General features: G+C 45.2%; 2 protein-coding genes across 5 annotated transcripts; both read left to right on the forward strand.

Annotated features, from left to right (window-relative positions):
* DHDDS (dehydrodolichyl diphosphate synthase subunit) lies at positions 584-38,675 on the forward strand. Of its 4 annotated transcripts, none has more exons than XM_018056403.1 (11): positions 593-677; positions 1,181-1,296; positions 3,250-3,366; positions 7,871-8,013; positions 11,375-11,491; positions 12,441-12,542; positions 23,863-23,977; positions 25,696-25,803; positions 33,992-34,231; positions 34,917-37,625; positions 38,653-38,675. In XM_018056403.1, exons 2-9 carry the CDS (start codon positions 1,234-1,236, stop codon positions 34,229-34,231), a joined length of 1,005 nt encoding a protein of 334 aa, XP_017911892.1. In that variant the 5' UTR covers positions 593-677; positions 1,181-1,233; the 3' UTR covers positions 34,917-37,625; positions 38,653-38,675. The 4 variants fall into 4 exon arrangements, with proteins under 4 accessions (XP_005676869.2, XP_017911892.1, XP_017911900.1 ...); XM_018056411.1 differs by having other exon boundaries at positions 33,995-34,231; XM_005676812.3 differs by having other exon boundaries at positions 584-663; positions 33,992-37,625.
* Positions 37,373-41,089, forward strand: HMGN2 (high mobility group nucleosomal binding domain 2). The gene is made up of 6 exons (XM_018056431.1): positions 37,373-37,625; positions 38,653-38,697; positions 38,898-38,927; positions 39,256-39,306; positions 39,697-39,792; positions 40,220-41,089. The coding sequence occupies exons 1-6, from the start codon at positions 37,611-37,613 to the stop codon at positions 40,253-40,255; spliced, it is 273 nt and encodes a 90-aa protein (XP_017911920.1). The 5' UTR covers positions 37,373-37,610; the 3' UTR covers positions 40,256-41,089.

The following is a 52,762-nucleotide window of genomic DNA, read 5'->3' on the forward strand; positions in this document are numbered from 1 at the left end:
CTTGGGTAGGTCCTACGAATGCAAACCCTAAAATGTGTGTGCCTTAAAGTCAGCACAAAATGGATTGAGGTTAAGTGTCTTGTGAGACTAACGAGAGACAGGAACTTCGCAAACGATTAAATCCACTAAATACGACAAAATGGTGTAAACACACGCTTTTTAAGACTTGTGTCAGATTTAAAGCCAATTCTGCAGCCTTACAGTTAGCAGAACACTGCCTTACCCCTTTATCTCAGCAGTCCTAATCTGCTGCTAGCGGCTGAGAAGTCTCGGCATTTCTGACTTGACGCTCCCCTAACTCCTAATTCCTGTCCTGTAACCGGACGGTCTACAGACTTAGCGGCTCTCAGGTGGTCTGGATCTCGCCCTCCCCAGCAAGGTCCCTGACACTTGGCCCGGAGCCGAGTCGCCCGCCTCACCGCGGAAAGCCCGGTTCTCCAATTCGCTTCACCCCACCCCGCCCCCAGGCGTTCGAACGGCCGGGAACGCTCCCCTTGTCTCTCCTCCTCCTCCGACCGCGCAAGCGTAGGCCAGGGCTCCGCCCCTTAGGTGACGGAAGAGGCGTGTCCCAGCGCCCAACGATGACGTGTTCTTCCAGCGCCACGTCGTGAGGAAGTGTCGGGCCACTGGAGCAGTTGGAAGGTGCTGGCGGAGCTTGTCAAGGTGCTGGATTCAGGGTGAGGTGGACTGGAAGAGAGAGATTGACTGGGCAAGAGGCAGCTGTGGGACAGGCAAAAGGGACAGTGGAAGAGACAGTGAGAGAATAAATAATTGGGAAAATCTCTAAGTCAGGAGGTAACGGGTGCAGGGTTGAAAGCGTTGTCCACCTGGAGCACCGAGGGAGGATGGAAAAGGAAGAATGGGGAAGGATCAGGATGTAGGCGCTACGATGTGGCAGGAAGCAGACGTTTTGAATAGATGTTCAGAAAAAGGCGGTGCAGACACTGAGGGAGAAGGGACTATAGCAGCAAGCTCCACCAAGCCCGTGGAGCCAAGAAAAGGCCTCTGCCCTCTAAGTCCTGTTGTCTTATAAGTCTGGGTGGAGAAAGACTAGAGGTTTAGGCCAGTGCCTTTGCGTTCTAATGCTGACTGCTCTCTACCATTTTTGGTGAGTCCCTGCAAGTCAAACGTAGTTGTTTGCCGGCGTGGTGACTTATGGTTCTCTTTCTTGTTTATACAGAGTTACCTGGTTGGTGTCTAATCGTCCTGTGCTGCTTCTCTGGGGCAAGAACTATGTCATGGGTCAAAGAAGGAGAGCTGTCATTTTGGGAGCGGTTCTGTGCCAATATCATAAAGGTGAGCAGTGGCCCACAGCACCAGCTGGCCTTTTGGTTTGTTGGGTAATCTTATATCAAAACCTGTTATTAAAATTGAGTAATCCCTGACGTTTGTGGATTTGTAATAGAATTTAGCAGTGTTAAAGAATCTTAGAATTGCGAGTCTACGTTTCTGGCAAATTATTGTCCTAACTCCCGCATTTTCAAGAAACCCAGAACCTCTTGTTGTCACTGGGCACCACCGGCTGTTAGGTCTTCCTGAAATTTGTTTCTGTGGAACTTTGATCGGTCATGCCTAGTACTGTCCTCTGGGTTTAGATAAAATAACTAATCTTCCTTTGATGTGATGGTAGAGCATAATGGTTAAGAGTTTGGGTTCTGGAGGCAGACAACTATGAATGAACGTCCTATTCTGTCGTGTACTAACCATGTGACTTTATATGGTGGTTTTGAGGATTAGATGAAACTACATAGAAAGCACTCAGCAGCGTGTCTAGCAGTTTTTAATTACTATTGTTGGGGGTGCCTTTCAGCCATTTGAAGACTCTAATCACTCGGTTTACTACACTCCATGCTTCCCCCAGATCTTCCCTCAATTTTTTCTCTAGGAATCACAGCAAAGTTATATCTTCTGCATATGAAAGGTTTGAGATTGGAGCGAGTCAGTTTGGTTTCAGCCCCAGGCTGCCAAGCAGTGGGTAGCAGTGAATTTATGAGTAAGCCTTGAACCCCACCTCCCCACACACAAAAAATGCCAAGTGATCTCAAGCAGTGCAGGAAATGGAAAGCATCTCCTTAGGGAATCACTGCAGTCTTGTGTTGGGAAGAACAAACTTCATGACTAATTGGAATTTTTTTGGGGGGGTGCCTCTATGTAGGGTGGAGAAGGCAATGGCACCCCACTCCAGTACTCTTGCCTGGAAAATCTCATGGATGGAGGAGCCTGATGGGCTGCAGTCTGTGGGGTTGCTAGGAGTCGGACACGACTGAGCGACTTCACTTTCACTTTTCACTTTCATGCATTGGAGAAGGAAATGGCAACCCACTCCAGTGTTCTTGCCTGGAGAATCCCAGGGACAGGGGAGCCTGGTGGGCTGCCGTGTATGGGGTCGCACAGAGTCGGACACGACTGAAGCAACTTAGCAGCAGCAGCTCTATGTAGGGGCAAAAATAGAAAATCTCAGAGAGTTGCAGGGGAAGCAGTCTATGAAGAAACCCTCCAGTGAGGGCAAATAGTCCAAGGAGTGAATTTTTGCTATGATGGACAATGTAAGGCTGCTCTAAGCCAGATAAGAAGTTTTGTTTGCCTCCCAAATGCCTTTCTTGTTTGTTTTGAAGTGGCTCCTGACATTGAAATTTTTATAAAAATCTTGAGTGTCTTCTCTTGTGAAATAAGAAGATCCAACAATTTTAGGCCTCTATTTCTGTGTGACAGGACTCAGATGGAAGTGGATGCCTGTTTTATGAGGAGGATGCCCTCTACATTTGACCACATCCATCATTATCTTTCCTATGTCTTCCAGTTGAAAGCTAATGAAACCAAGCTGGTGGTTAAGGGCATATAGTTAAGACATGTTCTCTGAAAGCACATAGACCTCATTCTGAATCCCCACTTTATCTCTTCTTAGCTGTGTAACTTGTGCAGGTCACTTGAGCTCTCTGAGCCTCAGTTTTCTCATGTGTAAAATGCAGATAATACTATTTACTTCATATGTTTGTATGATGAAAAAAAAGCTAAGGTGAAGTATAAAAAATCCAGCATAGTACTTGACATTTAGTAAGGGCTCAGTAAACACATAAATAAAAATAAATAAAAGTGCTTAATGCTTATGTATTGAGCAAAAAAGGACCTCATACCCAATTCCCTCCCTCAGGACTTTTACCATATGACTCAAGCCTGTCAGCTTGGCATATTGTCTCCCTCTATCTCTGAGTAGTATGTGATGTGTCTGTTTGTCTTCTTATTTCACAGGCAGGCCCCATGCCCAAACACATTGCGTTTATAATGGATGGGAACCGTCGCTATGCCAAGAAGTGCCAAGTGGAGCGGCAGGAGGGGCACTCACAGGGCTTCAACAAACTGGCAGAGGTGGGTGTGGGAGGCAGAATCAAGGGTGAATGGTCTGGGGAGAATTGGATTATAGCTCAAAAACCAAGCCCTGAGTTTGCTGTGGTTTGAGAGTGCTTTTATAGCTGTTTGTTTTCTTCCTTGCTATCTGTAAGTCTCATATCAACATTCACAAAAAATTAAATCATCTAGTGAATCATCACAAAATATTATATATAAGAGCAAAATTGTCTCCTCTTACCACTTTAATCAACAGTTTATATTTTTCTGTGTCTCATCCCAGTCTTTATAGTATGTTCAACATGACTTAACATCTGTAAAATTATATCTATAGCTTTTGAAAAAAATTATTTTTCAGTTCAGTTCAGTCGTTCAGTCGTGTCCGACTCTTTGCGACCCCATGGACTGCAGCACACCAGGCCTCCCTGTTCATCACCAACTCCCGGAGCTTACTGAACCCATGTCCATTGAGTTGGTGATGCCATCCAACCATCTCATCTTCTGTCATCCCCTACACCTTTTGCCTTCAATCTTTCCCAGCATCAGGGTCTTTTCAAATTAGTTAGTTCTTCGCATGAGGTGGCCAAAGTATTGGAGTTTCAGGAATACTGTGTTGGTTTCTGCCATTTATCAACATGAATTAGCTATAGGTATACATATGCCCCCTCCCTCTTGAACCTCCCTCCCACCTCCCACCCTTTCCCACCCCTCTAGATTGTTATAGGGGGTTTGGGTTCCCTGAGTCACACAGCAAATTTTCACTGGCTATCTGTTTTACATATGGTAGTGTATATGTTTCTATGCTACTCTCTCCATTCATCCACCCTCTCCTCCAACCCCCCGCCCGTGTCTGTTCTCTATGTCTGCCTCTCCATTGCTGCCCTGCAAATAGGTTCATCAATCATTTTTCTAGTTTCCATATACATGTGTTAATATATATTTGTTTTTCTGACTTTCTTCACTGTATATAATATGCTGTAGGTTCATCTACCTAATTAGAATTGACTCAAATGTGTTCCTTTTTATGGCTGAGTAATATTCCATTGTGTATATATACCACAGTTTCTTTATCCATTCATTTGTCTGTGGACATCTTGGTTGCTTCCATGTCCTAGCTACTGTAAATAGTGCTGCAATAAACACTGGTGTACATGTGTCCTTTTCAGTTATGGTTTCCTCAGGGTATATGCCTAATAATGGTATTACTGGGTTGTATGACAGTTTTATTCATAGTTTTTTAGGGAATCTCCATACTGTCTTCCTGGACATACTAGAGTGGGTAGTTGTTCCCTTCTCCAGCTGATCTTCCCAACCAGGGATCAAACCCAGATCTCCCACATTGCAGACAGATTCTTTACCAGCTGAGCCACCAAGGAAGCCCAAGAATACTGGAGTGGGTAGCCTATCCCTTCTCCAGGGGATCTTCCCCACCCAGGAATAGAACCAGGGTCTCCTTCATTGCAGGCAGATTCTTTACCAGCTGAGCTACCAAGGAAGCCCATGATAGTTTTATTCCTAGTTTTTTAGGGAATCTCCATACTGTCTTCCATAGTGGCTGTATCAATTTACATTCCAGCTGTTACTGCACCAATAGTACAAGAGGGTTCCGTTTTCTTCACACCCTTTCCAGCGCTTGTTGTTTGTAGATTTTTTGATGATGGCCATTCTTACTGGTGTGAGGTGATATCCCATTGCAGTTTTGACTTGCATTTTTCTAATAATGATGTTGAACATCTTTTGATGTGTCTATTAGCCATCTGGATGTCTTTGGAGAAATGTCTGGGTAGGTCTTTTGCCCACTTTTTGATTGGGTTAATTGTTTTTCTGCTATTGAGTTGTATGAGCTGCTTGTATATTTTGGAAATTAATCCTTTGTCAGTTTCATTTGCTATCATTTCCTCCTGAGGGTTGTCTTTTCACCTTGTTTATAGTTTCCTTCGCTGTGCAAAAGCTTTTAAGTTTAATTAGGTCCCACTTGTTTATTTTTGTTTGTATTCCCATTATTCTAAGAGGTGGGTTATAGAGGATGATGCTATGAATTATATCATACAGTGTTCTGCTTATGTTTTTCTCTAGGAGTTTTATAGTTTCTGGTCTTACATTTAGATCTTTAGTCCATTTTGAGTTTATCCTTTTACTTGTAGTTGTCCAGTTCTCCCAACACCACTTATTGAAGAGACTGGTCTTTTCCTCGTTGTATATTCTTGCCTTCTTTGTCAAAGACACGGTGCCCATAGGTGTGTGGGCTTATCTCTGGATTTTCTATCTTGTTCCATTGGTCTATATTTTATCTATAGCTTTGATAACCTTGTTTTTCCTTGACATTTGGGCAAGTATTTTTCTAGGTTCATATATAGCCTTTCTGCCTGTATGTTTTAATGACTGTGGAACATTTTATCCTGAGGATCTGACATGGTTTGTTCAGCTGCTCCACTGTTACTAGACATTATAAATGGTACTGGGCTTCCCTGTTGGCTTTGACAGTAAAGAATCCACTTGCGATTCAGGAGACTCGGGTTTGATACCTGGATCAGGAAGATCCACCAGAGAAGGGAATGGCTACCCACTCCGGTATTCTTGCCTGGAGAATCCCATGGACAGTGGAGCCTGGTGGGCTACAGTCCATCGGATCACAAACAGTTGGACATAACTGAGCAACTAACGCTTCCGCTTTTCACTTTGATAAATGACACTGATTTAGAATAAATTCTTGGATGTGACCTTTCCAGAGCAAAAGTAGGGGCTGACTACCCATCCTGAGACTGAGGTGTTTTTCAGGACACGGGCCTTTAAGTGCTTAAACTAGGAAAAGTACCAGACAAACAAGGACATGACTCCAACAAAGGTCATTGGCATTTTATGGTTTTAATGCCTATTGCAAATTGGGAAACGTTAAATTTAACGATAACAATGGACTGTGTTGATCTTTGTGAAACTAGCTCGCGGATCTCAGCTTCCTGGCACAAGAACACAGCCAGCACAATGATACTTTTTGCCTTGAATGAGTGGTTGTGGAGTTCTCTCCAACATTGTGGAGTCTTCAGGTCTGTTGACCTGATGTTTCTCTTTTGTGACTAGAGGTGGTCTTGCCCTAGTGCTTAGGAGCTTAAGCTCTGTGGTCACTCAGAATTCATTGGCACCCCTGCTCTGCCACTTCCTGGCTCTGCGACCTGCTTTAAGTTACATAGCTTCCCTTCGCCTCAGTTCCTCCATCTATGATATGGGGAAATAACATAAGGATTAAATAACATGCTTCAGTGAAAAGCATGTGGCGCATGCTGGCGTAAAGGAAGTGCTCAAAAATTGAAGCTGTTATTAGCGTCTTTACTGACTGAGGTCAGTGATGGGCTCCAACCTGGAGGTACCCACCAAGTTCGCTGCCTGGTAAGGTCTTCAGGGCCCACGCCTATTGGCAGTTAATGTGTTTGTGTGTCTGATAGCGAATTAGAAAGGTGGTTCTTCAGTTTATTTCTTCAGTTCTGTTTGAATGTCTTCTACCCCTTGCCTTTAACCTCTAAGCTCCCTGTCTCAGCACTGCTGTTCTCAGCTCCAGTTGATTCTCCACCGTTAGTGGCACTGGGTTAGAGAAGTACCAGAAGTCTGAGTTTAAATTTGAGTTTTACTTCTGTTTTCATTGAGGTGTAATTTCATTCAGGGACATGCACAAATTTGGGGTTTTGACAGTTGCACTCCTCTGTCTATTCCACACCCCTATCAAGATACAGAGCATTTCCATCTTTCTGGAAGGTTCCTTTGTGCCCCCTCCCAGTGAAACCCTGTGCTACCTCCTCTTCCTCTCTACGGGCAACCACTGTTCTGATTTCTGTCACTCAATGTGATGAGTATTTGCTGTTCTAGAACCTCACATAATGGATTCATACAGTAGAGCTGTGGACTTGATACATTTCTTCACTTTCTGAGCCTCAGTTTTACTATCTGTAAAGTAGGCATGAAAACAATAAAGCCTTTCTCAAAGGGTTGCTTGAAGAATGAAATGAAATAATGTATGTGAAGACACTTTGGAGACTTAAATGCTACACACTTGCGCAGTCGTTGCGTGTTTTCTTATAACTCTTCAGCCTCTCAGTCTTCTGGAATAATGATGCTATGAGTGGTACTACCTGTGTTCTTATGTACCTTTAGCCACCTGGTGAGGGATGGATTGTGATGCCGTTTCACAGATAAGGAGATTTAGGCCCTGAGAGGTTAAATGATATGCCAGCAGTCACATAGCAAGTGCATAATGGAGTCAGGGGCTAGGACCTAGAACTTTACTCTCTCAGCAAAGAGTTCTTTCCAGTAAATCACAGCAGCATCAGCATAATAATACTGATTAAGTTCACATTTTTCAGTCTCTCGATTGGTGGCTTTCTGCTTGTTTGGTTCCCTATTCTGGTATTATCCTAGCTCTACCCAGAAGGAAAAACGTCTGTCTCCCACTTCCAGCACTGAGTTGGGGCTGAGGCATGCCCCATTTCCCTTCCTGGTCTTCCTGTATCCTAGCTCCTTGCCTTCTCCCCCTCAGACTCTGCGTTGGTGTTTGAACTTGGGCATCCTGGAGGTGACGGTCTATGCGTTCAGCATCGAGAACTTCAAACGCTCCAAGAGTGAAGTAGACGGGCTAATGGATCTGGCCCGGGAGAAGTTTAGCCGCCTGATGGAAGAACAGTAAGATGCTGTCAGAGGGGAGCGTGCGTCCTTCCACCAACCTCCAGCCTTATCCTAACCCGCAGCTCTTTTTTCTGGGGCTAGTTAAGGAACTCTCAATCTTTCTGCTGTTAATAAGACCTCATCAGTGGCAAGTATGACAAGCTAGTTTTTCTCTTTTTTCAAAGGAATCATTTATTTGAGGGTATAGAGGTATTTCATAGAATTCAAGGACAAGTATGGCCAGCCTCAGGTAAAACTGAAGTCAGGAATTGAAATCCATTAGATAATGGATTCTAAATGCCTGCTTGGACATTTGCTTCTTTTGCTCCACAAACCAGCTTTGTCTGCTTCAAGAGCACAGCCCATAATGAACTAAAACCCTAGTTGGCTCTAGTTCTAAGCAGCCCACCTTAGATCAGAGTTCTATCCCGGGACTGGTAAGCCGTGACCAGGGGGGTAGAGTGAGAGAAACTTTGAAACAGTCATTTTCTGTGGTGCAGCCATCCCTAAAAAGCTACTACACTTCCCTGTATATTCCCTGGGAAGGAAGGATGATGCACAAAAGGCCTTTCTGGGGATGAGTCAGTACTAGTCTCATCTGTCATTATGTTTAAGCCTTAACTTAGGGAGCAAAGCCAGAATGGGACGAAGAGGAAGTTTGGTGGAAATTATTTGCTTCTAAGTGTGGAACTCTCTCCAGCCCGGACTGCCCCAAAGTCTCTTACAACCATTCTCTGCCCAGCTCCTCCTCACTCCAGGACCAGGAAGATGAGAGAACAGAATACTTAGAGCTCTAGCAGAGCTGGGCCTAGGACAGTTCTGTCATTTCTGTCCCTGTGTGGGTCTGGGTGAGGGGAGAGTAGCCAGGCTTCTCTGTCCATGTTAAGATGGTGAGACTCTGGGCCACAGACATTACTGCCTCCTTTGTGGCTCAGAAGTCACACCCAAGGGACTGGGGACGGAGGTAATCGGGATACATTTCAGGTGTTCAGATTCTTCTGTATTTCACACTAATTTTGTCTTTTTAATGTGCTTATACTGTGTGTCAGGCCCTGAGCCTAATGTGCATTCTTGTTTAATATTCACATTATCCTGTGAGAAAGGTATTATTATCCCAGTTGTAGAAAGGAAGAAAGTAAAAACCAGAGAAGTTTAAGTGTGTATCTTGGGTTGCGCAGCTATCAGACAGACAGAGCCAAAACAGACAGAATCTTTCTGACTCTGGAGCTAAGCTGTTGTCTACTATACTGCACTGCAGGAGACAGGAGGTAATCTTACAGTTCTTAAAAGGTGCTCCTGAGATTGTTCTAGTCAGTCAGTAGTAGAGGACATGGTCTTAGGTTCTGAAGTCCTGGAGAGAGCAATAAGAAACCTTAGTGGTGGTTTTCCTATAGTGTGCCACAGAACCCCGGTGTTGTGAGGGGTGGGCGTGCAGGGACCCAGAGGGAACAAGGTATACAGTGCTGCTTTGTGTTTATCTGTCTTATATATGGGGCATCTATTTCAGATTTGATTCAAAGAGTTGTTTGGCTAAAAGAAGTTTGGAAAACCACTGGTCTAGTTTGGTTTCATCAGTTGGGAAACTAACCCTGGTGGAAAGAAGAGAAAGGTTTGCCTAAGGTCACACAGCAAACTAGTGGCAGAACCAGGCTGGGAACCCAGATCTCCTGGCTCCTTGCCAGCACTTTCACAACTCCTTCCCCGTAGACGTCCTTCAGGTCACGTGCACTTTCCCAGCGCGGCACTTTCCCAGCCCGGCACTTTCCCAGCGCGGCACTTTCCCAGTAGGCAGAGATGGTTAGCACCGCCAGTTTACAAGGTAAGAGGCTCCGCGAGGCTAAGCAGTTATGCTAGCTCAGATAGTAAGCAGTAGCACTAGGGCTTGAATCTAGGTATTCTTTCTCTTTTTTGGCTGCATCCCAGGGCATGCGGGATCTTAGTTTCCTGACCGGTGGATGCACAGAGTCCTAAAATCTGGACTGCCAAGGAATTCCCAGATCTAGATACTCTTATTCAAATATTGCCTTGATTTTGAGTATACATTTGTCTACTAGCACTCACGTGGGTTCTCAAAACTAGGTGATTAGATCTTGCTTCACTCTTGGAAGAAATGTGATTGAGCATTGCAGGGTGGAAAGGCTGTGGGTGCAGCCTTCAACTCTGGATCAGGGTTATCCAGAACCTGCCAGATAGCCTCGCCCCACAGTATACTTCTTGTTATGGAGCTCCTGTTTTCCAAACATTAGTCATTCTGTTTCTCCTTAGCATTCCCAAGTTCAAGAAGCTGACTAGGAAACAGTGAGTTCATGCTCACTCTGCCATTTGGGAGTTACTATATGGAGGCAGTGTAATGTCGTGATTAAAAAGGCCCTAGAACCAGACTGCCTTGATTCAGTATCTGACTTTCTACTCACCAGCTGTCTGACCTTGAATGAATTAACCTCCCTAGGCTTCAGCTTCTTCATCTATAAAAGGGGAACGAGAATGGTGTCTGCCTCAAAAGTAGATGTAAAGATGGAATGCATGTAAAACGCTTAGACCAATGTCTGTAAAAGTGAAAATGAAAGTTGCTCAGTGGTGTCCGACTCTTTGTGACCCCATGGACTATACAGTCCATGGAATTCTGCAGGCCAGAACACTGGAGTGGGTAGCCTTTCCCTTCTCCAAGGGATCTTCCCAACCCATGGATCGAACCCAGGTTTCCACATTGCAGGTGGATTCTTTACCAGCTGAGCCACAAGGGAAGCCCAAGAATCCTGGAGTGGGTAGCCTGTCCCTTCCTAGCCCAGGAATCAAACTGGGGTCTTCTGCATTGCAGGTGGATTCTTTACCAACTGAGCTATCAGGGAAGTGCAGACCAATGTCTGGCAATTAACAAACATATAATTAATGTTAGATGTTGCTATACTTACATTTCACGAGAAGTTAACAAAAGTAACCGGTAATACAACCCCTGCCCTTGAGTTTGTTTGCCTGTCAGAATGGGACAGATAGCATAGAATCCGTGTGATGCAGCTTGCCAACAGGGACACCTGAGGCAGTGTAATATTTGGTAAAGAAGTTTTGGGTTCTCAAATCAGACAGACCTAGGTTTCAGTCCGGACACGGCTCTTGATGGTTGTTTGACTTTGGGTAATCCCTATCTGAGCCTCAGCCTATTCTGTCTGAGCCTCAGTTTCCCGCTGAAGAACAGGGAATGTACTAAACTCCTTTCACAGACATTGAAGGCATGCAATGAAATAATACATGTAGAATGGTGCCTGACACACAGGAAAGCACTCAAACTGGTGATTGAGTATTATCTAAGCACTTTGCTCTCTCCAGCTCAGCAGGTGCTCTATCCCAACTCCCAAACCTGCCTCCTTTCCCCCCTGATCAGGGAGAAACTGCAGAAGCATGGGGTATGTATCCGGGTCCTGGGTGATCTGCATTTGTTGCCCTTGGATCTCCAGGAGCTGGTTGCACAGGCTGTGCAGACCACCAGGAACTACAACAAGTAAGTTTTCAGATTTTTCCCTTAGGGGCCTATATCAATCTTTGACTCCCTCTAACTTTAGGGAGACTTCCTGGGCCTTTCTTGGTCTGCATTTGGTACAAGAGGCAATAAGGACTTGGTTTTGGATGCTTAAAAGCGTCTTCCTTCAGCTGCAGGGCAGATGGAGATGTTTCTGCAGTACCTTGTTACATGTGTGTATGTTCACACGTGCAGTTTCTTATCTTCATCCTTCATGGGCCTTGCCCCCTCCTATATAATACATATATATATACACACACACATATTTAAGTATATAAATATATATATATATTTGTGCATGTATATATATATATGTGCACCTATTTACATACATATAATGTGTATATATATATACATATTTAAATATATATGTTTGTTTTTGTGTGTATTTTTTAATTGACAGAGGATGGCATAGGAATGTATCAGGCATTATCCCTGTCTCTGAAGACAGATCCCTCAAGAAATTCTCTTTCTGTCCCACTGCTTTAACCAATAGATGTGATGACCTGGGGAGGACATGCTGATGCAGTTGGGAGCAGAGTTTAATAATCCAAACTTCATTATGTGTGGCTTTACAATGTAATGTATATTTGGCAGTGGATTTGTTTCACATCAGATTTCCTTCCTGTTCTTCCCTACTTGTTCTAATAATCACAATGAATTCACATCCTCTGAAAGCTGGGTGCTAGCAGAAGGCAAGAAGATTAAGTGAATAATAAGGATCAGTTAGTATTTTTCTTATTACAAAACTAATTTGTTTTTTCCCAAGGAAAATAGGAAAACTCAAAAAAACGAATAATCTCAGCTTTCAGAGGTATCCATGGTTAACCTTTGATGTCTGTTCTACCACAGAGGGGGTGCTCTGTAATCGGGAACTCTGCTTCTTACTCCCTGTCCCTCTTGGTAAATTATTCTGCTCTTCCCTTCTTAGGTGTTTCCTGAACATCTGTTTTGCTTACACATCCCGTCATGAGATCAGCAATGCTGTAAGAGAGATGGCCTGGGGAGTGGAACAAGGCCTGCTGGATCCCAGGTACCCGCAGTTGTTCAGCATGGTGACTGATAGGGCAAGCAGGCATACACCGAACCATAAAAGCCCTCCTAAGTCATGTACGTGGGTCAGAAGTCACATAAGGAATGTATGTGGAAAGATTCAGGTGAGGGTGATTCCCCTCACTTAGAGTTTCAGGATGACTTTTTATAGCCTGCTTTAGAATTTCTCTGTGTTTGCCACCTACCAAGAAGTTCCAGAAAAATGGCATAGCAGGATAGCAACACTATGGCGTGCAATAACCATGATGCCCTCCTGGCCCTTTGGCAGAGTTTTTCTAGGAATGATTTTTTAGGAATGCGCTTTTGGGGGGTATTGTCCTTAGGCCTGTCATGCTACAGTTCATGCAAGATTCAGGTATTTTTCAAAAAGAAAGTTGTTCATCATTAACAACACGGTGGGATTTTTAGAGCTGGGAGAGACTTTGGAAGCCATCTGTCTACTCAGTCTCTGTTATGAGTGTAACCTTTGGTAATAATATTAGTAAACTAACAACAACAGTAGTAAAATAAAGTAGAAAAAGAAACAAACCCCAAGTAATATCCTTTGTATTTTATTGAATTAATATTCTTAAGTGTAAGAGATTTGAGTCTTTTCTCCATTTGATAGATGAGAAAACTGAGCTCACATTGAAGTGACTTTCCCAAGGTCATTCTGCTAACAAGTGCCAGAGCTGGGACTTCTGTCAACAACTGTCTTGATTACAGAGTTTTTTTCCTGACATATGGGGTCTTGGGACCCAGGAATTTTTCTTGGGACTCCCCTCTTGGATATAATTTTACTTTCCTGGGAAACTAAATTAAAAATGAAGAAGTTTCTCAATGAGAATGAAATTATATAAGAAGAAAAAGAGATAGTTTTTAAGGCTATTTTATGAATCCCTCTTCTCTCCAATAGCTGAATGATCTTTCTGTGCTACATAATTTATTCATTCAATCAATCATTCATTCATTAAACAGATATTTTTTAAGTGCCTACTAAAGGCCAGGCACATTGCTATATACAGAGGATATAGTGGTAAGAATAAAAAACATGTATTTCCTGTTTTCATGGAGCTCTGGCAAGGGAAGGAAACACTATCAAGATGATACAGGTCAGCATATAATTATATTGATGCTATGCGTGATAAAGGCATTGGTGTATGGTTTAATAAGAATTTATACTTCAGAGGAATGGACCTGGTATGGAAGGCTCTCCAAAGGAAATGAATGATAAGTGACCTCCCAAGGGGATGGGAGGATAAGTAATAGCTGGGGAAAGAGGCAGTCGTGTGAGGAGCTTATTAGTTGCACAAGTACTGTTGGGAATAATTCAAGTAGAGAGTACTTGGAAGGGAGCTTAAATTATGGTGGTGATGGTGGAATAGACCAGAGTGTATCAAGAGTAATGCAGCCGATCAAATTGAGAAGACTTGGTATTCTGACTCTGGGAAAAGGGTGTGTTATGGTTGACTCCAGGTGGGTGTTATGGCTGACTTTGACTTACGCAACAGAGGACAGTGGTGCCCTTCACTGTGCTGAGAACCCTGAGAGGATGCAGTTTGAGGAAGAAGGTCAGGAGTTTGGTCTAGGATATCCTGTAGTTGTTGAGCATAGATGTCAGGGCTACAGTAGAGATGAGGGGTAGGGACTGGGTTAACAGTGTGGTAACTGATGAAAGAGAGGGCCTAAGGAACCTAAGGAGATTCTAGAGTGAGAAGAAGAGAAGGCCTTGGATGGAGTTTTGAGAAAACTGGCTCGGTAGAGGAAAAGGAGCCTTAAGGGGAAACGAGAATGAACAACCAGAAAGGTTGAAACAAAAGGGCTGCCAGTATTATAGAAACCAAGTAAAGAAAGTGTTCATCAGCGCAGGTGGGGTAGAAGAAACAGTGTCAAACAATGTAGAAAGGTCAGCTAGTATGTGGATTGAAAATTAGCTATTAGTGGGAAAAATGAAGATACAGGTTAAGTTGGTAGCATGGGGCTGGTCAGGAAGATGAGCTATAAGTAGATGAGGGATATAGGAGTAGATGCAAGTTACCGGGAATTTTCTGATTCTTGGATGATTCTATAGTTGTTCATTGTATTCTTAGTGCTTTACAGTTAACATTTTATGCATTTACAAATATTTGTGCTAAAAAGAAAAGAAGCCATTTAGCAAGCAGATTTAATATGCCTTCATGCCTGGGACTAGAACTCTGATCTCGCCTCCTAGTGCAGTATGATTTATATTCCTCCCACATTGCATAGCCACTGACTTCCTGCTTTTTGCCTATCAAGTTTTCTCATATCCATTTTCTCTACCCTGCATGGTTTAGTAACTTGCCTGTGTGGGTTAGTCATGCAGACATGGCGTGGGCTGGGCAGGTTACTTGGGCAAGGAGGCTGTCTCTCAAACCACCAGTTCAGGAAGCTTGATGTTCAGCTCAGATTGGGCTGATCAGGGCCTGAGGCAGTGCTCTTTATGTTCTTCAGTTTTAGGCAAATCGATATTTATAACAGAGAGTCAGTGAGTTCACTACAGCCAGGCTCTACTCTTCTCATAACTGGAATTTTTCTGTTCTCTCATTACCACTATTCAGCTTCTCATTTTCCTTTCTTCCAGGGTATATATATTTTTTTCTAGCAGCCATATTAATAGATTGATTTTTGAGTCTCAAATTACAGAAGAAGGAATTAGGTTGAGCATAAATGATAGTGAATAAACTCTTTGAAGCAGGTCTTAACACTCTGCAGGCCTCTGTCTTCCCCTTAAAACAATAGTGTTAATAATAATTGCTAGTGTTTACTAAGCATTTTCTTTGCAGCCAGCACTTGATAAGTAATCCACGTATATACTTCATTTAATCCTTAGATAGATGCTTTGGAGTAAATACTGTTTTTGTAAATTGAACCTCGCTATGAGGTTAAATGGGGCTTCTTTGGTGGCTTAGTTGGTAAAGAATCTGCCTGCAGTGCAGGAGGCCTGGGTTCGAACCCTGGTTTGGGAAGATTCCCTGGAGAAGGGCGTGGCAACCCACTCCAGTATTCTTGCCTGATGAATTCCCATGGACGGAGGAGCCTGGCGGGCTACACAGTCCATGGGATTGCAAAGAGTCAGACATGACTGAGCGGCTAAGCACAGCACAGCATGGGGTTAAATAACCAAGTTCACATCGTTGACTAGGATTTCCAGCCTGGCTCCAGAGCCTGTGCTCTCTTTCACTGTGGTATACCGACTGCCTTATAGGAAGGTTGAAGTAAGCAATAATAAAGTATAAAAATAGAAATTAATATCTAATAGTTATCAGATCTTATGAGGCAGGCACGAAACTGAGTTTATCATGCCTAGTCTCGTCTGATTTTCATATAAGGTGGTGACTGTTATTTGTCCCGCTTTATAAGACCACTCATGTTGTTTAGTCACTAAGTTGTGTCCGACTCTTTGCGACCCCATGGACTGTACCCTGCCAGACTCCTCTGTCCATGGGATTTCCCAGGCAAGAATACTGGGGTCGGTTGCCATTCCCTTTTCCAGGAAATCTTCCCGACATAGGGATTGAACCCACATGTCCTGCGTCTCCTGTATTGGCATTCTTTACCACTGTGCCACCTGGGAAGCCCAGCTAAGGTTTAAAAAGATTAGTTGGGACTTCCTGGCAGTCCAGTGGCTACAACTGTGCTTCCACTGCAACGGGTGTGGGCTCAATCCCTGATGGGGGATTAAGATTTCACATGCCATGTGGCACAACCAAAAAATTAAAAAAAAAAAAGATTAGTTGCCCTGCCTAACCTAAAGTCACATGAGCTAAGTGGAACAGCCTGGACTCCACCTCAGTTGCATCTGCTTCCATAGCCTATGTTCTTCACCATCTTCTTTATAAACTGAATGCTAGAGAAATGTACTATGGTATTATCACAGGGCACATTTCTGAGTTTGTACCTTCTAGAAAAGGGTCTGTGTTCCAAGGTGGTACTGGGAACACAGTGACACGTTTCTTACTCTCCCTTACAGGCCATTCACTGTCTTGTTGATACTCACTGTTGCCAGGCATCCCTTCCCACAGCTGATGTCGTATCTCCATTATAGGTTTTTAATTAATTTTATTTTAGGTTGGCCATATCCTGAAATAAGTAGTTTGCTAGGGAGGAGCCATTATCTTGTGGAATATTTGTACCAATATCCTTCCAGAAGATGTTTTACTTTTTTTTGTGATCAGACATGCATAATGTAAATTTTACTGGGTTAACCATTTTTACTATAATTCAGTGGCATAAAGTATAGTCACAGTGTTGTGTAATCATCACAACTGTTTCCAGAAGTTTTCCATTATCCTAAATGGAAATACTTCTTTTAAAAAGAATACAACCTCCCCCCAATATATGCATACTTTTGTAAAAGTCAGAGGTAATCATTAGAGAAAATTTGCAAGCTATATAAAGATGAAACTTAGATCTCCCAGGATGGGACCCTCAGCAGCAACCCTGGTAGCACGTTTCTTTTTCTGGCCGTGCTGGCTCTTTGTTGCTGCGTGGGCTTTTCCCTAGTTGTGGTGTGTGGGCTTCCCATTGCAGCGGCTTCTCTCATAGTGGAGACGGAGCTCTCGGGCTTCACTAGTTACGGTTCCCGGGCTCTACAGCACAGGTCCAGCAGTTAGAGTGCACAAGTTGTAGCACACCAGCTTAGGTGCTCTGAGACGTGTGGAATCTTCTCGATCCAGTGATCGAACCTGGGTCTCCTGCACTGGTAGGCAGATTCCCTGCCCCTGAGCCACCAGGGAAGCTGCTTGGTAAAGTTTTGATTTGAAGTATTTCCTTCTGAGTCTTCTTGTGTGCTTATGTATGTGTGTGTGTGTAACTACTGTGTTGATCTTTTCAGGTAAGCTGTGACAATGTCTGTTACTTGTGTTTGAGTTCTAGGTTGTTTGAAAAGGTACACAGTCAAATACGTTTTAGACGTATTTATATTTGGAAAACCAGTGTATATTTATTTCTGAGATCTGTTTTCAGTGGGTCATTGATTGATTTATCTGAACAAGTCTTCCTCTGTCCTGGCAAAGTCCTCTGCTAGAAGAACAGGGTAAGGGCTTGCCCTCAAGCAGTTCACAGTCTGGTGTGTGCACACTAATACGTAATCCATGGTGCCATGTACCACAGAAATGGCTGTGATGTGCAAGGCACAGAGCTGATGCTGACAGAAGTGGTGATCAGCTATGGTTGGGAGTTCAGCCAGAGTCATCTTTTAAAAACACTAATCCAATAATGACATAAATATTTTTAACAGAAGAAATTACCCTGTGAACAGCTTACAACCTTAATCATGCTTTGTTTGCTTAATGTTGTAATGTGAGCACTCTTCCATGTCCCATGTTTTTAATAATTCTTCCCTTTATTTATTTGTTTATTTATTTTTGGCCGTAACAGGTCTTAGCTGCAGCATGTGGGATCTTTCCCGGTGGTACACAGGTTCAGTAGTTGTGGCTCACGAGCTCAGTAACCTTGAGGCATGTGGGACCTTAGTTCCCTGACCAGGGATTGAACCCTCATCCCCTATATTGGAAGGTGGATTCTTAACCACTGGACCATCAGGGAAGTCTCCTTAATAATTCTTCATATCATAATTTTTAATGGCTACAGAATATATCTTGCTTTAATTTACTTAATCATTTTGCTCTTGGTTCTATAAGCTATTTCTAATTTATCATTATTACAAATATGGCTACAATGAAATCTATGGCCTTAATTCTTATGTGCATTTTGGATTGTTTCCTCAGGATCTGGGTCTGGATGTGTCTGTTTCACCTTATTTTTGCCAAGATTTTTATTTAACGTAAACTATTCTAATTTTATAGGTAAAAATTGGTATTTTACTTTTCTTTCATGGAAATTATTTCTTAAGATTTTTCATGTGGCCAGCTAATACCATATAGTCGGTAGATTTTTCTTGGCCAAAGCACAGATATTCTGTTTTCATTTTGTCACTTCTGTCTGTACCTCCTTAGATTTCTCTTCTTTTTGAAAATAATTCTGCCCACTGCATGCAGTAGACAGAACAAACTTTTTGCAGACACATTTGAAATTCAGAGGGCTTATGCGGGGATCCCAAGTCCCCCAGCATGGTGGTAGGTCTGGAAATAATCTTTATTCTTACGTATGTAGCATTTTATAGTTCCTAAGGTACACTCAAATCTGTATTTCACTTGAGTTGACCTTCACAGTAACCTGTAAGTAAACAGTACAAATGTGCCTATTTCAAAAACAAAGAGAGCTGAAAAATTGTTGATTGTACAGATTTTGCCTTTTTTTTTTTTTTAATTTTGGCCATACCACACAACGTGCAGAATATCAGTTCCCCAACCAGGGATTGAACCCTGCCCACAGCAGTAAAAGGGCTGAATCCTAACCACTAGACCACCAGGGGGGCTTCCCTGATAGCTCAGTTGGTAAAGAATCCGCTTGCAATGCAGGAGACCTCGGTTCGATTCCTGGGTTGGGAAGATCTGCTGGAGAAGGGATAGGCTACCCACTCCAGTATTCTTGGGCTTTCCTTGTGGCTCAGTTGGTAAAGAATCCTCCTGCAATGTGGGAGACCTGGGTTCGATCTCTGGTTCAGAAGATCCCCTGGAGAAGGGAAAGGCTACCCACTCCAGTATTCTGGCCTAGAGAATTCCATGGACTGTATAGTCCATGAAGTGAAGTGAAGTGAAGCCGCTCAGTCGTATCTGACTCTTTGCGACCCCATAGACTGTAGCCTGCCAGTCTCCTCTGTCCATGGGATTTTCCAGGCAATAGTACTAGAGTGGATTGCCATTTCCTTCTCCAGGGGATCTTCCCAACCCAGGGCTCGAACCCGGGTCTCCCGCATTGTAGACAGACACTGTACCGTCTGAGCCACCAGGGAAGTCCGTCAGACACAACTGAGCGACTTTCACTTTCAGACCACCAGGGAGTTCCCATGTTTCAAATTCTTGATGAGAGGATTAAAATTATGCTGTCAAGACAAGACTCGGGGACTTCCCTGGTGGTCCAGTGGTTAAGAATCCACCTGCCGATGCAGGGGACACAGGTTTGATCCCTGGTCAAGGAAGATCCCACATGCCCTGGGGCAGCTAAGCCCCCATGTCGAAACCACTGAGCCTCCGTGCCTCAGCTACTGAAGCCCACATGCCTAGAGCCCATCCTCGGCAACACCAGAAGCCACTGCAGCGAGACGCCTGCACACCACAACTAGAGAGTGGCCCCCGCTTGCCACAACTAGAGAAAGCCCATGAGTAGCAATGAAGACCCAGCACAGCCAGAAATAAATAAGTATTTTTTAAACAGGACAAGACTCGGATTATCAGGGAAATCTGAACCAGAACCCTTCCTATTGCCTAGACATAAGTGGATATTATTTCTCATATGATGGTATAGAAAATAGAGCTGTGGTTTGTAAAATGATGACTGAGAGATGGACTTACACAAAGACACACAACTAGTAAGTGTAAATCCTTGTTCTGAACACTCAGCCCAGATAGCTCTGCTTTTTTTTTTTTTTTTTTAATAATTTTTATTTATCTGTTTTTGGCTCTTGGTTGCTGCACAGGCTTACCTCTAGTTTTGGAGAGCGGGGGCTGCTCACTGTGGTGGCTTTTCTTGTGGAGCAGGGGCTTAGAGCACAGGCTCAGTAGTCGAGGCACATGGGCTTCGTTGCTCCACGGCATGTGGGATCTTCCCAGATCAGGGATCGAACCCGTGTCTCCTGCATTGGCAGCCAGATTCTTTACCCCTGGGCCACTAGGGAAGCCTTTCTGCTTTTTTTGACTACACTCCCAGAAGAATGTTCCCACCAAGAAATTTTGTCTTCTAACCTCTTCCCGAGATGCAACTCTTACCACTTGGAGATTCTAAATTCTGCCTCTTGGTGCTTGGTAGGATAGGTAAACAGCATTCCTAGAACCACCAGATACCAGTCTTGCAAATACCCTTTTTCATTGGACAGAAAAGTTTACCTTAAGATAAGTACTCCCAGTCCCCATTCTTCCTTCATTCCATCTCCTTTCTGAGTGTCTGTCTGCTGGGAAAAGTAGCTCTTATCAAATATAAGAGGGCCGATCATTTTGCTGTTTTTCATATCCTATGTGGATTTTTTGCAGTGTTTCGCTGTCCATATGACTTAAATTTAAAGTTTTTATCTATAATAAATTCAAACAATAGCCAAAGTATATAAAGTAAAAAGAGATAGTCTTTTCTTCTTATCCAACCTTCCAGAGGTAATCACCGTTAATAGTATGGTGTATGCCTTTTTAGATTTTGTTTGCATGTATCTATGTTTATATGTATTCACAGGGGTGAGTGTTTCTGTGTGTGTGTATGTGTTTTCCACACTATTTTTTTCTGAAACTTCCTTTTTTTCATTTAATGTTATGTCTTAGACATCTTTCCAAATCAGTACACTTAGGTTTATCTTTATTAAAAACAGTGGTATAGTATTTAATCAAATTGCAAGGTCCTAGGGTATATGCATTTTATTATTATTACTTTTAAATTTATTATTTATTCAGTTCAGTTGCTCAATCGTGTCTGACACATGCGACCCCATGAATTATAGCACGCCAGGCCTCCCTGTCCATCACCAACTCCCAGAGTTCACTCAAACTCATGTCCATTGAGGCGGTGATGCCATCCAGCCATCTCATCCTCTGTCGTCCCCTTCTCCTCCTGCCCCCAATCCCTCCCAGCATCAGAGTCTTTTCTAATGAGTCAGCTCATCGCATGAGGTGGCCAAAATACTGGAGTTTCAGCTATAGCATCATTCCTTCCAAAGAACACCCAGGACCGATCTTCTTTAGAATGGACTGGTTGGATCTCCTTGCAGTCCAAGGGACTCTCAAGAGTCTTCTCCAACGCCACAGTTCAAAAGCATCAATTCTTTGGTGCTCAGCTTTCTTCACAGTCCAACTCTCACATCCATACATGACCACTGGAAAAACCATAGCCTTGACTAGATGGACCTTTGTTGGCAAAGTAATGTCTTTGCTTTTGAATATGCTGTCTAGGTTGGTCATAACTTGCCTTCCAAGGAGCAAGCGTCTTTTCTTTTCATGGCTGCAGTCACCATCTGCAGTGATTTTGGAGCCTGAAAAAATGAAGTCTGCCACTGTTTCCCCATCTATTTCCCATGAAGTGATGGGACCAAATGCCATGATCTTCGTTTTCTGATTGTTGAGCTTTAAGCCAACTTTTTCACTCTCCTCTTTCATTTTCATCAAGAGGCTTTTGAGTTCCTCTTCACTTTCTGCCATAAGGGTGGTGTCATCTGCATATCTGAGGTTATTGATATTTCTCCCGGCAATCTTGATTCCAGCTTGTGTTTCTTCCAGCCCAGTGTTTCTCATGATGTACTCTGCATATAAGTTAAATAAGCAGGGTGACAATATACAGCCTTGACGTACTCCTTTTCCTATTTGGAACCAGTCTGTTGTTCCATGTCCAGATCTAACTCTTGCTTCCTGACTTGGATATAGGTTTCTCAAGAGGCAGGTTAGGGGGTCTGGTATTCCCATCTGTTTCAGATTGGTGCAAAAGTAAAAAAAAAATTGCAGTTTTGTGTTGTTGAACTTTGCTGTTTGATATTGGAATATATTCTCAAATAAATATGGTTATGTTATACATCATTTTAATGCACATTTCTAGCTTTATGTTTTTTTGCTAATGACATTACTTGCTGTTTATATTTATTTTCGACTATAGAAATGATGTTAGACAAAAAGCAAAGTCAAGCAGTTTTTTTATTTGCGTTCAAAATGGGTCGTAAAGTAGCGGAGACAACTGGCAACGTCCACAATGCATTTGGCCCAGGAAGTGCTAACAAATGTATAGTGCAATAGTGGTGCAAAAAGTTTCACAAAGGAGACAAGAGCCTTGAAGACGAGGTGCTTAGTGGCGGCCACTGGAAGTTGACAACGACCAGTTAAGAACAATCATCGAAGGTGATCCTCTTAAAACTACACAAGAAGTTGCTAAAGAACCCAGCATCAGCCATTCTATGGTAATTCAACATTTGAAGCAAGTTGGAAAGGTGAAAAAGCTTGATAAGTGGGTGCCTCATGTACTGACTGAAAATCAAAAAAATTATTGTTTTGAAGTGTCATCTTCTCTTAATTCTGCCCAGCCACAACAAGCCATTTCTCAATCGGATTGTGACATGCAACGAAGAATGATTTTATATGACAGCCGGTGACAGCCAGCTCAGTGATTGGACCAAGCAGCGGTAGAGCACTTCCCAAAGGCAGACCTGCGCCAGAGAAAGGTCCTGGGCACTGCTCGATGGTGTCTGGCCCACTACAGCTTTCTGAGTCCCAGCGAGACCGTTACCTCTGAGAAGCACGCTCAGCAAATTGATGGGACGCACCGATGACTGTAACTCCTGCAACCAGCGCTGGTCCACAGAAAGAGACCATTTCTTCTCCACAGCCACGCCCGACCACATATCACACAACCAATGCTTCAGAAGTTGAACGACTTGGGCTACAAAGTTTTGCCTCATCCGCCATATTCACCTCACCTCTCACCAACCAATTGCTACTTGTTCAAGCATCTCAACAACTTTTTGCAGGGAAAATGCTTCCACAACTAGCAGGAGACAGAAAATGCTTTCCAAGAAATTTGTCGTATCCTGAAGCACGGATTTTTATGCTACAGGAATAAACAAACAAACTTATTTCTCATTGGCAAAAATATGTTGACTGTGATGGTTCCTATTTTGATTAATAAAAATGTGTTTGATCCTAGTTATAATGATTAAAATTCACGGTCCAAAACTGCAATTACTTTTGTTCCAACCTAACATTTGGCTATGCTGGGTCTTAGGTGTGGCATGTGGGGTCTTTGGTCTTTGCTGTGGCATGAGGGATCTTTAGTTTTCGGCATGTAGCATCTAGTTCCCTGACCAGGGATTAAACCCGAGCCCCCTGGGTTGAGAGCACGGAGTCTTAGTCACTGGACCACCCTGGAAGTCCCTGGTGTATGCATTTTTAAAGAAAAGATGTTTTACATGAAGGACAACACAGGCTCTGATGGGTATCTATTTTAGGCCTGCAACTAAATTACTTTGGGCGAAATTTTCATCTGCTCTGAGCTTCACTTTCCTTATCTATAAAGTAAGGATAGAAATATGTAGTTGTGAAAATTAAAATCATTCATTAATTTATCAAGCATTTATTGAGGGCCTTTTGTGTGCCAGGTAGAAGTACTGTATTTGATGGTGTTCTACAAACTGGGAAGCTTTATGTAAGGAAGTTCATCATGAGAGTAATTCAAGAAGAGATATGTGCTCATCTTTGTCTCTTCCCCACTCACCTTAGCGATGTCTCTGAGTCTCTGCTCGACAAGTGCCTCTATACCAACCACTCTCCTCACCCTGACATCTTGATACGGACTTCTGGGGAAGTGAGGCTCAGCGACTTCCTCCTCTGGCAGGTAGGTCATTGCCAACCACTATTCTGTTTGTGTCAGAACTGGAAACTGTGATTGCATCCACAGAGCAGATTGGAGGGGAAGCTAAAATCCAGAGTGCTGTCTCCAGGCTGTGCCTGGCAACATTTGTTATCCCTTCCTCAGCCTCCCCTGGCTTTGTGAGTCTGTGTGGTTCTTGCTGTCTGGAATGCCCAGAGGAAAAATCAAAGCCATCCTGCTGTAGTGGAAGCTTTCCTTGTGCCTCTGTTCAAGGAACTGGACTTCTGCCTTATGCCCTGAGCACAAGCTCCTGCCTTGGTAACCTGCCATGTAACCTGCACCTCTAGGCTAGAACCTTGCCTTGAATTTACTGATTTCTCTCTTTCAGAATAAAGGGCTGCATTTACACAAGCACAGTCCACAAGGAATATAAACTATATGCAGACTCTTTCTTTGGGGCCTGCCATTGCCTCTTAGCTCAGTTATCCCAGTGTAGGTAGTTGTCTGAAAGCTCATATTCAAATAAGTTTGTCCTTGTTTGAGAATCTCCATCATCTGTTCCCTTGGCCCCTGGGTAGCACTTGGCTGGAGGAAATTTTGTTCGAGAGGCTGGAGGGAGAGACATGAGTTGGAAACAGTTCACATGGTAAATTCCAGAAATTTTAATGGCCTGTAGTCTCAAAAGCAAACTAACAAGATTCAGCTACTGAAGATACTTTTAGTCTTTGGCTATACTGAAGAAGTGCAGCGTGCAGCTTACGGTCTTATGGCCCACTAAGTGAAGGATGATGGTCTGGAAAATAGTTTATTCTCTTGTGGGGGAAAAAAATGAGTTCCTCCTTGGTGCTGGGAATATGGCCGAGACCAAGTTAGAAATAATCCCTACTGTCTTAAAACTTATAGTTTGTTAGCAAGGACAAACTGAACAAGTCATTACAACCTTCAGAGCAGATAAGAGGCAGCTATCATCTAGCCTTCCAGTATGTGAAAAATGTCACTTTGGAAAAGAATGTTGTTCCAGAGAGAAGACCTGAGACCTTGGTAGGAGTTCCAGGGAAGGTGACACTGGTTTAGCTTAATGAGCTCTTTGACAGCTAACATATCCCCCTTTAGGCACTGAATTCCTTTCCACCAAAGGTATCAACAGTGACTGTCAAGAATGTTCCAAAATCAGTAATGACTGTTAAAAGTTCACTCAGCTCTGTGCTTTGTGTATGTTATCTTGTTAAATTTTTACAGTACCTTATAATACAAGATACTCTTATATACCCAGAGAAGTTAAGTAACTTGCCTCAGGTCAAGTCTGGCCCCAGAGCCCATGCTCTTAACCACTGTACCATACTCTGCTACTTAAAAATAACAATGGCAGCTACCATTTATTCATTGCTAACTTTTATCAGACACTATGTCTCTCAGATGACCTCTGAGGGCCAAGAGCCAATAACATAATCCAGATGTTATTTCATAGTCCTAAAATTGGCTCTTAGAAAACTCCTGGTGGAAATGTTGATCTCGCCTCGCTTTAGTTCCGCCTTGCTACAGGCAGGTGATCTTACTACCTCAGATGACCCTTCCCCCATCAGTGAGTGAATCCGGGCTGGCAACAGCAGCTGCAGCTCAGGATGCCTGGGCCACCTCATCTCTGGACGTGATCAGCCTGCTCCTTCTTTGGAAGCTGACCAGGGATATGTTCCAGTGACACGTTACTAAACCAAACTCTCTTCCTTCCCCACCTTTCCCAGACCTCCCACTCCTGCCTGGTGTTCCAGCCTGTTCTGTGGCCAGAATACACGTTTTGGAACCTCTGTGAGGCCATCCTGCAGTTCCAGATGAACCATAGCATGCTTCAGGTAAGAGTTCAGGGCTGGCCTGACTGATGGGATGGAAGAAAATGTTAGCATCAATTGACCCCCATGACTGCATATGTCAGGCACTTGCTAATGGCATGTTAACGATAATGATGAGCAGCTACCGCTTACCGAGTATTTACTGTGTCAGGCACTGTGAACACTGTATATGACTCTCATTTAATGTTCCCAAGAACCCAACGAGCTAGGTATTACTAGCCCCACTTGTGCAAATGAGTACATCAAAATTATTTAGTTAAGGACACAGAACCAATAAAAGACCGAACTGAGATTCAAGTTACAAGTCTTTAATCTCTTCACTGTGGAAACTCAGGAAAGCCTTCTCCAAGAGATTGGCCATTTGCACTGAAGGAATTAGCCTAACAAAAGATTGTAGAAGTGGAACTATGCGACATCCAAGACTCTTCCAGAGGGATTAAAAACAAAATAGCAATATCTTCCCATTGCGTAAAGCTGTGTTCTGCCAGGACTTGAAGTTCTGCTTTCAGTTTTGATTACTAGATCTTGAAACAGGTTTCATTAGGAGGGAGATTCACCTATATCTGATTAGGACTGTTCATCATAATGACGATGTGTATGGTGGTGGCAGCTAACTTATTGAGGGTCTGCTAAGGCACTTTGGTGTTTTCATCTGTTTTCTTATTTAACCCTTCCAACAATCAAGCAGCTTTGGTGTCCTCATTGTTCAGATATGGAAACAGAGGGATACAGTAACTGTCTCAAAGTCACAGAATTTTAATCCCAAAGCTGGAGATGCTTCTTGAGTCTGGAGAGATAATGGCCAGGAGGAAATAAAGATATAAGTCAGGGCTTCTAAGTCCCCCTGGCATCGGCGACTCCTTGGAGAAACTGATGAAAGCCACAGACCATCCCCCTAGAAAAACTGCAAAGGTCACCCTAACACATGGCATTTTGCATAGAATTGCACGAATCACTGAAGCACATAAACTACTTCTGGAGGTTCACATAACTCGTGAAATCTCTCCATGAATCCCAAGTCCAGAACTCCTGGAATAAGTCACTGAGATTGTGTGCTTGATCATTTAGTCTGAGAATATGAGGAAACTGAAAGAGGAAGTTGAGTTCAACTGAAAGGAAAAACAGCAAAGTCTCAATTATCCACTGTCAGTGAGGAGTGAATATGTTTTTCCACATGACCAAATCTCCCTTTAAGAACTAAACCTTCTTTATCTCTTTTTGATAGATAACTTTCTGAAACATGTCTTGTGTGTAATTCATTGACACCTACTGTGTATTAGGCACTTGCTAATAATTATGATGATCAGAATAATCACATTCTACTGATGCTGATAGTGATAGTAGCGACTCCCATCGTGAAGCACTTCATTGTGCAGGATGGCCTTGAAAGATGGGATTCTTTCTCTAAGCTAGATGGTCTGCAAATACTTGACTTTGGGATTTCTTGTGTATGGTCAGTGGATAATTTTGACCGCATTCCTTCTTCCCTTCTCTTCCTGTTTTCAGTTTTAAATGAGCTACAGGTAAGAAAACCAGTCAACCAAGCTTGTTAGAATTATGTCTGTAAAGAAAGAGTAAACTGGCCTTTCATGAAGCCCAGAGGATCTTGGTGCACAAGCTTTTGCGTATGGCTATTCTTGTCTCTGGGCTTCCCTGGTGCTCAGACGGTAAAGAATCTACCTGCAACGTGGGAGACCTGCGTTCAGTCCCTGGGTTGGGAAGATCCCTGGAGAAGGGAAGGGCTGCCCACTCCAGTATTCTGGCCTGGAGAATTCCATGGACAGAGGAGCCTGGCGGGCTACAGTCCGTGGGGTAACAAAGAATCAAACACGACTGGCTTTCACTTTCACATTATTGTCTCTAATTAGGAAGCTCAGAAGTCTTTCAGTAATTCAGATTTCTCAGATACTTTCCCACATGGCTATCAGAGGAATTACCTCAAGTTTCACTCATTCTGTTCAGTTCAATCCAGTTCAGTCGCTCAGTTGTGTCCGACTCTTTGCGACCCCATGAACCACAGCATGCCAGGCCTCCCTGTCCATCACCAACTCCTGGAGTTTACTCAGACTCATGTCCATTGAGTCGGTGATGCCATCCAGCCATCTCATCCTCTGTTGTCCCCTTCTTCTCGCACCTTCAACCTTTCCCAGCATCAGGGTCTTTTCAGATGAGTCAGCTCTTCGCATCAGATGGCTAAAGTAAATGTCTCATTCTATAAATGTCTATTACTGAGTACCTGGTCTGAGTCAGGCACTACATTAGTATTCCACACAAGAGATTTAAGCAGTTAATTGGCCAGACAAGATCCCTACCTTCATGGAGATTATATTTTTACTTGAAGAGACAGATAATAAGTAAACAAATATATGCAATAAGGCAGTGGAGAAACAGTTTTGTCCTAGAAAGGAATGAAGCAAGCAAGAGGTACTGAGTGGAGCAGTCAAGGAAGGTCTTGATAAGCCGTGATATTAAAGATGAGAAGTAGCCAGACATGTAAAAATCTAAGGGAGAAGAATTATTCTCTGTAGAGGGAGCAAGAAGTGGAAGGATGCTACAGTTATATAGTTTAGGTCTCAGAAGAACGAAGAGGCCAGCATGCACGAAGAAGGGTGTGAGATGAAGCTGGGTAGGAGTCAGGCCTCTGATCATTCACAGCCTTGTAGGCTATGGTGACACATCTGAAGACTTCCGCTGAGAGGGAATGGCAGGATCTAATTTACATTTTGTATAAGTCACTCAAGATTTTCACAGGACAGGAGTCAGAGACCAAATTCCTACAGTTGTCCAGGTGGGAGGATGTGGCCTCGAGGTGGGGTGGCGGCTGCAGAGAAGGGGAGGTCTAAGTGGACTGAGATGGAGGAAAAGCAAACATTAAAACAGAAACAAATGAAACTAAGTTGATAATGCAACCTTCAGAGACAGGGATTAATCCAAGTTACCTGAACATAGTTCTCTGATTATACATCTTCAGCGGTATATATTGTAAGAATAATACAAACTGGAAAGCAAGCTTAAAACATTACTTAAGAGGCTTATCAGTGGTAATGTTAATAATGCAATTCTGAAATTCTTTCATGCCTCTTGTAGGAGAAAACCAATGAGCATGAATATTAATATTACTAGGAAGCAAAACATTTAGGTTTTGGCCTGAGCAGTTGGGTGGATGGTTCTGCTGTTTTCTAGAATGGGGTGGAACATGTTTAAGGACAACCGTTAAGAGTTTCATTTGGTACCTAAGAATCATAATTCCAGACATTTATTGAGTTCTTACCACATGCCAGGCATCCTTTTACTTGATTCTACGTAGTTCTATAAGGTATATATTACTCTTAATTGCCTCCATTTTTTGAGAGAGGAGACCAAAGTAATAACAGATATTGACTGTCCTGAACTGTTTCTCAGCAGACCCCATGGGAGTTTTGGCCAGATTTCCTCTGCCCAGGAGCATTCATACTGTTTCTAGAAATCTTAGCACCTCAGCAGAAGCACCAGCAGTATAGTCCAGACTGGACAACATCCTGGCCAGGATGCTGTCAGAAGAGAGCTGATCTTTCTGATATCTCCCTTGTATGTGTTCTGTATCTGCACCAGACTGGACTGTTCAGTTCCTTGTTCTCATCCTCTTTGGTTTTCTGCCTCCACATCTGTGTTCTTACCCCATCTCCCAAATTCTTATTGTTCAGTTTGAGCTTCTCTGTCTCTAAGCCCAGCAGTATGTCCTGATGCCCTGCAGGAAGCCAGGATAGGGAGCTGGGTTCTTGACTAGCTCACTGGGATGAGGGCAGTTGCTGGATGCTAATGGAAGCAGGGACTCAGCTACAAACGGTTGGAGGCTAGATCTTGATATCTGAAGGGATCATGAAAGTTTCCAGGTGGTCACCCTTCATCTTCGAGAATGGGGGCTAGCAAAGGGAAGCAATCTTGACGATGACACAGTAGGACAGAGAAAATCAGGGAGGGGAAGGGGTGGGCAGCAGTACAGGCCACTGATCCTGTTACAAGCTGCATGGGTGGTAGGTCCCAGGGGGCCTTTCCTCAGAGATGAGGAGTAACAGTGTGGTCCACCTGACCTGTAATGATGCAGAGGGAGAAGGCACAGGTTCCCACTAAACTTCCTTTGATGCATCTGTCAGAGGTTAAACACTAGGCTGCATCAATCAACGATTTTATTGCTAGTACTCTAAAGGTAGTCACTGTCTTCTCCTCAAGAGAAGTTAGAAAACTTCAGCTGTTATCTCAGACATTCCTGACTTTGAATCATGGTGCTGCCTACTGGCTATGTGACTGACTAGGCAATTACTTAACCCTTCAGAGAATCACTTTTCTCATCTGTAAAATGAGAGAAGTAATGATAATACCTGCCTCACAAGTTTGTGATCAGCCTTCCGTGAACTAATACACCAAACTGATACACCAAACTAATACACCAGAACTGAGTGCAGTGCTGGAACAGAGTTCATTTTCAGAGACTGGTGGTCAGTATAGTTCACCATGTGTGTCTCTGGGCTCTTCATTAGACTTCATCTGTCTCCAGAAAAGCCACAGACACTTAGCACCCTGCTCATCCTGTCTCAAGGACAATTCCCTTGGCACAGAGACTCTGGGTGCTCGTCAGAATATCATGTTTCCAGCAGGGGGTGCTGTCTCAGCCCTCCGAAATGCATCCCCCTTGCTACCGACCTGGGGAGATAGGGACTCAGGAGAGGACTTGTTATTAGCTGGTGAATGTTTTGAAGCCCAAGACCTGTATCCTCTTTCTATGCCCTAGTGAGGTCAGTGGACCTGAGGATTTACATACTGTGGAGGGGCCATTACATCTGGTTCCCTGATTCTGCTGAGGACAGAACAAGAGCAGAGTCTTAATGCCCAGGAGAGGTTTATATTGATAGTTTAGAGCTCCATGAAGACCTTACACCACAGAAGGTCTGCATAAGAAGTATCTACGGTAATTATGAATGCCCTCCCCCAGTTGCGCCTTATACAGGGAGAGTAGACAGTATGGTCAGGGAGAGAGAAATAGACCATTAGGACTTCCATTAGCCTAGATTTCCAGAGGCTGAGTACCTGAGAAGAACTTAGAACACCTTTGAGGCGGGGTGGCAGGTCCAGACCATCTGGTTGCACAGAGGCATCCAGATGCAGGCCACTGGTTCCCCACTCCACCTACAGCTTATCCAGGGGCACGCAACACGCGTCCTGTAGGTCTTTCGAGAAGTCACCTTAGTGGGAACCAAGGAAACTCTAACTCACTGTGTGACTTAGGCCAAGTCCCTCCCTAGCTGGGTGTCATTATCTGTACAGGAGAAGTATAGAGCCGATGGGCTTTCCGCTCTCCCCTGACTCTGTCATCCTAACAGTGAATTGCTGATTCCTGGCAAATTAGGGGCCAGACTCTGCCCGACTGCCACCTCCCTGCTCAGCACTCAGGCTCGGGCTGCCATTTGGAAAAAGCCAGAGCAATTTTAACCAGCTCCGCGTCTCCTGCCTCTGTGGCTGGCTGCCCTCGTCCTTTCCGTTTGGCTAGAACTTTGCCTACCTAGTCACAAGCAGTGGTGACAGAAGAAGAGCTACCTGTTAATAGCCAGGCACCAGATTGGGCATTCATTATCTCCTTTTTCTTCAAACCACCCAATGAGATGGATGTTATCATCCTCATTTTGCAGATGAAGAAATAGGCTCAGTGAGGTGAGGACATTCTTTGAACAGAAACTTCTCAAACCCCAATGTTCCAGGCAGACTCACTAGCCTAATCACCCTCTCTGATTTCATGAGTCTGCCCATTATTCCCCTGCCTAATATTCTCCTCCCCCATACACTTTACCTTTATCTGACTTTTCCCCATTGGTTAAATGGAGAAGGCAGTGGCACCCCACTCCAGTTCTCTTGCCTGGAAAATCCCATGGACGGAGGACCCTGGTAGGCTGCAGTCCATGGGGTCACTAAGAGTTGGACACAACTGAGCGACTTCACTTTCACTTTTCACTTTCATGCATTGGAGAAGGAAATGGCAACCCACTCCAGTGTTCTTGCCTGGAGAATCCCAGGGACGGGGGAGCCTGGTGGGCTGCCGCCTCTGGGGTTGCACAGGGTCGGACATGACTGAAGCGACTTAGCAGCAGCAGCACTGGTTAAAGCTCATCTGGATCTGCCTGCCCATGAGATTCCACTGCCCCTTGACCTTCATCAGTCAGTTTCTTTCCTCTGAATTAGTCAGCCCTTTCCCTTACCTTCCTGATGACCCTTACCACATTCCACCAGTACTGTGGCATTTGGGTATATCTCTGTGTTCTCAGCCTGTGAGCACATGGATTGTGGTGACTATATCCTGTGCATTTCTGAACCCCCAAAAAGGTCCCACATATGGGACCCAGGGTCCCCCCTGACCAAGGCCAGGAAGAAGCCCTTCTAGCGTGATGGAGACACTTAAGTAGCAACTTCTCAAACTTGTTTAGCCTTCATAGCACCACACGTGAGTTTGCTATCATAGCAGAAGAGTGCCCTTGAATGCCTTGGATCATTTAAGAGCCTAGAGGGGGTATTTTCTAGATTTTCTCATTTCTCATCTTTGTGGTGGTGGTGGGGTTTTAGTTGCTGAGTCATGTCTGAATCTTTTGCGACCCCATGGACTATAGCCCTCCAGATTCCTCTGTCCATGGGATTTCCAAGGCAAGAATAGTGGAGTGGGTTGCCATTTCCTCCTCCAGGAGATCTTCCCAACCCAGGGATTGAACCCACATCTTCTGTGTCTCCTGCATTGGCAGATGGGTTCTTTACCATTGTGCCTTATTCATGCAATAAATTTATTGTTGAGAAGATGCTAGAAAATCACTTCCCTACTCTGAATCTCCATGTCTGTCTCCAGCAGATAGAAAGTCCCTTCCTAGCTTTATTGTGAGGGTCAAGTGAGACAACAGATGAAGCACTTGTGTGTGTGTAAGATATCCCTGAAAGGAGGAACACAGAGCAGTCCAGCTGTTCACAGGCTGAGTAGGACACAGACAGGTACCCAAATACCACAGTACAAGGCAGAATGTGCTGGAGGGGCACCAAAGGTATAGGGTGCCAAGCTGGCAGCAGGATGGGAGTTTCTCCAACATGGAATAGGACTGGCAGGAGGAACTCTGAGGCTAAGGTTCTGAAGCCTGTTAGCAAGAGCAGAGAGCATCAATAAGGCACAGCACGGCCTTGGTTCTGCTCCGAAAGGATTTTCGCCTCCTGTGCCAGGAACATCCTCCATGGCCTCCTGAACAGGTACAGGGTGCCCCAAGTGCCAGAAAGAAAGAGCCACAGTCTTTTTCCTCTAGGAGTTCATGGTTTGTCTGAAGACACAGTATGAGAAGTGCTGCCAAGGAATGCAGTCACTTCCCTCGTGTCAGAACTGGTTCCAGGAGCCCGAGGGCTCTACTGAGCCTTCAGCGGCTCCTTTTCTAACAGAAATGGTGGACTGTGGTCCTAATGCCTATTCTAGAGGCAGAATGCAGTAAGTGGCTTAGGAAAGCTGAACCTGCTTCTCAGAATGTTCACAGGAGGGTCATTTGCTGAGCAGGTTAGCCTCTCACATGAGAGGCAGTTCTGGATCCATACCCTGAAAGGTAACTTAGAAAGTTGGGAAGATAACACCCTCAGAGTGCCTGGGGAACCAAAAGAAATGACCCAATGGATATGCCTCAGGCAGGAATAGAACCTTCCTTGCATCAGAGAATAGGCAATAATAACTTGTAAAATTGCTATTTCTGTTTGAGAGCCTCCTAATATGCTGGAGGGGTTTTGCATATATTATCTCTAATCCTTAAAACCATTCTTCAAGATAGGCACAACCCCTACTTTACAGATGAAGAAATGAGGTTAGGAGAGGATTTGCCCAAAGCCACAAAGCTAGGTGGTGGGAGAACCAGAAGTCAGACCCACCTTTGCTGGTTCCCTTCCAAGTGCACACCTGAGAAGAATTTCGAGCAATACAGAAGCTCCCACCCCAAAGAGACCAACATGGAGCCAGAACTGGCAGCGCCCTGCCTCTACAACGTGGACACCACCCATTGCATACCTACTCCCAGATCTTTCCAAATGTGGTCCAAACTCCCCACTGTTCCACTTAGCTTGGCCAGTCCTGTGCCCAGCCCCCACCTCCTCCATTCCAATTCCACCCAAGCCTAAAGATGATTTCCCCACCCCAATCCCCGCTTTTCTCTAGCAGAAGGCCCGAGACGTGTATGCAGAGGAGCGGAAGAGGCAGCAGCTGGAGAGGGACCAGGCTGCAGTGACAGAGCAGCTGCTGCAGGAGGGGCTCCCGGCCAGTGGGGACCCCCAGCTCCGACGGACACGCTTGCACAAACTCTCAGCCAGACGGGAAGAGCGGGTCCAGGGCTTCCTGCAAGCCTTGGAACTCAAGCGGGCTGACTGGCTGGCACATCTGGGCACTGCATCAACCTGAGTGAGGCTGGCCTCCTGCCACTTTGCCCTACCCTTGGCCTCCAGGGCCCCACTCCCCTTTCTTTTCTTGGCGAAAGGCATCTCCCTCCTGATGATGAATTGTGTTCCTTGGCTTAGCAAGGGAGCCCCAGAGGCTAGGTCTGCTGGCCAAATATCTGTGGGCAGCCTGGGACAGTGCCGCTGGGGAGAGGGGTGGGGGCGCGTCTCAAGGACACTGAGCCCAGTTGTGGTCACAGTGGTTTGGGGAGCAGTGGGCCCCAGCTCTTCTGTCTTTGCCACCTCTACCTGGACTCCTAGGTGCGTTTTGTTTTTCTACCAGCACATCCTTCAGCACACAAAATTTGGGGGAAGAGGTCTCCCCCAAACCTTAGCCCTTTACCCATCTATCTTAGCCATCACAAAAGATGTGGCCCCACCGTGGATTTGCTGGCAAAGAGCTAATAGGTGGCCAGCGTGATTTAGGCAAAGGGGAGGGAGAGACAGAAAATTTGCCCATCTGCTGCTCCTCCCCCTTGGCTCTCCACCTGGGATTTGCTATTGAATCTTTACCCCCTCCCACCACACTGGGCTGATTGCTCACTGAAAGGCTCAGCGCCCCCAATGGTGCGAGGAAGCCAGGCGGGTGATTACAATCCAATTACCTATTGTCGACTCAGCCCACACAAGCTTTTCTCCTCCTCTTGCAGGGCATGGGGCCAGGCTCCACTCCCCAGTGAGACGGGCCCCCTCCATTGCCACAGGGTAACAGAAGAGCCTGTAGGCCCTGGTGAGTCTAATCTAGCACAGGCCGCCTCCCATGGATCACATGAGGACCAAGAGCACAGAAACCAGCCCGTCTCCCAACTGACTGCCTCCTGCCCTCAGCATCTCGGACTCTGCTTCCCACCTCCACAGCCTTTGAGGCTTTTCTCAGCTTTTGACCTGGCCCCCTAAGTAGGCCGTGAGATGATTTAGTCTCAGCATGGCAGAGTCTCAGCTTGTGAGGGCCAAGGTTGCCCAGCAGGGAGAAGAGGGCTGAGTCAAGGGCTGTGTCCTTTCCCTTACCTCTCCCTGCCAGGCCTGGCTGCAGAGCTGCTGAGAGGATTAGTGCCTTTGAAGAGCTGTCTGTCTGAGCAACTCCGTGCTTCAGGTGCCCCACAGCAGCATCAGCGGGTAATACCAACCAAACGCTGTGTCTTCCCATTTTACTTTCTGCAAACTATTTCCCCAGCACCTCCCTCTAGGGGAGAGGTGGGGTCTTGCAAGCAGTGCTAAGAGCATATTCTTTAAAACCCCTAACTTCCTTGTATTCCAGTCCCCTCCCCTTTCTGTGCCTAGATACCTGGCACAAGAGACCCCTTGGCCATCATCCCTGCTCCCAGAATTAGGCATGAATGCCAGACACTGCGATGGAGAAGCCAATCAGTGCACCCTTTGGCAAGTCCCCCACACACACCTGGCACTCCCCACTACCAATGCCTGGCACAGGGTTCCCAGAGAGCAGGTGCTGTACATTTTCCAGCTTTACAATGAGGCTGTTGACAGCCTTAATTAGGGAGGCATGAATTATGCGGCTATAACGGCAGAGCCCTACAATTAAGGCGGGAAAGAGGGGCTGGAGGCAGCAAACGGAATCAGCCCTATGAGCATGGTGGTTGAGTCCTTTCTGGGTCTGACTTTCCCTAACGTGATCAGGGGTACTGCAGAGGTGATTAATGGGCAGGTATCTTTCTGGCCTGAGGGCCTGTATTCTGGGAGAGGTACACGGGGTGGGGGAGGGGCGAGGAGTGGCTGCCTCGGGAGGGGTGAAAAGCATCTGAGGGATCACGGATGCCCTGAACCGGGCTGCAAATAGTTGATACGAAGTCACTGTGATTGCTTTCGACCGGTATGATTTGTACAAACCAGCTCAATCCTTGCCTCAAGAAACTCGGTGCGACCTATTTAAATGTCCTCTCACCTGTGAGCCAACCCCCCCCCCCCGCAACTTGAGGATATTTATCGTGTTGTGTTCTCTTGGGTGTCAAATAGAATCTTAAAAATTCTTAGAGGTAAAACTTGTTTGCGTACAGTGCAACAGAAGACCGTGTTTTGCTGCAGCAATTGTCCACCTCCCTCAGTTGCACTCGGCCACTTCCAGGATCCCTAGCTTTGGGGGCAGAGAGGGGAAGCCACTGAACAGGGGTTTGCCATCGCAACACCTGTTCCTCTACTTGTTTCCTAATCCCTGGACGCTTTCCTCCACCCTCCTTTTCATCGCGCAAGTGAAAGGAAGCCAGCCTGCCAGTGTGGAAGGAGGGATTTCGCCAGCTGCGTTTGCAGCGCCCAGGCTTGGTGGCCGCGTCGGGTGGGGGCAGCTGAGCTTGATGTCTCCGAAGCGGGTGGAGCTTAGGGGGAGGGGAATGCTAGTAGGCCGCCTTGGCGGCCACTCTCCATCATTCGGTGGCGAGGTTCTGAGGTCCGGGAATACAAGGACCTAAGGGAGCCCAGCCGCCCTACAGGCTTCGGGGGGCGGTGAAGGCGGGGGGGCTCCGTTGGTATTTGGGGAGGCGGCCGAGCAACGGGTGCTGAAAGGACAGCTCCTACCTGCCCCACTGCACCCGAAAGGCACCTCTACGCATAAAGTCTCCCCACTGGATCCTCTACCCCACCTCGAGAGGTCTGCCTTCCAGGTGAGGTGCACGAAAGGCTTCCTCTGAGTGGCAGCTTGGAAGGATGCACGTCCGGCTGCGCCAAGCTGGCTTCCCGGCTGTTTCCCCACTTCAGGCGTCAGCCTCGGCCCTGGGAACTGCAGCCCGTGCCTCTAAGCCGCGCGCTTCCTCCCGCCTCCGGCGGAGAAGGGCAGTGCAGCCAGGCCTAGCAAACCCCTCTTCTGGGGCCCCCAGCGGGAACAGGAAGGAAAGCGGCTGAGATGCGCCCTAAGTGTCGCACAGCTTGGAGAAGTGGGTAGCTCGGTTGCATAAGGTGGAAGGAACTTGGTAGTTTGCAAAAGCCAAGCTCTTGGCGGGAGCCGAAACCCAGAGCCCGCCGACTCACACCACAACCACCACCCCTCGCCCCTCATTTACTGCCTGCGACGCGCGCCTCCCCCACTGCGCCCCCACCCCCTCGGCGCGCCAGCGTCTCGCGCGCCCTACCCCCCCAATACCCCCCTCCTCACTCCCTCCAGAGGAGGTGAGTTTAAACCCCGCCCACGTGACCCCAGCTGGGCCAATGAGCGGCGGCGGGAGGTGAAATCCGGTTCTAACCGGTCCGGGGCTCCCAGCGCTATAAAAACTTTATAAACCCCCCGGAGCCCGAGCAGTGTGAAGAAGAGGCGAGAGCGACCCCTGGATCGACTTAAAGCCCGCGCCCCACTGCATCCCCGTGTCCAGCGCCTACGTCCCACCGCCGCAGCCACCATGCCCAAGAGAAAGGTACGTGGCGCGAGGGCCCCAGGCGCTGGGCCGCCGCCGCCGCCACTACCACCACCGTCAGTGCTGCTCCGCCGCTCTCCTCGGCTCCAGGGCGCGCGAGCCGGCTGTGATGCTGGAGCAGGCTCAGCCGCCCGGCGCAGCGTCTCGAGGCGGTGTCAGGCGGCCCCAGGCTACCCTGCGCGGTTCGTCTGCCCGCGGGCGCCAGAGGCCATATTGGAGGAGCGGCGGCCGGGGCGGGAGGAGCCATGTTGGCGGCTGTTTATCCCGCTCCCCTCGCGCTCGACGTGCCCGCCCCGCGCCCCCTCCCCCCATGGCTAAGCTCTCCCTCCCTCCTCCCGTTCCTTCCCCGCGGGCGGGCAATTCAAACCCAAAAGGGCGGGAAGGCGGCGTTCTGGGTTGGCGGGCGGGGGGAACGCGCTGCCGCCAAAAAACCGCCGCCGTGAGGGGGCGGGACCCTCCCTCCTGGGGCGGGGCTTCGGCGAGGCCCCGCCTCCACCCGCGCACCGCCCACGGCCCCAGCGCACGAGACTCGGCGCCGGTGCGCGCCGCTGCCGCCCACGGGTTCCCCCGCTCGGCTGCGTGCGCCTGCCGTCTCCCGCCCTCGACGGCTGCCATGGCAACGGCGCTCGGGCCCCGCCCCCGGAGGGGTTTGTTTGCTCCCTGTGCAGCTGTTGCTTCTGCCTGGCGCGGCGGCGCGGGCCGCACTTCGCGCGCCTCGCTCCAGGTTTCCTCGCTTTTCCCCAGGCTGATTGGGGCGCGTACGCTCGCTGTCTCAGCGCGATTCGAGCCTGCTCGTGCGTGCAGCTTGACACAAAAGGTCACTCCTAGAGCTTTCTAAGCACTTGGAGGATTTGCAGAGGAGCTGGAGATGCTACAAACTGACCATTTGTATGTCCTGGAAAAAGTTGTGTACAAGATTCCCATTGATCCCCCCCACCCCCGGGACTTAAAAGTTTACTGAATCATTAAGAATTGCTTCAGAAGCTGCAACTTTCTTAGGTTTTGCTTTTTTTTTTTTTCTTTTTAGGCTGAAGGGGATGCTAAAGGAGATAAAGCCAAGGTGAAGGACGAAGTAAGTCTTTCTGCCTTTGGAATCTCACAAAGCTTTGGGCTCCTTCAGTGGAGCCCAAATCATATCCGTAGGCCTGAATTTACCTCAGTAAGCTGTCTTTAGTCCCTGGAGTCCAGAACAACTTAGCTCCAAAACTTGTGTTTTTAAGTAGTTCGACTGCCCTATTTGTAATTTTCGTTTTTTCTTTTTTTTTTAAATAGCCACAGAGAAGATCTGCAAGGTTATCTGCTGTAAGTGTGTCTGCCTCTAAACTTTCACGTTATTCCCTGAAACTAAAAAGCACTGGAAAACTTCCCTTTACTTCCCATGAGTTACAGTTAGTCTCTTGCCCGTTGGAGTTTGCTCGTGGTGAAATTGTGTTGATTGTAGCCAAAGTGGGACACTTCTGAGTGTTGCTTGAGTGGGTTTCTGAAGATAAGTTCTAATATAAAGCCCACTGCAGACTTTACAAAGTTGGAGAAACTTCTGTGCCAGTGATTCTGTGGTTTGGTTGTGGGTTGTTTTCTTTGGTCTATTGTACTAATGTTTTGTACTTTCCTTCTCTCCCCCAAATAAAAGAAACCTGCTCCTCCAAAGCCAGAGCCCAAGCCTAAAAAGGCCCCTGCAAAGGTGAGCAAGATGGTGAGACAGACAATGCCTATAGGATCTATGCAAAAGTCTGAATAGTTGTCTCATGTTGCTGACAGGGAGACCTGCTATAAACAAATTCTTTTGTTGACACAAAGTTGAGACTTGACAGAGTTACTAGGGCTGGTCCTTAACCAAAACCTCTGTCTTCAGTTTACAGCAAATTCTGCACTTGGGTATTAAAACACCCAAGTGTTTAAGCTGTTTTATTCTGTTATTTACACCTGAAAGATTTTGTATATTGAAGACCACAATTGGTTTTGTTTCTCTATGGGGGAGGTGTTTGTCTTATAGTTGATAAAGCAGACTGTATCCTGGTGATATAAAATGAGGAGAAACAGCTTTTTTTTTCCCCCTCCCTCCCCTTTTTAGAAGGGAGAGAAGGTACCCAAAGGGAAAAAGGGGAAAGCCGATGCTGGCAAGGACGGGAATAACCCTGCAGAAAATGGAGACGCCAAAACAGACCAGGTACAGCTGCTGTTTCCACTCTCTTTAGGTCTGCCCTTTGAGTTACTGATCCCAAAAGCTTTCATGGCCTTTTTCTTGCATCTGCATCACTCCCCAGTGTCCCTTTTAATCCAGTTTGCTTGTGGTTTTTTCCCCCCTGTGAATTTAATCTGGATTCCTGAAGTCTCTGCCATCCAGTATATGGAGCTGTGATTAGAGAGCCTTGTCCTTGGCTTAAGCGTCACATTCCTGCTACACTATGGTTCTCAAGCGGGGAGTAACCTCAGACCTTATCATGCTGATGTGTCCCCATCCCTAGTTTCACAGTAAGATCCAGAGGGGAAGTGACTTAGTAAAGTTACCTACTAAGTCATTTTAAAAAGAATTACTGAGTCTCTAAGGTGGTTTCCAAGTCTGCTTATTGGATTCTTCTGTCCTTTTCTTTCAGGCACAGAAAGCTGAAGGTGCTGGAGATGCCAAGTGAAGTGTGTGCATTTTTGATAACTGTGTACTTCTGGTGACTGTACAGTTTGAAATACTATTTTTTATCAAGTTTTATAAAAATGCAGAATTTTGTTTTACTTTTTTTTTTTTTTAAGCTATGTTGTTAGCACACAGAACACTTCATTGTTGTTTTTTGGGGGAAGGGCACATCACTAACAGAATGTCTCAGAAGCTGAATTGACGTGGGGGGAAAATACCTTTCCCGTCTAGTTTTGAGAGACTTCCTCTTGGTTCCCAGGAAGGAGGGATTCCTTGATGTTGACACACATTAGCCACCTTGGCACAAACGCCTTGTGGTGTGGGAAAACTAAAATTTAGTTTTTATGTCCTCTTCTCCCTCTCCACCTCAGCACAGACTTGACTCCACTAAACCCAGAGACCTGTTGGAACCTGAACCCCGTGCCCCCCCAAAATTGATGACCAGTATGTCAGGCAATCTGGACTTTCTAGTGTCACCGTTGAGATGGCGTCCTTCAAAAGAGCAGCAGTTCCTTTTTTAGACTGTGGCTCCTCAGAGTGATACTTCTGCCATTTTCATTTCCATTTCCTGAAAGTCAGGGTCGGCTTGTGAAAAGTTGTTAAACAACATGCTAAATGTGAAATGTCAACCCTCACTCTAAACTTTCCCTGTTCAGAGCATCACATGAAGATTTCATTGGGTTTTTATAGTGGCTTTCTGATTTTGGTAGTCCATTGAAAAAGGGAGTTTGAAAGTTGTATACTGTTAACGATTGTCTGCCCATGTCCTGCCTGAAATACCATGATTGTTTATGAAAAGTATCTTTAATAAAGCTGGATACAGTTTGGCTTGGAATGCTGCTTTTAATCTTTCCCCAGGAGTGGGGGAGCCTGGTTTCTCCCAAGTCTCTTGGGACAGGATGCATTCTGGTGTGAGGTGTAGATGCTCCATGTGCAGTCGATCTTTATGGTCCATCTGTAGAACACAGTGCTGTGTGGAGTTGGGAAAGTTCCCAGGAGCAGACTGCTGGCGAGGCTGGGAGCAGAGAAGTGGTTTCTGTACTTGGTTATACCTGAAGTGTATTTTTAAATGCAGGTATCCGGTAGGTCTGAGGTTTTGGCCTGGTAGGTGACAGTAAAGGAGCCTTTCCACTTCACTCGCATTTAAGGTCTCTATAAAGTTAGCAAATTAATAGATACAGCTATATATTTCTTAAGTGAGAAGGAAGTGCTTTTGTGTCTACACAGTTGGCCATAGGATGTGTAAGCCAGATGGCACCCTGCTCTTGAGAAGTGATTATAAATTCTTGTCCTTGCTGGTGAAGTATTCTAGCTCCACAAACAAAGATGTTAGTGGGGACTTTACTCATTGCATAGTTTGAAAACCCTTCGGAGAAACCCTTTCTTTTAGGAAAATAGCAAGAACTCATCTGTTAGGAAATCAAACTTGTAGTAAATTGACAGTTGCAGTTTGAATTTGCTTCCGCAGGTCACCTTTTATTTGAGGGGAGTTAACATATTGGGTTGGCCAAAAATTTGGAAGCGCTTATGGAAAAACAAACTTCTTGGCCAGCCCAATAAGTTGGAGGCTAGTTTTTAAAAAAACCTTATGTGACTTTATCCCTTTAGTCAAAAAGGTAGAGCTTTCATATTGGTTAAGCTTTTTGTTGGTAACTTTTCTGTTTATTATCTCTGACCTTCAGTTTTGAGACAATTGTGTAATCCAAGTGTTAACACCCTTTTTACTAATGAGGAAATAGATGAAGAAACTTGTTCAAGGTTATGTGTACATCTAAGGAGTAGCAAAGTCCTGGTTCAAACCCCCGACTTTAGTGAAAAATAATTTCAAAGTTCGACTTGTATTAGGGGCCACTATTTGGAGAAGGTATACTTTGCCCACTTGGGCAGTTTCAGGCATTTGCCTCCATTATTGCTGAAATAGTTCTAGGGTGTTGGTTGGTAATTTTTATTCAGGGATGGTGTCATTTTCCAGAGTGGAGCCTGTTAACAACTGTTAAGAGTCGGGGTATGGCAACCTGTTATTGCACAGAAGTTGCAGGATTTGAGAAAGCCACAGTTAAGGTTAACTTATCAGTGTTAAGAGTTCAGGTTGTTGAGACCTGTTGAGACATAGACCAGGCTAGGAGTTTGGCCACTTTCTGTCCTTTAATCTTTGGGTCAGTCCTATGTAGACGTTATCCCCATTTTACAGTTAAGTGATTCAGAGGTGAAATGACTGGCTTAGATTATATTCAGTAACCATCTTTTTCTGTTACTTAGAAATTAGAATAAGGAAGGTGAGCTTGAATTTGCTCCTTCCTGGACAGTATTTCCTGATTTGACTGACTGTGGAGCATGAGAGTGCCTGGGCTTACAAATCAAGAAAGTAGATGTGAAAACCTTGTAAGGACATTTAAGACAATCTTACAGCTTGATCAGTGGCAGTCCTGACCTGAACATATAAAAACATTCCCTTCCCTGTGTCCTGTCTCCAAGCCCAGTTGGGAAGAGTTGCCAGTAACCTACCTTGGGCTTTCTTGACTCTTTAAAAAAGAAAAAAAAAAATCAGATGGTTTAAACAGGATTTCTGTCCCTAAGAAAACTGGCTTAGAGTGGTTCTAAGAACCCAGGTGGTTCCAGCTTTTCTGCCCTGAGAGTGCGGTCCACCTACCACCCCTCCCCAGTCAGCTGCTGCAGACCTCAGCTTCACACCAGTGTGCAGAGGCAGATGTTTTCTCTTCTTTTTCTTGAGAATAATTATTTCACAGATGTGCCTCAGTAGCTTGGGTCTGATTGGGCTAAAATAGATCACTTGCTCACACTTAAGCCAGTCATGGCAAGAGGGATGGAACCACAGAATCTGTTGAGGATTCAGCCAGAATTACTGAAATTAATAGGGTAGAGATAACAGAAGAACTGAGTGGATAATCAACACTACACTCCAGTCCTGTGATGTCTCCAAGCCTCACCTTGCCTGGCTTGACTGCAGCATTTAATATTGCTGAGCACAGGCCCCCAAGCTTATTTCAAAGTGAGAAAAAATTCACCCCGTAAACTCCACCATTTTAACACATAGTTGAGTGGTTTTTAGAATATTCACAAGTTTATACCAGTTTCCACTAAGGAATATTTTTAGCACTCCAGAGAAACCTTATACCTTCTAGCAGTCATTCCCCGTTCCCCCTCCCACCAACCCTGCTGCTAAGTCACTTCAGTCGTGTCCGACTCTGCGACCCCATAGACGGCAGCCCACTAGGCTCCCCGGTCCCTGGGATTCTCCAGGCAAGGACACTGGAGTGGGTTGCCATTTCCTTCTCCAATGCATGAAAGTGAAGTCGCTCAGTCGAGTCCGACTCTCAGCGACCCCATGGACTGCAGCCTACCAGGCTTCTCTGTCCATGGGATTTTCCAGGCAAGAGTACTGGAGTGGGGTGCCATTGCCTTCTCCGCCCACCAACCCTAGGCAACTGCTAATCCCCATTGTCTTTATTTTTTAAATTTTATTGAAGTAGAGTTGTTCCACATTGTCCAATCAAAGACATTCCATCTAAATGAAATCTTAGAATACAGTCTTGTGACTGGCTGCTTTCACTAAGCATGTTTTCAGAGTTCGTGCAGGTATTTCATTCCTCCTATTGACAAGTGTCCATCGGGTGGATGATAAACCATATTTTATCCATTGATGAGTTGGGCATTCAGGTTTCCACTTTTTGGCTATTATGAATACTGCTTAAAATATTGTATACAAGTTTTTTGTGTGGACATGTATTCAGATCTTTGGGGCATATCCATAGCAGTGGAATTGCTGGGGCATATGGTATCTCTTATGTTTAACTTTTTGAGGAACCAACAGTTTTCCATAGCAGCCGTGCCATTTTACATTCCTGCCAGTGATAAATGAGGGTTCCGTTTTCCCCACGTCCTCACCAGCACGTATTGTTTTATTATAGGCATCCTGGTGGGTATGAAGTGATGTTTCATTGTGGTGTTGATTTACATTTCCCTTATGACTCGGATGTTGAGCATCTTTTCACGTGTGTTGGCCATTTGTATACCTTTTTTTTATTTTGGCCAAGGGCTTATGGGATTCTAGTTTCCCAACTAGGGGTTGAATGTATGCCTCCTGCAATAGAAGCACAAGAGTTTTAACCACTGGAATGCCAGGAAATTTATTTATTTATTGAGAAATGTTTATTTAGATCCTTTGCCCATTTTTAATTGAGTTATCTACTGTTGAGATGCAGGGGTTCTTTATATACTCTGCATACTAAGATTCTCATCAGATACATGATTTGCAATGACTCCCATCCCATGGGATTATATTTTTTTGTCCTGTGACTATAGCAGTCTTTATATCTGAAATTCAAGAAGGAAACAGCTGTGTTCCAAAGCAGACACTCAGGTCCAAAATATGAAGGTAGTTTTGAACTGCCGCCTTCACTCCAAAGCCCATCCATCTCTCAGCATCCAGAGATTAAGGACACGTTCTGCTTAGCTCTATAATAGAGCGGCAGACTCTGCACCACTGACGCCACAGGACAGTTGCCTGTGAAACGACGTCTGCCGCGGGGCCCCAGCTTCGCTTTCTCACAGCTTGGCATCTTGGTCCGGGAGAGCGGTTGTCTGAGCATCCCTCTAGATAGTGCTCATGCTGTGCTGGCAGGGCAAGAGCAGGCATGGCGACAGACTCCAAGAGCAGGGGCTTTTCAAAGCTGTAGCTTTTTGGGCAGCAATGTCATAGTACTGAAGATTCTTTCTGGGGAAGAGAGTTGACTTTGCCTTAACCTTACATCTACTTTGTCACCGCACAACACGATGGGGATGTTCTCACACTTGTACCAAATCTCCATGCCAGTTAGGCACGTTCTTGTACATAACTCTCAATACAACATCCAACATCCTGATGGCACACTGAGCCTTGGATATAATAGTCATCTCCATACTCTTGCCTGAAAAATCCCATGGACAGAGGAGCCTGGTGGGCTGCAGTCCATGGGGTCGCTAAGAGTTGGACATGACTGAGCGACTTCACTTTGACTTTTCACTTTCCTGCATTGGAGAAGGAAATGGCAACCCACTCCAGTGTTCTTGCCTGGAGAATCCCAGGGACCGGGGAGCCTGGTGGGCTGCCGTCTGTGGGGTCGCAGAGTTGGACACGACTGAAGCAACTTAGCAGTAGCAGCAGCAGTCCACCAAATTTCTCCTAACCAACTGTATCACATACGTTGAATTTAATAGGTCCTCTGTTGGTATGGAACTCAAGGAGATGGCCCTTAACACCCAAGGTGGTGGTGGTTTAGTCGCTAAGTCGTGTCAAAATCTTGTGACCCTATGGACAGGGGAGTCTGGCAGGCTACAGTGGGTTGGGATTCTCCAGGCAAGAATACTGGAGTGGGTTGCCATTTCCAAGGTAGCTACATAATCTGAGTCACCAGTCAGATGTTTTACCAGTTTAGTTTTTTCCAGTACCGTCACCAGCCAATACAAGCTACTTGGAACTGAACTTGGGGTTCTCCTTGGGCAGCCATCATGGTGTTATTTCCAGAAGTGTCTCCATGCCCATCTGACTGAGGGGTGGGTTTTATTATTTAATAGTGTGTTTTGATTGATTGTAATAAATCCATTGCCTAGTTCAAGGTCATAAAGATTTACATTTAATGTTTTTCTAAAAGTTTTAAATTTAGTTCTTAAATTTAGCTCTGAACCATTTGAGTTAATTTTTTGTATGTTGTGAGGCCTAAGCATTTCCTCCTTTTAAAAGCTATTCTAGACCTCTTCCTGGGCCTTCCCATTTTCTAAGACACCGTTTATCCAACTCTGTGTTATGACCACTCAGACTCCTTTGAGATCCTGTTTTCTACAGTTTCTCCTAGTAATGTCACCCACTGACTCCCATTTTCATCTTCCACATCTCTGGAGTTTAGTGTTCCACCATTGCACAGATTCTCCTGTGCAATCCCATCTAGACATACTATAGACACTCCAAGTTCAGCATGACCCACATGGAGTTCATCTTGCTCACAAGCTGACCTCCCTGGCTGGTCTCAGGTCTGGTAAAAGCACCATAGCCATGCCATCCCTCAAACTATCCTGAAGTTTAGCCCAGATACCCCGCTCCCTCTCCATCATCACACATTTCCAGTGGGTGCTGAAGTCATGGAGACCTTTGGGAAAATTTTTTTTCATGAAAAATTTTAAATGTGCAAAAGTAAAATAATGTAACAAACCCCAGTGTACCTATCACGTTGTACAACTGCTAAATCTTGTCCGACTCTGCAGCCCCACGGACTGTGGCATGTCAGGCTTCCCTGTCCTTCACCATCTCTCAGAGTTTGCTCAGACTCATGTGCACTGAGTCATTGATGCCATCCAACCATCTAATCCTCTGGTGCCCCTTTCTGCCCTCAGATCTTTCCCACCATCAGGGTCTTTTCCAATGGGCTGGCTCTTTGCATCAGGTAGCCAAAGTATTGGAGCTTCAGCACCAGTCCTTCTAATGGATATTCAGGACTATTTTCCTTTAGGATTGACTGGTTTGATTTTCTTGCTGTCCAAGGGACTCTCAAGAGTCTTCTGTAGCCTCCATAGTTCAAAAGCATCAATTCTTTGGTGCTCAGCTTTCTTTATGATCCAACTCTCACATCTGTACATGACTACTGGGAAAACCATAGCTTTGCGTATACACAGACCTTTGTTGACAAAGTAATGTCTCTGCTTTTTAATACACTGTCTAGGTTTGTCATAGCTTTTATTCCAAGGAGCAAGTGTCTTAATTTCATGGCTGCAGTCATCATCTGAAGTGATTTTTTTAGCCCAAAAACATGACGTCTCTCACTGTTCCCATTGTTTCTTCATCTGTTTGCCATGAAGTGATGGGACTGGATGCCATGATCTTAGTTTTTTGAAGGTTGAGTTTTAAGCCAGCTTTTTCACTCTCTGACTTTGTGAGGCTCTTTAGTTGTTCTTCACTTTCTGCCATAAGGGTGGTGTCATCTGCATATCTGAGGTTATTGATATTTCCCCCGGCAACCTTGATTCCAGCTTGTGCTTCATCCAGCCCAGCATTTCACATGGTGTACTCTGCATATAAGTTAAATAAGCAGGGTGACAATATATAGCCTTGATGAACTCCTTGCCCAATTTGGAACGAGTCTGTTGTTCCATGTCCAGTTCTAACTGTTGCTTCTTGACCTGCACACAGATTTCTCAGGAGGCAGGTCAGGTGGTCTGGTATTCCCATCTCAGAATTTTCCACAGTTTGTTGTGATCACACAGTCAAAGGCTTTAGGATAGTCAATGAAACAGAAGTAGATGTTTTTCTGGAATTCTCTTGCTTTTTCTATGAGCCAATGGATGTTGGCAATTTGAGCTCTGATTCTTCTGCTTTTTTCTAAATTCAGCTTGTATATCTGGAAGTTCTCAGTTCATATACTGTTGAAACCTAGTTTGAAGGATTTTAAGTATTACCTTGCTGGCATTTGAAATGAGTACAACTGAGTGGTAGTTTGAGCATTCTATGGCATTGCCTTTCTTTGGGATTGGAATGAAAACTGACCTTTTCCGGTCCTGTGGCCACTGCTGACTTTTCTAAATTTGCTGGCATATTGAATGCAGCACTTTAACAGCATCATTTTTAGGATTTGAAATGGCTCAGCTGGAATTGCATCACCTCCAACACCTTTGTAGTAAAGCTTCCTTTGACCCACTTGACTTCACACTCCAGGATGTCTGGCTCTTAAGTGAGTGATGACACCATTGTGGTTATCTGGGTCATTAAGACCTTTTTTTATACAATTCTGTGTATTCTTGCCACCTCTTCTTATATCTTCTGCTTCTGTTAGGTCCATACCATTTCTGTCCTTCATTGTGCCCATCTTTGCATGAAATGTTCCCTTGGTATCCCTAATTTTCTTCAAGAGATCCCTAGTCTTTCCCATTCTATTGTTTTCCTTCGTTTCTTTGCATTGTTCACTTAATAAGTGAAAAGAAATACCTGTCACATAGCTTCAGTAATTATTAGCTCACACATGGCCAGTCTTGATTTTATATGACCATCTACTTATTCCTCTTAACCATACATAGCCTGACATATTTCATCCATAAATAGTATATATGGATATGAACTTTTTAAGATACACAGTCATAATATCAGCATATCAAAAACATTAGTTCCTTAATGTTATGAAATACTGAAGTTCTCAAATTTCTATGTCTTTATTTTTCAGTAATTTGTTTATTTGAAAATCCAAACAGGGTTTTATATTAAAGTTGGCATATTCCTTGAAGTCTTTTTGAGCTGGCAGGTTCCTCTCCATCTCTTTCCCATTCTGGCTTTTGCTAAGGTGTCATTTAACAGGCCTCTTTACCCTTTGTATTTCCTGTTAGGAATAGACCTGGAAGTATGAGTGAATTCAGATTTAATGGCAAGAAAACCTCACAGATAGTGTTGTATGTTTTCATCAAAGATGTGTCATGTCTGATTGTCTCTTTTTCCGTGTTGCAGCCATTGAAGCGCAATGCTTAGATCTGTTAATTTACCCAAGTTTGCAAAATGGTGCTGCTGTCTTTTTACCATTCCTTTCCCTATGATACCTGAAATACCACTATGAATGGAAACTTGTCTACATTACCGTTCATATTGGAAAGAAGGAAAGTGTCCAGATTTTTTGCCAGTTTCCTGAATAATGAGTTGGTTTACTGGTACCCTTCAAAAGTGACCAGTGGTTTTTTTTTACTTTTAGTATCATAGTTACTGAATTAAATAAATTTTGTGTGTTTCAGTTCATTGCAGTTATTAAACATCAGCAATGCTTCAATTGTTCTTAATTTTGTCCAGTGGCTGTCTCTTCAAGTTGGCTCCCAAGTCCTTTCGATACAGCCCTTTTGATAGTAATATTTGGTAACTTCTTTGCTATCTAGTATGATAAGATGTTCCAAACATATCTTGTTCATTTTCTGCTCCAGACCTGGAGTCAGTTATTTTTAGGGGAATAGAAGAAAACAACAAAGTCCATCGTTCTGTTTAGTGATGAGAGGTAAATCTAGGCTCTTGAAGGCCCATTGCTGCTGTTCTGGTCAATGTTTCCAGGCCTTTTTAGGGCACCAAGCTGGGATACATATTTTAAGATAAAACACATAGATACTTTCTGTTCAAATTCAAGACTTGAGTATTTTGTTTTTACTACCTATGTGCTTGGCTGTACCCGGTCTTATCTGCAGCACGTGTGATCTTTGATCTTCATTGTTCGGCAGGCAGGATCTCCAGGTGCAGTATGTGGGGTCTAGTTCCCGGACCAGCGATTGAACCCATGCCCACTGCAGTGGAAGTGTGGAGTCCTCCCCACTGGGCCACCAGGGAAGTCCCTCATTTAAGTTTACTTACGTAAAATAATTACATAGTTCCAGGTCTAATCGTTAAAACAAGATATATTCAGACAAGTCTAATTTCTGTTCCTGTATCATCCTCTGGCTTCCCAGGTGGCTCAGTGGTAAAAGAATCTACCTGCCAATGCAGGAGACATCGGTTCTATCCCTGGGTCGGAAAGATCCCCTGGAGAAGAGAATGGCAACCCACTCCAGTATTCTTGCCTGGGAAATCCCATGGACAGAGGAACCTGGAGGCTACAGTCTGTGGGGTCGCAAAAGAGTCGGACACGACTGAATGACTAACCACCACCACCGATCATCCTCTGCCTTAGGCCTTGTTTCCCACTGAGGGGCTTTCTGTTTAATTTTTTTCCTTAAAAGATTTTTCTCGAAAGATAAATGATGTTATATTCCCCCTTTCTTATATGAAGATAACATATATTTCTCCACTTATTCACTTAATACAGTCTGGAGATGTGTAATGCCCCTTTTACAGGTTTTGTGTTATATTTATGTGTATTTCAAGTCTTTTGTATATAGTTCTTCTTACGTAGTGTATTTTTTATCTTTTAGATGTTTTTAAAAAAATTTTAGCTGCTTTTGGTGTTTAAAAAGGTGTGTGTGTTTGCTCAGTGGTAATGAGTAATTAGCATTGCTTTATAGTAAATACCATTACTTTCTAGTAATTCCTTTATATAATAAACTTAATCTCTTCCAACCCCAAACTCCCAATTCGTGACCTTTCTGACTTTTTCCCCAGCAGTCACCACTTCTCTTCGCCTCCATTTCCCTTCTCACACCTTAGCTTCCACGGTCCAACACTGAAGCCACACTCTCACTCCCTTCTCCCGCCTCCATCACTCTCACCAAGCACTTAGCCAGCATGTGCACACAAGCAGCGGAGCGTTGCAGAGAACACCTGCCACCATGCAGCCAGAATCACTTGACAGTGTAGCCCACGTTTCAGATGGCACCCAAACACTGCTGACCTCCCTATTACATTTCTCTGAGAGACTCGGCTTTCCTGTCTCAGTCTGTTCCATACCACCACCTCCTCACCCATCTGCAGCACCCCGTCCCCACCCTCATTGGTCACTCCCATTCAGACTCCATAGTCATGGAAGATGCAGTTGAGAGGAGCCCCCTGTCTTCCTGCCACCTGCATATCCCCCAAAGGTGGGGGAACACCTCTCTTCTTGAGTCCAAGCCTTCGACTTGGTGTCCAGATCCATCCGTCTCAGCTCTTCTGAGACTAAACCCACACAGGTGTCCCCTTTCTCTCCTGCCTTATCCATTTCTCCTCCCCTGGATTGTTCCTGCCTGCAAACACACCAGGCCTCAAGAGCATCCTCCCTTGGCCCTCTGGAGTCACCACCCCATTTTTCTGCTCCCCTTTACGGCCGAACTACTCAAGGAACTTGGCTGTTTTCTCCATCACCACTTCCTCTTCCCCTAGTCTCTCCTCAGCCCACTCTAACAAGGAGGCTTTGCCTCTCCCCCGCCTGTTCAGCCACAGTGGTGTACATCTTGCCAAAGTGAAAAATTCTGCCTCGTCTCCTTTCCGCTCTCTACCAGCCTCTTTTCTTCGAGGTTGACGGCAGTAGTGTACCCTGACTTTACCGTCTACATGTGTGAGTGCTCAGTTGTGTCTGGCTCTTTGTGACCCTGTGGGGTGTAGCCTTCCAGGCTCCTCCCTCCATGGGATTTTCCAGGCAAGAATACTAAAGTGGGTTTTCTACTCCAGGGGATCTTCCCAACTCAGGGATCGAACCCGCATCTTCTGCGTCTCCTGCGTCGGCAGGTGGATTTGTTACCACTGAGCCACCTGGGAAGCTCGCCGTCTGCATGACAGTGACTCAGATCCTGTCTCCAAACAGAACTTCTCCCCTCAAATCCAGACTCAGGCCACTAATAGACTTTACCAATCTAACAAAAATTTATTAATTTTTCTAACAAAGTATTTTTCCCCATCTAAGTAGACAGCACCATCATCCACCAAAACCTTGATTTCTCTCTTTGCCCATCCATCACTCCATTCACGATCAATCCATCAATAAATTCTTTTGGTCCAATTTGAAAAATCTTTTTTGGATCCAACCAGCTTGCAGTGTCCTAACTGCAGAGAATACAGACTCTATGAGATCCCTCAGACTCCTCAGCAGCCTCTGCAGCTCTCATTTGGAGCCCCCCTGCACCCAGTCACACTTCTACTTTCAGACTTGCATGAAAGACCACTCTTGGGCCACAAGATCTGACCTCCTAAAAGGCAGCCCAGTGGCTGGTTAATTTGGCCCAGAACTGTGGAGACATTAGCTCCCCAGAAACATGGGGGACAGGAGATGGATGAACAGCGAGGGAGGTGTGCTAGTGAACGCCTCTGCCTCCAAGTTTCCTCCTTTCAGCCCTCCCAGAAAAGTCTCTTGTGCCAAGTAAATACAGCCTCTGAATGGCCTGCTGTGTCTCTGCAGATTGTTGGGAAACAGTAGCCAGTGTGTCAGGCATCCCATCTCATGACTCTGCATCTTTCCCCTTCCTCACCCTTGTCACTCCGGGCTTGCTTAGATAAGTAAAGTTGTTGTTTTGGTCACTAAATTATGTCTGACTCTTTTGCGACTCCCTGCACTGAAAAACATCTGGTTCACTGACTACACTAATGTCGATGATGGTGTGGATCACAGCAAACTGTGAAAAATTCTTAAAGAGATGGGAATACCAGACCACCGTACCTGCCTCCTGAGAAACCTGTATACGGGTCAAGAAGCAACAGTTAGAACCAGACATGGAACAACTAACTGGTTCAAAATTGGGAAGGCTGTCTATTGTCACCTGCTTGTTTAACTTTTATGCAGAGTACATCATGCGAGATGCTGGACTGGGTGAAGCACAAGCTGGAATCAAGATTGCTGAGAGAAACATCAGCAACCTCAGATATGCAGATGATACAGCTATTATGGCAGAAAGCAAAGAGGAACTTGATGAGGGTGAAAGAGGAGAGTGAAAAAGCTGGCTTAAAATAGAAGGAAGAAAAGTGGAAGCAGTGACAGATTTTATTTTCTTGGGCTCCAAAATCACTGTGGATGGTGAGTGCAGCATGAAATTAAAAGATGCTAGCTCCTTGGAAGGAAAGCTATGACAAACCTAGACAGCATATTAAAAAGCAGAG

The sequence above is a fragment of the Capra hircus genome, chromosome 2, assembly GCF_001704415.2.
Source record: "Capra hircus breed San Clemente chromosome 2, ASM170441v1, whole genome shotgun sequence".
NCBI lineage: Eukaryota > Metazoa > Chordata > Mammalia > Artiodactyla > Bovidae > Capra > Capra hircus.

Excerpts from the sequence above, each read along its gene's own strand:
- DHDDS (XM_005676812.3), top strand. The coding sequence starts at position 1,234 with ATGTCATGGGTCAAAGAAGGAGAGCTGTCATTTTGGGAGCGGTTCTGT. Across the intron at positions 3,367-7,870 it reads GCTTCAACAAACTGGCAGAG|ACTCTGCGTTGGTGTTTGAA; the intron begins GTGGGTGTGGGA and ends TCTCCCCCTCAG. Across the intron at positions 23,978-25,695 it reads GCGACTTCCTCCTCTGGCAG|ACCTCCCACTCCTGCCTGGT; the intron begins GTAGGTCATTGC and ends CACCTTTCCCAG.
- HMGN2 (XM_018056431.1), top strand. Across the intron at positions 38,698-38,897 it reads AAGCCAAGGTGAAGGACGAA|CCACAGAGAAGATCTGCAAG; the intron begins GTAAGTCTTTCT and ends TTTTTTAAATAG. Across the intron at positions 38,928-39,255 it reads GATCTGCAAGGTTATCTGCT|AAACCTGCTCCTCCAAAGCC; the intron begins GTAAGTGTGTCT and ends CCCAAATAAAAG.